A 72,089-nucleotide genomic window follows, 5' to 3' on the forward strand; every position below is an offset into this window, starting at 1 on the left:
CTCTGTCAACCAAAGGGAAGGGGTGACTCCAGTGTCTAGAGTACCATAGAGACAAGTGTAATCACCAGGGCCGGTGCAAGGATGTTTTGTGCCCTAGGTGAAACTTCCACCTTGTGCCCTCCCCTGTCCCCAAGCCCCCACCCTGAGACGCCCCCTCCACGGCAGCCCCTCCCCTCTGCCCTGATGCGCCCCCCTGTGGCAGCTCCTCACCCCCCACCCTCCGCCCTGAGGCACTCCGCCTGCCCCAGCTCACCCCTCCTCCTCGAGCACGCCATCACTGCTTCACTTCTCCCGCCTCCCAGGCTTGCGGTGCCAATCAGCTTAGGTGCCACAAGCCTGGGAGGTGGGAGAAGTGAAGCAGCCACAGCGTGCCTGGGGAGGAGGTGGGGCAGGGGTGAGCTGGGGTGGGGAGTTCCCCTGCATGCTGCCTCCCCCTTACTTGCTGCAGGCAGCCCTCCCCGTGCTCCCCTGCCCCAGTTCCTTCCACCTAAATGCTGGTGGCGACCGGGGCGGCCGAAGATCCAGCCACCATGGTCGCTGCTGAAGAAAATGCCACCCCCCAAATCCTAGCACCCTAAGCGACTGCCTAGGTCGCCTAAATGGTTGCACCAGCCCTGATAATCACATAGAACTGGGGTGGTGTGGGAGCCAATGCCTTGAAGTTTCCCACGGGTGCTTTTTTCAAGGGGATGAAAAATCTCTCTTTGCCTCAGGCCACTTTTTAGTTCTCACACAGGTAGATGAAAGTGTTGAACTCAGGGATGACCAGCCAAATTCTATGTTTGCTCACACTCATGTAAATCCTGAGTAACTCTGCGGGATCAACTGAGGTACTCCAGATTCGCAGAGGAGTGGGAATGACAATGGAATCTGGCCTTGAGACTCCACAGTTACGTGTCCCCCACTCTAGAAGACCAACAGGTGACGTGTTAAGGGGAACAATGACAAGAACCAAACTTCTCAGCCCCAAATCTGCACCACAGCAAGCGATATTCAGAGAGTCTGAAGTGTCTCCTACTATAACTTTAAATTAAAAAAGCAATGTACTGTTTATTGGTTCTTCCAAGTGTCTCTGGAGTAGCAGGCTCATAAAGATCATATTATAGTAGAAGCTATTATGCAAAGAGTTTACTATATATACATTTCTAAATGCTTCAGCAAACAGCAGCCTACTTACAAGCAGAGAAGGATAACTGGTTCATTTGGGGTAATAAATGATCCTTGATTTGATTTTAAATGCAATGACAGCAAAATTTATTTCTTATTTAATCACTTTCCTGAGCTGTTGAGGATGCAATGGTATTAAACTGCACAATGCAGTATATGACTACTGAATCCGTTGAAATAGGCATAAGAATATATTATGTTTATAGGGTAGAAAAAGATTGTACAGCAATGCATATAACATATAACTATTTTTGTCATTTATACAGTAGCTTATATCATTATTTCTTCCTGCTTCCAATTTTTCGGTAATAAAAATACAGGGAATGTGATTCTCTTTGCATTACAGACAAACCATCTTGATTCTTTATTAAATATTTTTATTAATCTGAAGTACCGCAAAGCTTTTGAACAGATAAATCAGGTTCTGAATAGTCATTTCCCCTCTGCTATGGCTCTATAAAGCGGATTCATTTATGAGTGCGCAATACCAGAAAAGAAGGCTTCCATATTCATGAATATGGTCCCCATGTTCTTTTTTTTTATATCCCTGTGTACTATGCAGAAGTGCTAATGCTAACGAGATAGTTGTTCCCCAAAATAATATAGATCTTGGTAATCTGTTCCATACTCTCTCCCTGTTTTGTGTCCAGTTTAATTAGGAATTACTGTAGAGATATAATTCAAACAGCCATTACTTTGAGAATGCAGTTGCTTTTTATGGGCTTCCATGGCTGGAAATATTGCTCTGTCTTTCAATGCAGCAATCCCGAGTCCTGATGGGAATGAAAAACCTTTGTCTTCTGACTGAACATCAGAGACAGTCTAATCTACATAGCCTTGTGCTGCAAAGGAGCCTTGGTAATGCGGGGCCATATCCTGCACCGATTTTCACCCCCTTGCTACTTCACTGGGGCAAAGAGGTAAGTAAGTCAACACTGAAATGGCCGTTCAGGGACATGTTAATGCTGGAGTCATTCCAGTAGGAACTACAGCCCCATTCAGTTTCACCGTGGGCTGTGTTGTACTCAGCTGTGTATATCATAAGCAGAGAAGCGGCCAGTAAAGGGTCCCTCATCATCCGGAAGGATGTTTTCTTCCGGCAGCCGGTCCCAGCTCTATAGCCCAGCCCCATGACGTGTGGCATGCAGGTATTTTATTAGAGATGATCCAAAGCATTTGTGCAGGATTCCGAGACGTTGACACAGAGTGGGTGAGTAGGTGCAGTGTGTTTCCACAGAATCATGTGCAGCGGAGATGGGAAACATTCATGGGCTCAGCTAATCCATCCACCTAGGCAGTGCAGGATTGTTCCCTCTGTTGTTGATCGCCATGTTTGGGGTCGGGAAGGAATTTTCCTCCAGGGAAGATTGACAGAGGCCCTGGAGGTTTTTCGCCTTCCTCTGTAGGTGGGGTATGGGTCACTTGCTGGAGGATTCTCTGCACCTTGAGGTCTTTAAACCACGATTTGAGGACTTCAATAACTCAGACATAGGTTAGGGGTTTGTTACAGGAGTGGGTGGGTGAGATTCTGTGGCCTGCATTGTGCAGGAGGTCAGACTAGATGATCATAATGGTCCCTTCTGACCTTACATCTATGAGTCTTCTTTCCTGCTGCGTGCAGGTTGGACAGTGACTGCAGTAATTTGCAGATGGATTTATTTGCAGAGAAATCACTTGTATCCTGATGTAGAGGGAACCTTCCCAAGGAATATTTTTTGAAAATATCTGCCTTGTGATGCCATTTGGTATAGTCCAAAGGCACAATGTTCAGAAACAGCCTCACAGAAGAGGTACAGGGGGTAAAAGATAATGGCTTAGCAGTATCCAGGAAGATGTGTGAATTCCATCTGAAGTAGGAAATTCACTCCCCCCCCCCCCCCCGCAGCACTCTCCTCAGTTTGAACACTAAGGGCTAAAACAAACTTCAGGTAAGGGTAACAGTGAATCTCAGAAAGGAATTGCCATTGAGCACAGTTTTAAATGACCCAAGCAATGGAACTTTCACCACTTTCATTGGTGTACAACTATTCAGCCTAACACCACTCAGCATTCAGACACTTCCTGTGATGCTCACTCTAAATTCTGCACGAGTCACTACTAATTTCCTGCTAAGGGCATTGGACGTAGTTTTTGCTATAGAGGTCCCTCTAAGTACCATGCAGAAGGCAGTTAATCTTATAAACATTACTTAGCAGAAAAGAGACTGTATCTTGGTGGAAGTTTTAGGCTCCATTGTCCTGATCTCATTTCCCTTTCACATTGCCCTCTGCCTTTGCTTGTTCTCATCATCCATACCTGTGTCATAGGTTCACCGTATTTCCATGAGCTGCCTCCTAAGTTACAAGATTGCCCAGGGAGGAGAGCTGGGCAAAAATTTTTGGATGAATATTTTATGCACTGAAAAATGCTGTTGCAGGTCAACCAAAATGATTCGTGAATCTGGGTTGAATTTCACTGAAGAGTTTCCACTGAAAAAAATTGGGAAAAAGTATTTAAAATGTTTAAAAAACGTTTTGACTTTTCATTTTGAAATGACTTTTCATTTCAAAACGTAGCTAGATTTTCTGTTTTAAAAAAACCTCAACAAAATAAAGGGTAAATAAACATCTGAAACAAACTGAAAAAAATAGTTTTTTGTCAAATGAAACGTTTTGTTTGACCCAAATGAATTTTTTTTGGATTGGCCGCAGAATTGAAAAATCAGTGAAAATTCACTCAGCTCTACTAGGGAGTTCTTTCAATGAAAGTTTAACTCAGCAGCACTCAGCCTTTAACAGCTGCTGAGTCATTAGTCATCAAAGAAAGCTGCAGAGAGGCACAAAGTAATGAAACCTATTTAAAATACAGCCAGGTAGGTAAACAAGTTTATTCTATTTTAACAGTTAATACCCAAATCAAATGGACTAAATGAAGGTTACAGTAGAAGCGGTGTTATTTAGGCTCCTTGGGAGACTTGGCATTTTGGAGTCTGGCTCAGTTAATGTTTACACAAACCACTAATCTGTCTGGTTTCTTTTCACTTGCTGTTTTTCCCGTGAGGCAGCTGCCATATTGACAGTCATGTCAGAAAGATGCAGAACTTATTGGTTTTGCTTCGTAACAGGTGCAGTGCTCCTTGCTGGCTTGTAAAGGTTTCCGTGATCTCTGCACCAAGGGGATTTGAGTTCAACTTACAATTTTAATTCAGCAGCTGACTAACACGTGTTTGCTTTTTAGAAACAAGAATTGCGGAGTTGGCTAAAGACAGCATTCCTCAGGGAACTCTCGACTGCAGCTGGCGTGATGGCCGTCCCCTCTCACCGAGTGCGATAAGCTCAGCCAGTCTAAGGCTTTGGCTACACTGGCACTTTGTCGCAAAACTTTTGTCATTCAGGGGTGTTAAAAAAACACACACACACGAACAACAAAAGTTTTACCAATGAAAAGTGCTGTTGTAAACAGTGCATGGTCGGCAGGAGAGCCGTTGCTGCTCGGGGGTGGGCGGGGGTGGCATTTTTTTGTCGGCAGGAGAATGCCTTTTCACAGCATGGCTGTAGCGGCACAGCCGTATCGCTAAAAGCCTCGTCGTGTACCATAGCTTAAGACCCCAAAGCTGCACCAAGTTACTTATACTGCATGGGGCCTTTTGCAATGAACCTGAAATTACACAACATAATGTAGTGTGTCATAAACAGACGGTTAAGGATTAATGTCTCTTTTACCTGTAAAGGGTTAAGAAGCTCAGTGAACCTGGCTGACACCTGACCAGAGGACCAATGGGGGGACAAGATACTTTTTCAATTCTTGGTGGAGGAATTCTTTGTTTGTGCTGTTTGTTTTGTTCGTTTGTTCACTTCTTTGAGGCTAAGAGGACCAGATGTACACCCAGGTTATTCTCATCTTTCTGATCAGTCTTCATGTTTCAAATAGTAAAGTAATATCCAGGAAGACAGATTAGTCTTATGTTTGTTTCTTTCAACTTGTTGAATTGTTTCCTTTTGCTGGAAGGATTTTTTACTCGTTTGCTGTAACTTTAAATCTCAGGCTAAGTGGTGGTGGGGTCCCTCTAGGCTATATGAATCTGAGACACCTGTAAGCATTTTCCATTCCTGATTTTACAGAGATATTTTTACCTTTTCTTTCTTTAATTAAAAGGTTTCTTTTTTTTGAACCTGATTGATTTTTTTCCCTTGTTTTAAGACCCAAGGGGTTTGGTTCTGAACTCACCAGGACTGGTGGAGGAAAATATAGTGAGGTAAGGAGAGCGGGGTAAGGTTTACCTTGTCTTTTGTTTTAGATCAAGTGAGTCTAAGATGCAGTGTAGCCATTCTCAGGAGCTAAACTATAACAGGAGTGGAAAGTCGTGGGCGCGAAAGAAGGGGGGAAGGCTAATTTCTCTTGTGTTCAGTCCGAAGGGGTTTGGGTCTTGGGTTCCCCAGGGAAGGTTTTGGGGGAACAGGAAGTGTGCCAAACACTATATTTTTGGCTGGTGGCAGAGTACCAAATTTAAGCTGGTAATTAAGCTTAAAAGTGATCATGCAGGTCCTCACGTTTTGGACACTAAAGTTCAAAGTGGGGAAAAGACCTTGACATAGTGTAACACAGATTAAACCTGGGACCTCTGGAGCTTAATGCATGAGCCACTACTGCATGAGCTAAAAGCCAGCTGAGTATTAGCTAAGGTTGTAGAGGTTTCTCTGTCTATCTGTCTCTCTCTGTCTGTCTGTCTCTCTTTCTCTCTCCCTCCCTCTCTCCCCTGCCCCACTAGATGGGACAGAACACCACACCCAGAAGGGGTGTGGGTTACATGAACACCTAGAACTTCATGCTTTTCCATATAGAAGAGTGCTGGAAAATATACTTGTGTGGGGGATTTAGCCATATGACTCTCTTTCTATTCACTGCTCCTTTACATTTCTATTGTCTGCAGAAAGTCATTCGGTTTTTGTACAGCACCTAGCGTAATGGGGTCCCAGTCTATGACTGGTGCTTCTAAGTGCTCCCACAATACAAATTCATTATAATAATATTGTGTTCAGATGCCACCTACTAGAGAGGAGTCACACATGGTGCAGTCTCTTACAGAGAACTCCTGTTCACTCTTAATTTGCTTTTCTCTTAACATAAAATAAAGGGGAATACAGAAAAGAAAGCATCTGGATGGTAAAACATAACAGGGTGGCTCCACAGCTGATTTAAACTGACATCTTTTCACTGATTTCGTTAGAGTTTTGCTGATCTCACACCAGCTGAGGCTCAAAACCAGCATCTGTCAGTTTCAACTAAAAGTGTGTAGAGGTGAAAAGAGCTTGAACTGACTCCAGCTGGTTCAAGTTTGGTGAGAAAGCCCAAAACTAGATGTGCAGCCATATTCTGATAACACAGTTGAGAACAGGGGCAGCTCCAGGCCCCAGCACGCCAAGCACGTGCTTGGGGTGGCATGCCGCGGGGGGTGCTCTGCTGGAGGGTCCGCTGGTCCCGCGGCTCCGGTGGACCTCCCGCAGGCGTGCCTGCAGAGGGTCTGCTGGTCCCACAGCTTCGGTGCATCCCACCATGCTTGGGGCGGCAAAATGTCTAGATCCGCCCCTGGTTGAGAAGCACCTTACTCCATGAAGGGGTCCATTGATTTCAGTCAGGAGGAAGGTACTAAGAGGCTACATATAGCACAAGATCAGGAACCACTGGTTGAAAATCACTGGGTTTGTTACAGAAAGGAAACAGTGCTATGCTATGGTGCAGCTTCATGTGTGTTGTGGGACTCAGCACTGGGGAGATAACGGATAGGCCAGCAAATAAATACACATTCTGCCACCATGAAATCACAGCTGTCCCCAGACATGAATTTTTCTCTAGTTTTAGTGCTGGCATAAAGCTAAATTATGACGTTTGTCAGCATTAACACAAATGTTCATCTCCATCCTCCCCATCAAAAGCACATCAGCCAATGATTCTGCTTTATTGGCTGGTGAGACCTAAGAGGATAGAACATGAGGAGGAGAGTTGGATCAACCCAGAGGTTTTTGAAATCATGGGATTGTTGAATGCTACTTGTCTCGTATAGCCTGGTGTCTACTGGCAGCACTGGTACCTGTATTTCTACCCGTAATGAATTCCCATCCATTGTATGGGAATAGGTGTGTCAGCTGGAGCAATGTGAGCATTGTTTTATGCTTGATATTTTCCCAAGGCAACATTGTAACCATCCTTGAATGGATGAACAGAGCAGCATGTTTCTGTACCTCAGAGGTAAGCATGGCCACCTCCAGCCTAGAGATTCGTTTACAATCCCTTTCATTCCAAGCTTTCAAAGTGCTTTGAAAACATCAATCAATGGGAGATTCATCTTCCCATAGAAAGGTGGGTGAGTATCATTATCCGCATTTTACAGATGGGAAAACAGAGGCACAATGAAATTAAGCTCAGATTTTCTAAATTTCCCTCTAACTCCGATGCTTCAACTCTTGGAGTCCCATTTAGATACTGAGGGTCTGATTTGCGCCGGTGCTGAGCATCCACAGCTCTCACTGACTCAGCAGGAACTACAGGGGCTCATTCCATGTTAGTATATAGACGTGTGTGTTAGCTTGAATTAGAATTTTGGGTTTGATTTTTGATATATTTATATCCATACTAATATGTGTGAACAAAGACACTGTGTGTTGCTTCTGCCTAACCAGATGGGCTCTATAGCACAGTGTGAAGAGATAAGGAAGAGAGTTAGTGTTGCTGGGTATGATGGGAGTGTAATATATATGAGTGTGCACCTGAAGACTGCCTCAACTCCTATCTCAAGGCAAGGTCAAGTAACAAGTCGGGAGGCGCAAAGGGGGATGGAGAGGAGGCATAAGAAACACTAGAAAGCCAGAGAAAAGGTGACCCTGGTCAATACATAACCTCACTCCTTACCTCTTCCATGGGGCACAAAAGAGGTGGTACTGAAGTCCCCAGGCTCACAACCCTCCAAAAGGGAACATGACCATACATTGTAAGGGGTGGTGCCAGGGGCGTGCACTACAGGTATGATTCTGCCTGCTAAGAAAGAGGAGAGGGACAGGGAAAGATCTGAAGCATACTGAGCTATGGACATGCTTGCTTGATTAACCCCAATAAACATCACATTGCCTGCACTTCAGACTCTGGTCTTCTGCTTTCTGCCTGTGTGACAAGAACCAAGGGAGGGCAAGGGGAAAGCCATAACTTCCCCTTCCATGAAAGCAGCCCCTGGTTTTCTAAAACAGGTTACACTCCTGGGTTGCTGAAATTGCGTGCACAAGGGAGGTGACAGCTGCTTTCAAATATAGCCCTTCCTTCAGCCCTCTCTCAAGGGCTGTAGGGACTCCTTGCTTCTGCTGGGATACACCCAAGAAAGAATCTAGCCCGCGGCATGAAAGGCAACAGGAGATCTTTGGATGAAAGATGCTGTTGTTAAGGCAAATTGTGATTAGTGTAAAGTGCCCTCCATTCCTTTTTCAGGACAAAAAGTGCTATTTAAACGCCTGCATGGAAAAGACCAAAAAGCATTTTCTACCTTTTCAAAATAACATTCAAGGAAATCAGCAGCTAGTGATTGTAATTGAGATGGATGAAAAGGCGTCTGACTTCCCCCAAAGCATTTCAAGCAATGTACTTGAGAAGAATATGAAGTGCTGCTGCTCTCTAAAGATCGCCACGCTGTGGCTAAATTATTGATGACTAGGAACAATTTCATATTTAATCTACAGACTATTAATTACACTGCAGAAGAGCAACACACCATCCTGAAAGCCCCTCTCACAAACTGAATAATTTAGTGATGGCTCATATTTTAACCTGATGTCAAGGAAGACAGTGACACACACCCCTTCCTTGAATAAACTGATGGCATTTTGGATGGAGATTAATGTCCCAAAGGTAAATGGTTTTGAGGACTTTAAAACATTCTCAAGAGCTGGTGGTCCCCAGTTCCCAGGTGAGCTCTGGCTTCAAAACAGCGATTGTCTAACTGGTCTCTTGAAGTGGATCTCGAAGAAGTTCATCAGGAGGCATAGATGGACTCTTGGGTTACCGAGTCATTTCCTCTTGGCCAGCACAGGAGAAGCTCTCCAATGGCAGAGATTGGAGCAGCTTTGCTCATATCCATGGTACCGGGTTAGTTTATGCCAGCTGGGAATTTAGCCAAGTCTGTTCCTGATGCTGTGTATGAGTCAAGTGATGGGCTAGGGAGACTGTTCTGCAGGTTGATTTAAGAAGGAAAAGACTCAGTGCGCCCAAACCGGGGAGGTACTCCATGTCTCCCTTGAAAAGCCATGAATATCCTCAGTTCCCATTGAAGTCAATAGGGAATTGAGCCTGCTCAATATCTTGCAGGACCTGTTCAGTGTCTAGCAGGGCTCAGGGCCATTGCTGGCTGGCAATCAAGGGAGTGGAGCCCTGGGTGTGCACTGCCAAGTGGGAGATCTGGATTCAAGTGGCAGCCTTGTGGCCTTGCACCTCAGACCAGCAGGTCTCTAAGTCAGCAGTTCCCATACCGCGGTCCCAGGACGCCTTGCTGGTGGTCTGCAGAGAGCTGGTCACATAGTGCTGGCTCTCTTCCTTGCTTCCAGCTCCTGAATTGTACTGATGGGCAGCTAAAAACATGCAAAATACTCCCCCAGCATCGCTTGTCCGCGAGAGCAATGGCTGCCGTCACCGGCATGCAGTCACCAGTGGGAGGGGCGGCGGTCTGAGCTATCAGTTCTACCAGCTTATCAAGCCACTGACTCCTGCTTCCACTCTGCCGGGCCGATGGCCCTCGTCTCTCTGGGGGTTTGGGTCGCCTGCTTGTCCGCTTCTCCCCTCAGCCTCTCTGTGCTCTCTCCCACGCTGCCCTTCCCCGCCCCTCCAAACCTGTTTTCGACGATGTGCCCAAGGTCACTCCTGTCAGGCACCAGTGAGTGGGGCCAGTGGCTCTTCTGTTCATTCTGGTGCTGTACCTACCCTTCCCACCCTGTTTGTCTGATTTGTCCCCCTGTCTGCCAGGTAGATGGGAGCACCCTGCAGCCAGGACTGTCTTCTTTGTTACATGACTGTGCAGCACCCTGATCCTACAGGGGTTCCTCCGGGCTCCCCCAAATAACAAGCTATAGACTAGGCTGCTGAATAAAGACCCACTTGGCCCACACATCATGTTTCCCTCATGGGTTTGAGACCTGCCTGTGACCGGCAGCCTGAGAAAAGACTGCAGCAGGGAGGAGGGGGAAGGGTGCTAAGTATCTCCAGTTGCTGTCAGCTAAAGAGAGAGAGAGAACAACCCCCTCAGTGATCTGCAGGAGGTCAACAGCTTGGCAAAGCACCAGCTGTACAGGGTGTTCCAGCTGAGCAGAGCTGTATTTATATGCAGAGGGGCTACTGGAGCAGTGGAGAGCCAGGGCTGCATGTGCACAAGCACTCCCTCAAAACACAGGCTTTGCTCACCTCATCTCAGTAGCTGGCACGGGCTGCTCTTTGGGTAGCCTGAGACAGGCAAAGCCAGTCCAGATTCGTTGTCCATTTGCAATAAACAGTGAAACGAGGAGTGGGCAGCAGGGGTTCTGTATTGCTTTGATCTGTGCTGCCCTCAGAGCTGGTTCAAGCACCAGTTGGGCATTGCAAAGACCGGGCCTCACTCTAGCTTACGTCGTCAGTCTCAGAACTACAGCCCAATTCCTGAGGTCACAGAGTCAGAGAGTTTAAGACCAGTTAGGCTGAGCTCCTGTATATCACAGGCCACCACCCCCACCCAGCACCCTCACGCTAAACCCAACAGCCAGAATGAGACCCACGTATCAGCCCGCAGGAGACTAGCCTATGACGTGCCACAGGCAGAGAAGAGGAGGAGTTGAGAGGCACCAGGGAGCCTGAGACCCCAGCAATGGCAAGGAAATGGACTGGACAAATGGGAGTGTTACCCGAACAGAGGCTTTGGTGTAATCTGATTGATCTCCTTGTCCAGGCTCTTTGTGTGCTGGGTAAATGGTACAGCTGGTTTTTTGTATTTTTTTTTTTTTTACAGATGTTTACTTGTTCGTCATTAGTGTTAAGCTTGCTGATCACTATTACGGTGATTCTAGGGATGATCATTAAAACATGCAATGGGCTGTTTAATAATAATGCTTAGAGCATGCAGTTAGCTTCACATTATGGGGAAGTTTACGCTTAAGCCCAATTAAGTCCCTGAATATGCCCAGTTGTGCAAACTATTAGGCAAACTACAGGCTCCCCTGGAGTCTGGCATTCTGCTAGCAAGCCACTTCTATCCTGAAGCCAAATTAAAATCCTATTGTGCTGCTGCTGTTCATATTTCATGCTCTTGTTTCCAACAATTGTGACATTTAGCCAAACTTTATGAGGAAACAAGACCACCTCCTTTACCAGCTGAGAGAAGAATTCCGATAATCAACCTCCCTTGTGGCTCCTAGATACTATGGTGATGGTCACACTACAAACTGCAGTTGACTGAATTAGATAAAATGATGGAGAAGAGGGGTGGGGAGTCTACAGAACAATTGTAAGCTTTTTCTTTTTCATTTCTTTTTTTCCCCCTAGATATGAATCATTGCACCAGATCCTTGGCTGGTGGAAATCAGCATAGTTCTACTGACGTCAATAGAGCTAAGCTCATTTACACCAGATCAGAATCTAGCCCAAAATGTATTTTCTCCTGATCTTTAAAAGCAAAAATGTTAATACTAATGTAATTCTGACTTACATTACTGTACAAACACTGAGGACCTGGTTCTGCCACCCTTCCTCACCTTGAGAAGGTGCTTACTCTCTGAGTAGCTCATTGATTGCTAATTTGTTCTACCAGTCCCCACACCCCAAGTTCATGTGAGCTAGGGTTATTAATCCATTTGAGGGGTTTTCTTTCTCTTTCAGGTGAATTTGATGCTGGTGAAAAATAACAAGAGTGGCACTTCTGGAGTGAGAATTCCTCTGTAGCCAAACCCAATGTACAGCCTAGGCAGCAGGGCAAGCTATCCCATGCCATCTTGCACGGCCTGAATCCTGGCCTGGATGGAGGAAACTCCTAAGCAGGTGAGAGGGGTGTCACGTCCCTCTGACCCATTGAATCCGTGGCCTCTCTGCTGAGACAGTTGGGCTGGTGGAGCGTGGTGATGTGGATACATGTCTACAGACAAGGTCTGAAAACCACAAAGCCCATGTCGCTAAGCAGCCACCAGACGGAAATAACTTTGGGTCCCAACCATCCTGTACTGGATGGCAGCTGGCGAGATAGGAGGGAAAGTGCCAGACACAGTCCCCTGTGCTGTTTAGACTCCTTTCTAACCCTTGTGTTTCCACATGCAACAGTGGGTCTGGGGTGGAAAGATTGGAATTCAAGCAACATCCTCCAGCACTTTGTATTCCCCCTTTCAAGCCTGAAATATCTGGGGCCTGAATCTGATCTCACTTGCAAGGCAAGAGTATCCATGCCAGTCAGCATGGTTCATACAGTCATAGAGTTTAAGGCCACAAGGGACTAACTGACCATTTAGTCTGACCTCCTGCGTTGCACACGCCCCTAACACCTGCACACTACACCCAATTGTAATCAGGCAGCCCCATGCGTCTTCTGATCACATTGAAGCAAGCCTTCTCCAAGCACCAAAAAAAAAAAGCATTTAGGTATGGCACATGGGGTGTCACAGAGGGCCCGGACTCCAAATCATAGGCTTGCAAAGGCTACCCAATTCCTCTTGCATGTTTTTAGCTAGATCCCAGCTATTCTTTAAACAATCTCTTCCTAAGGTAATAAGGCACACTGCTGAAAGGAGCTTCTCTCACATGAGAAGGGCAGAAATTGATATAAAATTATATGTGTTGCCTGGAATTCTGACTAGATAAACCCAGATGGGGGGAAGGGGGAAAACAAGCTTCTTTAAAAAAGAAATGACTATTTTGTCACTGCTTAAAAGTTGGTACTTAGAAATTCCATGAATTTTAAAATAAAGACATCATGAGATTTGAACATTCTCTGAATACACACAAACTGCGGTATCTAATATCTTCCTTGCCAATTAAAGAGCTGCGCTGGAAAGCAGAGTATGTGAAGTATTCTACTGATAGAGTAGTTAAACAGGATAATAGGAACTGTGTTTGTAAGGGTTGGAATCAAGGTATAGAGACAATACATAAACAAGGTCATTACCAACCATGGTAAGCAGAGAGAGAAAAGTTCATGAATAGCTCCACAAAAGGCTTTGTATATTTATAACAACCCTGCAAAATGGTTTGGAACACAGTCAGAGGGTTTTGAGAATGATTCTGGGAGTTAAATATCACTGCACAAATATGTTTTACATCACTACAGCCATAAAGTCAGCTTCTAGGTGCTCTGAGCCAAAGTGAGGCTGGAGCCTAGAATTCTGCACCCCTTCACTGATTAACCAGAACGGGAGATGGCAAACCTTTTGGGGCAGAGCACAACGAAGGCAAATAAAAAAGGGTTTTCAGACAATGGGGTGTAAAAAATTGTATAATCATCATGCTGATTCTTTATTTGCATTATGCTAGCACACACAGGTCATTCGTGACCCCACTGCACTGAGGACTACACAAAGTCATCAAAACCAAATTTTTCCATGGGATTTTCAATGAAATTTTGTTTCAGAATAAAAAGTGTTTTGGTAAGATTGAAGCAGAGCACTTTGACCTCAGTCAAATGGAATACTTATTTTCAAAGGACATTTGTCTGGAAATTAATTTTTTTTGTATTATTACTTATTATGTTGTTTTAAAAAGTCCGAACTGGAAAAAAAAAAGGTTTTGATTTTGTTTACATGGAATATCTTGATTGACCCAAAATGAGATTTTTTTTTTAAAGATCTTTCGTGAGACATTTTGATTTGGTTTGGGTTCTTGTTCCAGTTTGAAATGGAAACAAATTTTGAACCATTGGGATGTCCCAGGGGATAGAAATTCCACGTTTTGACGAGCTCTAGTTACAACATCTGTAATGATATCTCAGATACATAGGAGCTAGATCCTCAGTGGAGGATTTATATAAGCTGAGGATCTGGGTCACAAGAATTTCCCAGAAGGAACTATTCTGATTGTCTGGTCCAACCTACTAAATTACACAGGCCAGAGAATCTCACCCAGTGGTTCCCTCATCAAGCCCCTAAGACTCTTGGTGGATTCTTTTCTGCCTCCTCCATGTGCAAACAGAGTCACAGACTGAAATGAACATGGTTTTTGTGTGTGTGTAACTTTCAGTCTACTGTTCTCTGGCAGGTGGAGTAGAAAAACAGAGGAAGGAGGTGAACAAGAAAGGAATTATTCTTTAGCATGTATGAGAGCAGCAGACAGAGGGATGCAAATGTCAGGACCCTCCATGGCTGGAAATCACATAGAAGGAGTGAACTGGTGAGTCCACCCTCTTGATATTACCAAATAAAGACCAACCGCTAGTGGAAACATGCCCTGCTTCCCAAGCTGAGATGTAAAGTTAAGAGCAAATGAAATTCATGTCCCTTCCCCATGTTGTAGTTGATGAAGATGACAAAAAAGACAGACTTTTCCAGATGGTTTCAAATGTAAATAAAAAATGGAGAAATTAATCTGGGCACTTTCCACTCACCCATGTGTCTTTAACATACTAACCTCACAGCCAAATGAGAGGGTTCCTGCAAGACTCAGGACAGACAGAGGGTATAAATAAAGTTCACAGCCAACCAATGGAGGCTGCTGATACCTGAAGGCGAGTAGAATCTCCTTCATGATAGAGAGCAGACAGGACTCAGTGGTAATAAATATAGAGATTCCTTCTTGAGGCTGCTGTACCCAGGCAGATCCTGTGCTTCTCTCTGGTTCCTTTTGTTACAACACAGGGTCACTGAGAAGTCATATAAGAAACTGCTGACTACATGACAGCAGCGTATGAAGATGCTGCTCAGATCCAATGTGCCAATGGTAATGCGTATGATTCAAACAGCATAGTCAGAGCAACCCTGCATGCCCCAAGGAGCCACCTCTGCAAGGAATTCAGACTCTGTGTAAAGTAATTGCAAGATATCACCATCCAAAGCATATTTATTGCTTTAATTTCAATAAAGAGGTATTCTGTATTTACAAAAACTTTCCTCTGCAACTGCTGCAAAATCTGAAACGAAGCGATACCGAAGCAGCTGGAGCACTATCCATAATAAAATGCTAATTGCAATTCATAAATTATATTGGGCTGCACAGGACTATTGAGGAGCCCTGAATGAAATGTAGTGTTCGATTTATCCTGTGCATGCTGCCAACTTTGCTGCCAGCCTCCTCCATGTCCCCCTGTGTTATTTTGTCGTTTCTGCACTATCACCAATTCATCACAAAGGCAACTGAACCCTCTGATGTCCACCCCCGCGGGTGACTGTGTCCTCGCTATTCTATGACTTGTAAATTAAATTGTCAAAACACATTACGGAGAAAAATATTGTGTAGGGAAAGTTCTTTACCCCTTTATCCCATCCGAGGCGTGCATCTGTTTGATTGGAGGAAGAAAAATTTGCTTCATTATCCTTTCCACTAGCATATTTCTTCACTCAAAGCCATCAGGAAAGATACTCAGTGTCGAAGTCTTGAAATAAATGATGATCTTTCTGCAGTAGGTGTGTATGCCATAGAGACTCTTGGAAATGGGTCCTCTGTTCTTTGGAAACAACTTTCACTTCAGACCTGCCAAACTCAGTACACCAAACACATATTTTACCAGGTATTTATCCATAAGGGATATCATGTGAGGTGCCTACAGAAGCTCATAACTTGTCAAAACTCATAATCATTCCAAGATGTATGTACAGGTAATATTTAAGGAACTTTGTGTGCATATTCAAGGTATGTTTTCTGGGCTTGGAGTTGATGGTCATGGCCCAGTCATGCCACGGGGAGTTGTCACTCTGCCCTGTCTGGCCCATGATGCAATATAAGGTTCGATTGCTTAGCCTCTTGCAGTACCAACACATTGAATGGGAAACCATCAGAAGCCACGACAAAGAGTCAAAACCACTTAAAGGTAAAATAGAAACACTGCAGCAAGACAGGATTTGCCCTGTCTGTGAATAGAAACAATAGACTGTTCAGTATCACAGAGTGAGGGGAAGGATGTTCTGGATCGATTCACTGAGGAAACCCTCAGTAGGGAGCAAAGATGAGAGGGGACATTCATGGATGCTTGGATCCTGGGTTGTCTGAAATCAGCCAGCTCTTCAAAAGACTGTACTTTCAGGGGAAAAACAGTTGTATTGGATAGGAAAGGAACCACTGATAAGTGTAGACCCAGATTCACGTTCTGTGTTTTGTTTTGCATTGTGACCACTTGTTTCCACCATTCTGTCCTCTTGCTAGTTATTTCTTTATTCTTTCTTAAATAAATCTACTTTTCCTTTACTGTAGGTGATCACACAAGTGATGTGTGGTTCGCAGTAGTGGGGGTTTATGGTGAAACTGGTAAATTGGGGCACACTGTGCCTTTGGGGACAAAGGATCTGGAAGTTCTGTGAGTAGAGTGATTCAAAGAGATTCAGGGATTGGAGTCCACCTGGCAAGGCAAGGGAAAGCCTGGCCTAGCCCAGAGGAGTGTGCTTGAGTGGCTGAAGGACTGGCAGTGTCAAGGAGCTGCTGCTGAGCAAGCAACAAGCAACACTCCCTCTTGCTGGAGGTGGGCGGGGGTGAGAGGGCACGAGAAAGGAGCCAATTCTCACCCCTGCACAGACTCACTGTAAGCCCCTTGATGGCAGACCCCAGCTGGTTCCTACACTGCCCTTCTCGGGGCATCTGGAACAGAGGGTATGTCAGGAAAGGGAGCAGCCATAGCAAATACATGCTAGGTATTCTCAGCCAGTGTGTCATCTCTAGGGGACCAGAAACAGTTTGCAGATGTTAGAACAGCCCTAACGCTGCTCTGACTTGCGCTTGGCACCATGAAGAGAATAAGGGAGGCATAACCAACTCCCTGACAGCTCCCCTAGTCTCTGTTGGGACCATCGTAAGGTAACATCAGAGAATCTATCCCAAAATGTGTAGCAATTATGGCCTGGATATACATTGAGAAGCACATGGCATAGCTCAAGAGAGGTGGTCTTTGCACTCCCCTCTGTACATGTCTGATCCTTTGATGTAATTTAGAACAGCCCCCAAGCCAAATCTGAGTCACATTAGATCAACAGGAGCTCTGCAACTTTCTTTGGTGAGACTAGTATTTGGCCCAGTCTCTGAAAACAAGGAGATTCGTGCTGCTGGAAGCAATCACCTAAAATAATTGAGCCAGAGACATAAAATGGCAGATGTGAGTTCTCAAAGGAAAAAAGACTTTGGTTTCCACTTTGCATCATTCAGACATTTGGTCTTTTAAGTATGGCATATTGGTAATAAAAAGCAGGTAACGCACTGTGCACTGTTTGGCTTTGGATGATATTAACATAATAAACATATTATATAGTTATTCTGCTAAAGGGCGAATAAAGCAGGTAATGTCCCTCCTTTAAACAGACTATTTTTAAATGCTCACAGTTCTTTAGCCTTTATGATGCATTATCCACCAGTAGCCAAATTGCGCTGTATTTGCAACTTTATGGGCACATTTTTTCAAGCAAACAGGGGCTGCACTCAAAGCATGGAAATAAACCATTCAGCTTCAGTTTGGTATATAATGTTCATGTGCAAAACGTGGCCAGAAAAAATCCTTTTCTCTGCTGTGGTTCCACACTCCTCTCCAAACACGCCTTAGCCCTTGTGGAGAAAGGGATATGTTCACTTGAAGTTGTTTGATAAGAGATGTTGTTCTAGGATAAATGTTGTTAAGTGAAATTGTATGATGGGGTATGTTGTTGGCCGAAACCTAGAAGAACATATGCTGCAGGGTGCCCGGACACAGAGGCTCAGAGTCCGGGATGCAAGCTCCATCCCAGTTCTCTTTGGGAACTTTGGGGAGTTGAATTTGAAGGGTGGTTGGCTGGCTCCTGAGCAGAGAGGGAGCAGGATCACAGAGGGGGTTAGGGAGCTAAACTGTGACTGGGAACCAGAACCATTGCCAGACTTTTCTAAGCTTAGGCTTTCCCTTTAGGAGAAGGAAGTAGAAGGGTCACTGCTCACTACTGTTATGTTTAATCTGGTTACATACAAGTTTAGTAGCTTTTAAACCCAGAAGACAGAGACATAGTAAATCAGTGGGGTTTTGAAGAGAGCCATAAGAACAACCATATTGGGTCAGACCAACGATCCATCTAGCCCAGTATCCTGTCCTCTGACAGTGGCCAATGCCAGGTGCTTCAGAGTGAATGAACAGAACAGGGAATCATCAAGTGATCCATGCCCCATTCCCAGCTTCGAGCCCTTGAAATACAGTTAGGAAAAGCAGCCAGAATCACCCGTAGCCACAGGAAAGTATCCTGAGAGGAAGCTTAGAAGTGTAAACGACTGTACTGGTGACCCAGAGACACCGGTGTTGAAAAAGGTGTGTGCCAAGGAAGGAGTGGGTCATCACAGTCCAGAACCAAGGTTGTGTCAAAGTCTACACAGCTTAGACTGGCGTAAAGCTCACTGCTGTATTTAGCCCATTGTGGAAATCGCCTGAATGGTTCACTGTGTTTAAACATGTCCTAACAAAATATACTGGTTCTTCCTGGCTTAGGTGAGAAGAGCTGCAAGGACCTCGGCTAGCTGCATTGTTCATTCAGAATCCAAATTTTCATCTTCTCCCAGGACTGTGGAATCCATACAAGTCCCATTGAAGAAATAATAATAGTAATGATAATAAAAGTATGACTGCTGGTTCCTTTAGGGAGGGAGATTGATTCTGTTGCTGGCAACCACAACAGGTCTAGAAAAGGTTGAGCCACAGCAGCAGCTGTGCACAGACGTGTAAGTGCGGGAATGCTTTACGTTAGTAGAAAGTAGGTGTGAAGAGTCCCAGCCTAATGGAAGAACATCAAGGAACCCAGGAAGTCTTGGGAACCAAAGGGCTAATCTACCACCCATTGAAGTCAATGGGAAAACTGAGACTGACTTCAGTAGGAATTGGATCAAGGTGCAAATGTGCTGCGATGAGTAAACTGCTAAGGGTGGGGGAGTGGGGGATGCGTTTCAGCACCATGGAGAGGGGCAGTAAGACATACAGAAAACTTCAAACTCCTCCTCCCCTCCTCCCCAGAAAAGAAAACATAAATGAGCTCCTTCTGTTAAGAATTGCCCAGGTAAAAGCACCAGGCTGAACCACAAGCAAAACCACAAAGTGTTTTTGTACCTATTATTATTTGGTTATTTGACTTGTATCGATGAGCAGAGATAATCGCTAATGAGAAAGGATTTCTGGCACTGTCAGCCAAGGGTGAAGGGTGGTTAGCCTGGGTATGGGAAGGAGGGATATCATACTGCAATGTCACAGTACTTCCTCTCTTTCTTTTGTTATTCCATCAATAATGGAGGGGATCCCTGTCAATAGATGTGAAGGTAAAACCAGGCAGCATATTCAAATATCTGATGGAGTAAAGTAATGGTCTTTTGTATGGGAAGACAACCTATTCATCAGCTGGAAGGCTCTTGCAGTCTCCCCCCAGAAAAAAGAACAGGAGTACTTGTGGCACCTTAGAGACTAACAAATTTATTTCAGCCTGAATTTTCGTGAGCTACAGCTCACTTCTTTGGATGCATAGAATGGAACACACAGACAGGAGATATTTATACATACAGAGAATACATAAATATCTCCTGTCTGTGTGTTCCATTCTATGCATCCGAAGAAGTGAGCTGTAGCTCACGAAAGCTCATGCTGAAATAAATTTGTTAGTCTCTAAGGTGCCACAAGTACTCCTGTTCTTTTTACGGATACAGACTAACACGGCTGCTACTCTGAAATCTCTCCCCAGAGTTGATGGTAGGTGGCAGGGGATCATCTAAGGGGAAATTTGCTCCCTCTTGTGGTCTGTTAAAGCTGAGATCTCAGAGGCTTTAGGATGGTGTGCAAGATGCAGTTGTTTAATTTGACTTTGTAACTAGGGCTAATAGCTGGGTGGGTATTTATTGGCTTGAGGGACATGACAGAACTGGGGAACAACTAGTTAATTTTGTTTGCCAATCAAGTTTGTTTTAATGGCTATAAATTTACCCATATATTTTCATTATGCATGTGATACAGAACACAGTAGAACCCCTATTTTATGAACTAATTGGGGACTGAGGAGTTCATAAAATTTAAAGTTCATAAAATTGAACATCTCCAAATTAAAGCAGGTAGGGTATGTACATTGCACTATGATACACTACATTAGACACATCAATATTCTACCATGGAAAAAGGTACTATGTAAGTGCAGCATGTATTTTTTTTTATAATTGTATTTATTTATGATGATGATCTTGAGATGGGAGTCAGGTGGAGTGAAGATGGAATAAAACAGTGTAAAGACTGCTTTGGCCATAATCTTTTCAAGACAAGACCATGTCATCCTAAATATACACCAGTTGTTTAGCATTCTGATTTTTGCTACAATCTCCTTCACTCTACTCTGTATATATTATGACTCTCAGGGACATAGTGGGCATGATTGTAGCAAAATTGTCTTCAAAATAAATAAATAATAATAATTAATAATTAATGACAAATAATAAAATCCCTAGCTCTTAGTGCATTTCATCAGTCAAGCTGAAAGAACTGATACAGGTTTGGTGTGCAATCAGAAATAGGATGCCCCACAGTCAGTAGCCATGTGCCTGCGTACAATTGGGGAGATACAATGGGCCTTTCAGAATTATTGACCAGACCCTTTACCTTGAGAAATAAATGTTCAGTGCACAAACCCACCAAGCCACTGGGAGTGTTTGGATTTATTTTTTCCAGAAAGCTTCATCTGCCTGTCAGCCAGACTTCATATTTCCAGTAATCCTGCCTTCCTTTTTAACAAATCCTAAATACAGTTTATTGTCTCCCCCAAATGGCCAAATTGAAAACTTCCTGTAAAGTCCCACAACTTCCAGGGGGTTTGTAGAAGTAGATGCCCAAATGTTGATGAAAGATCTAGTTACCTATACATCAGGGTTTTTTAAAACAGGAAACTGATGTGCCTACTGAAATGGAAGAACACAAAAATAATATCCATTATTGCACAGCTACTGTTTTCAGTCTTTTACCCATCTCTGGGAATATCATAGTGCAAATGTAAGGTATCATTAACAATAATTTCAAAAGGAAATAATTGACTGGACTTTTCTTGTGTTTGTCTCATACTCCTCATCTTTTTATTTTTTCATTTAATAACCTACATGTGTTTCTAATTGTCTTTTCTTCTTAAATTGGTCTGAAGTCAATTGATTTAACGTAACATTTTTTTAGCTTTATGTATTTAGCCATGTATTTCCTTTGAACTGCTTAGATGTGTTTAGAGCATAATGTAGCACAATTTTTATCATCATCTGAAAAATGTTGTTTTTTGTTTATCTAATCCATCATCTATCTGCCTATCCAGGCATTTATATTGAGCTCATCGCCACAGTATCTGATTACCTCAGGACAGGTTGTTTTGTCCTGGGAGTCTGTAAGAACCAAAATTTCAGAAAATATCTGTTAACTGAGTAATAAAAAGGGAGGGTGATGTTTGAACATTTATAACATCTAGCTGCTACACAGAATCCACAGATCACAACATCCTGCATCCTTCAGAAAGGAAGACAAGTGTCTACATAAGGTAAGTCTCTAGCCCCCATTACTGTAATATCTTAGTGCCTCACATTTTTTTTAAAGTGTATCTATCCTTACAACAGCCCTGTGAGGCTTGGAAGTATTGTTTTATGTGCAGGTGCGGACCAGAGGCACAGAGAGATTAAGTGAGCTGCCCAGATCACACACAAAGTACATGGTGGAGGAAGGAATTCAACCGCACACTCCAAAGTCTCAGGCTAGAGCCCTAGCCACTGAACTACCCTGCCTCTCTCTGTGTCCAGTCTATAGGTAGAGAAACAGAGGCACAAACAGGTGAAATTACTTGTTCTGAAATTACAGAGACTCTTTTACCACCTTCATTACAAAACATGGTCGAGTGGAATTCTCCTAAAATGACATCATCTCTCTTATTCATACATCAACAAGAGGAATCAAAGAATATCAGGGTTGGAAGGGACCTCAGGCAGTCATCTGGTCAAAGCAGGACCAGTCCCCAGACAGATTTTTATCCCAGTTCCCTAACTAGCCCCCTCAGGGATTGAGCTCACAACCCTGTGCAAACCACTGGAAGGGCTGAGTGTTAGGATATCTCTGACACCTAGGTCCTAGCTTTGAACCCAGCCAATTAGTGGTAGGGTGGATGCCTGTGGGACTTTGTCTTGTAGGCGGTTTTTTTATGTTTTGTTTGTTTTATTGAAATATACATAATAGTACATCAATTCCTGTTTCCATTGCAAGATGAGATCCAATATACTAACACACATACCAGCAACCACTATTTTTCTGTTGCCGCTGGAGTTTGTTTTTTGGGCTTTAGTTTGAAATATAAGATGACCTTGGCAATGCTTGCATATGTAGCTATTACATAATTCCTTCTGCCTGTTATGGTGTAGGAACTGAAGTATTTCTGAATAGCAGTGAACATGTGCTGTGTTCCAGAGTCATGTCCTGCCATGGTTGCTGGTCCTGCCGCGCGCTCTTGTAGTTATGAGAGAGAAAAAACTGAGAGAAGTAGAACAGACAGATTACAGTGGATTATTTCGTAACCAGGACTACAACTCCCATAATGCACTTGTGGTTTATTTTTTTTCTAACAGAGACTACTACTCCAACAATGCACTTGGGCTTCATTTCCTGACTAAGACTACAATTCCCATAATGCATGTAGGATTGGTTTTTAAATAGGGCCTACTACTCCCATAATGCACTAGGCCCAGTTAATTTCCCGGCAGGGACTACAAATCCCACCATGCACTTGCAACTCACTTGGAAGTCCCTTGTATTCAGAGCGAGGATGTGCAATTCCCACAATGCACTTTGAGGAGAGTACAACCCCCACAATGCCCTGGGACTGCAACTGTTTACAATGCACCATGCCTTTTTCTGGGTGTGGGCTTCAACTGCCATCAGAAATCAGGTGGTGTCCCTCCTCCCTCCCCACCCCAGGTAAAAAACTACAGCTCCCAGAGTGCACTGGGCTCCCTTCTGGAATAAGGTTCCCAATTTTAGTTGGACATATCCCTGGAGGTTTCATCTCATGACATAATCTTTACTTAAAAGTAATTTTTAATTCCTGGAGGATTGACAGCTGGAGAGGGAGGTAGAGGGGGAACCTACAGCCCCCTACAAGCACCCGGGTCGGCACTTCCAGAGTGATGTCCAAGTCTGGCAAGCAGTGGGGGGGGCGGAGAAAACTACAAGTCCCAGCATGCAGTGTGTCTTCCACGTCCGGTGTTGTCTGACATCCGCAGGGCTGAAGGCAGAGAAAACTACAAGTCCCAGCATGCATTGCGTCTTCCACTTACGGTGTTGTGTGAAACGCCTGCAGAGCGCTGAAGGCAGAGAAAACTACACGTCCCAGCATGCAGTGCGTCTTCCAGCTCCGGTGCTGTGTGAAACGCCTGCAGGTAGCGGAGGGCAGAGAAAACTACACGTCCCAGCATGCAGTGCGTCTTCCACGTCCGGTGTTGTGTGACACCCGCAGAGCGCTGAAGGCAGAGAAAACTACAAGTCCCAGCATGCATTGCGTGGTCCACTTCCGGTGTTGTGTAACGCCTGAAGGCCGCGGAGGACAGAGAAAACTACAAGTCCCAGCATGCAGTGCGGAACCCCTTACTTCCGGCGCTGTGCGGCTGCGGGAGGCCCCGGCGGGGACTGCGAGCGCACGCAAGGCGGCGGTGACAGGAGCTGCCGCTGGAGCCTAGGGCGTGTGTGAGGCGGGGGCCCTGCTCCCCTCCCCAGCAGCCATGGCCGCGGGCTGGTGAGGGCGGCCGGGCGCGATGTTCGTGCAGGAGGAGAAGATCTTCGCCGGGCGGGTGCTGCGGCTCCATGTCTGCTCCGTGGAGGGCGCGGAGTGGCTGGAGGAGGTGCCCGAGGACACGACGGTGGAGAAGCTCAAGGAGCGGTGCTTGAAGCACGTAAGGGACCCCCCCCGGCCGGCCCGCCCCGCTCCCCCCCCCCCGGTGCAGGGGAGCCGGGCCCCCTGGGTATTTATAACCCCTCTGCAGGCTGCCGGGGGGCGCCCCGAGTGTGCCTGGGGGGCGGGGAGCTTCAGTTGTACCATCCACCCCCCCCCGTAGCCAGCTTGGGGGGAGGGGGGCTCGCAGTGCCCTCTGCCGCTTTCCCCACACCCAAAAAGAAAAGTTCCCTTGACTGTGGTGGGGGCGGGGTCCTCCATTAAATACACTCAGACTGTAGTTAGTTGTCGCATGTCCTTCGTGGTGGTGCGGGGCTTGTAATAAGTACGTGCCTAGTGGGTGCTATTAAAATCTTGAGGCTTCATACACTATTTGATCTCTGAGCCTGCTGGCCCAGGTAAATACTGCAGTTTGTAGTGAATATTTCAAATTTTGTATGTTTCTCCCCTTAACGTCCTTATATAGAGGGCTGTTTTCTATTCCAGCTCAGGGAGGGGAATGAGGTTAGTGTGGGAATTGCTGCACAACCTTTAACTACAGGAGTTAGGATTCATGGGACCCCTAGACTACATATTTCTAGCTCGTGTACTCACAATATTGTATGGGTTGACAGATACACCTTCTGAGAAGTTGCTGAAGTGGTTTCGGATGATTGCCAACAAGCAACTGCACTATTTGTTTGTTGCTCGGTTTTCTGTATTTTCAGAACAAACATAAAGAATAGGGATAATGACTACAAGTTATTTGAGATTGACAGTGGGGTACTACTTGGTCAGAAGATTACTACCTACTACATCACTACTGCTTAATTGGTTCAGTAATGTGCGTTTCATGATCTCCTTGCCTTCAATCCATTAAGACTTTCACATGCCTCGCAGTCCTTTGCCCCTTAGGAAACTGATTGCACTAAAGAGAGAATATGTAAAGATGCCATTGAATGACATTTGGCTGCACAGAGGGTTTCTTCATTCTGGTTTACTTATTTACCATGCATGTCTTGTCGGTGACAGGGTTTGGATCTGTTGTTCATCAGGTGAATGGGTCAGTTTGTTGGCGGGTCTATTGGACTGAAATTATAAGCTTGTAATGACTGTTCTATTTTTCAGTAAAATGTGACAAATACAGTAATGTATAGGTTTCAGTGATAGTCGTGTTAGTCTGTATCAGCAGAAACACCCGAGGAGTCCTTGTGGCACCTTAGAGACTGACTACATTTGTTAGTCACTAAGGGTATGTCCAGACTACCTGCTGGATCAGTGGGTAGCGATCGATTTGTTGGGGATTGATATATTACATCATGTCTAGATGCAATATATCAATCCCCGAACATGCGTGGACTCCGGAACTCCACCAGAGCGAGGGGCGGTAGCGGAGTCGATGGAGGAGCCGCGACTGTTGATTCCGCGCCGTGAGGATGGGAGATAAGTCGAAATAAGATACGTCGACTTCAGCTATGATATTCCCGTAGCTGAAGTTGCGTATCTTACATCGACACACACACCCCAGTGTAGTCCAGGCCGAAGGTGCCACAAGGACTCCTCATTTTTTGGGTTTTTTTACAGTAACCTATAGGATCTCAGTACATGAGACTGTTACCATGGTTTGCCCCAGAAGATGCAATTCCTGGGCCAAGACAGCATGTTCAAGTTGTCTGAGCCAGGAACTCCTGCGTTCTAATCTTGACTCTGACACTAAATGACTGTATAACTGAAAATGGGGTGGGAGAAGTAAGTCTTTGCCTATTTCTCAGAGGAGTAAAGGATATTTTCTTGCAAAGCACTTCTCCTCTTCAAAATGTTACAGAAATGTGAAGCTTTGTGTCTCTTAGTAATAAAAGTGTGTGTGTGTAATGTGAATGTGTGTGTGTGTATACATACATACATACACACACGATAGATAGATGTATAGATATATACACATGATGTGAGAGCAAGCAGTTATACCAGAGGCTTATAATTATGTTTACACTTTATATTGCTTACATAACTTTAAGTAAAGAGTTTTGTTTCTTAGATGTGTAGTGATTCCATTCCAGTAAGGGTGGTCAGTGAGCTATAATGTGTCCCCTCGCTGTTTTATTTTAAAATATGGAACCCCTGGAAATTACAGATCTCAGCATGCAATATTCCAACTTGTTGCAAAGGGTCATCTGCTCAGCTCATAGCATGCTAGGCCCTGTAGTCTCCACAGCCATAGCTGTATTTGGAGAACAGCTTCATTTTATCCAGGGTGGGTGTGGCCCTTGGTAAGGTACCAGTGCCACCTTTGGTTGGGAAAATTAGGGTGCCTCTGCATTACAGAATAGGTATGGGACTACCACATCCTGCAGAGCTCATGGAGAATTATCATGTTGCTATCCTTATTCAGCCCAACTGAGTGATTAAGCACAAGAGTGGCGTGAGGATTGCCAAGCAGAGTAGCACGGTGATTGCATGTGTAAGTGCAGATCCAAAAGACCTTTTAATTTTCAGGAAGCCTAATTGAAGAAGTGCTTGTAGGTAATGTGAGTTCGGGCAGAAGACAATTGATAACTCGGCAAGGGTGTTTCATCTCATTCTGTCTGCTTCTTAGTGGTAATGGTGTGGATTTGCATAACCATTATCGATAATATATAACCTTATGAAGAAGAAAAATGGAAATGGAAAAATCTTGTCTAGCGATCACAAGCATATTGTAATGAATCTTGGTAGCACCTTCAGATAACTGATGAAGCCACCTCTAACGTGATGCTAATTAATCTGTCCCCCAAAGCCCTTGCAGTCACTATTGCTGTGATTGGTAGAAAGTAACATTCATTACATAGTCCTACTTTGGATAAGGAAAGAAAGCATTCCATTTCTCCCCCCTTTTCGCCTCCGGTAGCTTCCAAAAGGTCACTGAGCTCCAGAGTTGTCATTAAATATCCTGATGTCTTTTCCTAACTAATTCTGTACTCAGCTCTTTATCCCTAATTATCTTTACTCTCGGAGGGGTTTCTGTCACAAGTGTTTGTGCCGAGAAAAGAGAAGCATTTTTCACCAGTTATCTGTGAACCAAGGCCCCGCTCCTACAAGTTGCTCTGTGTGGGAGGATGTCTGCCCCTATGAGGAGCTCCTCAACCTTTAGTGGGGGCTTGGTGCCATAGTCTACCTGCACATGACATCTTGCAAGTTCAGGACCCAAATTTGCCCAGTTCTGGTTTTGAAATTGGCAGTATTTAAAGAGATTTTTTTGACAAGTCTGTTCAACCACAAACAAGTGGGCATAATTACATTGCACTTGAGCAGTTGGTAAGTTGACAGTTCAGGAAATGACCCTATAATTGGTGCAGAGATTTTGGAATAATTCCTATGAGCAGATGTTAAGCAAAGAGTAGGGTGCACGAGTCTAACATAGGGGATATGTCTCTTTGAAGAGGTGAACAATATCTTCATCATTGTGATGGATCCCAAAGGGTCGTAGCCTACTTGCAGGTCAGGCACCTCCCAGGTCAGTCTCTAGCTAAATCCTTAAGGTGGTCAGTCTTTGTCCACCATATGTTCGGTAGCATGATAGGAAAAGACAATGGCACGCTGCAACCAGATGGCCCTGGAGTCCGATTGTAGGTGTAGAGTGCAAATTTTAACAACCCACACACTTTTGCTGTAACTAGAAAAGCAAAACAACGGAATTTCAAACAAAAATTTATTGAAAGCAAAAAACACACAAACTCTCAGCAATATCTTCTTGTCTACCACTACAGACAGTTGTTTTTCTCTCCTGCTGACAACAGGTCACCTTAACTGATCACTCTCCTTATAGTGTGTATGGTAACGCTCATTGTTTCATATTCCATGTGTGTATATATATCTTCCTTCTGTATTTTCCACTACATGCATCCGATGAAGTGAGCTGTAGCCCATGAAAGCTTATGCTACAATAAATTTGTTAGTCTCTAAGGTGCCACAAGTACTCCAATTCTTTTTGCGGATACAGGCTAACACAGCTACTACTTTTAAACCTGTCGTTAATACTAATCTTTACAAAGTACCAAAGAAGCCATTAAGTCAATGGTAAATACTTTCTTTTAGAAGTGAAAGACACTTGCAGAGAACAGAGTAAAAATACTTAGATAAAAATGTATATTGAAAAGAATCTCATTCAGAAAGCTCTGTTTTCATTTTTGTGAGCAACTGTGTAAGGTCTTGCTCAAAGTTGTGGTTATTAAGTGTTTTGCTTAGCCTCAGTGAGATGCCTGGGTGAGATGAGTGACTTTATCAATCTTGTGGCTTCAGTGATTTTATTTTCTCCCTTTCCAACGTTTCAGCTGTTACATTCGCTATTTCCCCTGGAACAAATGAGAAGCCTGTAGATGCACTGATGTAATGTTATTCTGGGAGTCTGTCACTTTGGGTCACTGAACCATTCTCGCGTGAAGATGAGCCAGTTCAAGCTGTGGATGGATTCGTATTTTGTGTTGCAGTGCTAAAATAGCCAAGCAGGGTAAAACGCCAAGCTCCTTTCTAAAGCTTCACTGGACTACGTACGTTCAGAGGCTAGATGCTTACATTTGCTGAGCTTACCAAAAGCTTAATCCAGTGCAGTCTTTCTATGATACCCGGACAAAAAGGGCCAGATCCTCAGCTGGTGTAGATCAGCAGAGCTCCATTGACTTCAGTGGAATTTTGCCAAGTTACATGTGCGGTGGGCCTGATGCACAGTCTTAGCTTATACTGGGTGCTAGGGTACAGTTTTCCTTATTCTAATCAGATTTTTTTTCCCGAGAAAGAGGAGAATCCCTGGTTTTGTGTCAGGTTTTGTAAGTACGCTGGCATTACTGGGCACTGTTATAATCTAACTTCTGACACCATTTCTACGGCAAGCCCAGGGGTTTTGAGTCTCTGGTTTCGTGATGAGAACGCAGTGACATATGTGGCAAAAATATCTTGAAATGATCCAGTACCCTACTTCTGTTTTTAATGGTTGGTGCATTTCTATATATAGAATACTAGGAGGAAAAACTAGACATATTGTGAATATTTCTCAGATCAAGAAGAAAAGCTACAGAAAACACTGTTTGGTCTAGGGGCTTACAGCCAAAAGGGAGTCTTGAGGCTAACTCTGGTATTGATTCCACTGAAGGACCTAGGGCAAGACACAGAAATTCCTTCTATATTTGTGTGTTCTTCTGTACAGCAAGGAGTTCTTGTGGTGCTCAGTGTTTGCAAGTGCTGTGAAATCCTCTGAGAGGTGCAACAGAAGTGCGAAGTATCCCTACATATGATAGTGTGTGAGCAAATAGTGATTGCTAGTTTAGGCAGAAGGCTTGTGCATTTAACACTCCTTGTGAAGGAGGTGCGTGCTAACGGCAATTGCAGCCTTCAGTATTGCAAGAATGTTTTGAAAGCTCAGTATTAGTTTTTTTCAGCCTTTTAACTTGAAGGCCTAATTGCTACTGTCTGAGCTGTCAGTCTTTCGTGAGGTTATTACATGGGGTGTCGCTAGCTGTCAGTCTCCACCCCAGACCTTGCTTTTCCTCCAGCATTTATAATAGTGTTAAATATATAAAAATATATTTTTAATTTATAAGGAGAGTCACACTCAGAAGCTTGCTATGTGAAAGGTGTCACCAGTACAAAAGTTTGAGAACCACTGTCCTATTAAGAGACTGGTAAATGCTGGCACAGTTCAAATGTGGAAACTCCCTTCAATACGAAGTACAGTGATTCATGCAGTAGGCTTATTATTCCTGTCCTCTGATGCTTAGTATTTATCATTTTCTCTAGTGTGTACCTGGGAGCTTAGAGGATCCAAAAAGCATAACGCATCATAAATTGATCCATGCTACTTCAGAGAAGGTGCTGACAGATACAAAAACGGTCTTAGAGGAAAACATTCAAGATAAAGGTAAGAGAGCTCTATGATTAAACCTCATTCGTGCAATCGTAGCCTGTAAGCCTAGTAACATGAGACTGTATTTAACTGTGAGGTGCATGCCAAGTTCTGACCTTAATGCCTATTCTGGGTTCTGAGACAAGGGCACTGAAAAAATGGCTAAAAGGTACAGGAAATAGAAAGTGTTTAGACTATCATATGTTTTTGTTGCTTGCTGCAACATTGGTTTTTTAAAAGAAATAAAAACATGAATTATACACACAGTAGATGAACCAGTAGGCTAAATGATTTTTTTATTTTGTAAATCTGTTTTAATAATCAACAAAAAAGGAACTAGAGTTGTAATCATATCAGTCTAATAGGTTCATACAGTGCATAGCTTTTACCCTTGTAATTGTGTTTGAGGATGGTAAACACAAATTAGACCATTATGAATACCACCCCATGCATACTGTGACAAAGTTCCTCCTCTACCTTGGTGGGTCCTGCGCTTATTGGCAGATTTGCTCACCTCAGTGATCTTCCCCACATTCTGGATCAACTCCTCCTGTGTCTGATCAGGAGATGGGAGGTTTGGGGGGAACCCGGGTCTGCCCTTTACTCCAGGTTCCAGACCAGGGCCCTGTGGATTGCAGCTGTCTATAGTGCCTCTTGTAACAGCTGCATGACAGCTACACCTCCCTGGGCTACTTCCCCAAGGCCTCCTCCAAACACCTTCTTTATCCTCACCACAGGACCTTCCTCCTGGTGTCTGTTAACACTTGTATTCCTTAGTCCTCCAGCAGCACAGCCTCTCACTCTCAGCTCCTTGTGCCTCTTGCTTCCAGCTCCTCACACACAATTCCTCTCCTCTCTCCCTGACTGGAGTGAGCTCCTTTTTAAACCCAGGTGCCCTGATTAGCCTGCCTTGATTGGCTGCAGGAGTTCTAATCAGCCTGTTTGCCTTAATTGGTTCTAGCAGGTTCCTGATTACTCCTGTGTAGCCCCTGCTCTAGTCACTCAGGGAACAGAAAACTACTCAGCCAGTGACTAGTATATTTGCTGTCTACCAGACTCCTGTACCCCACTGGCCTGGGTCTGTCACAATATTTTTATTTTGAATTGGCTTTTGGATAGTTGGTAGGGCTGTAAAGTGATTAAAAAATTAATTTTGTTTGGTCTCGCTGTTAAATAGTAATATTTTTGGATGTTTTCTACATTTTCAAATATATTGATATCAATTACAACACAGAATACAATGTGTACAGTGTACAGTGCTTGCTTTATATTTATTTTTGATTACAAGCATTTGCACTGTAAAAAAACAAAAGAAATAGTATTTTTCAGTTCACCTCATACAAGTACTATATGCAATCTCTTTATCATGAAAGTTGAACTTACAAATGTAGAATTATGTACAAAAGAACCTGCACTCAAAAATAAAACTGTCTAAAATTTTAGAACCTGCGAGTCCACTCAGTCCTACTTCAGCCAATCACTCAGGCAAACAAGTTTGTTTACATTTGCAAGAGATAATGCTGCCCGCTTCTTGTTTACAGTTTCACTTGAAAGTGAGAACAGGCATTCACATGGCACTGTTGTAGCCAGTATCGCAAGATATTTATGTGCCAGACGCACTAAAGATTCATGTGTCCCTTCATGCTTCAACCACCATTCCAGGAGGCAGGCGTCCATGGTGATGATGGGTTCTACTGGATAACAGTCCCAAGCAGTGTGGACCAACACACATTCATTTTCATTATCTGAGTCGGATGCGACGAACAGAAGGTTGATTTTCTTTTTTGGTAGTTTAGGTTCTGTAGTTTCCACATCAGAATGTTGCTCTTTTAAAACTTCTGAAAGCATGCTCTACACCTCATCCCTCTCAGATTTTGGAAGGCACTTCAGATTCTTAAACCTTGGGCTGAGTGCTGTAGCTATGTTTAAAAATCTCACATTGGTACCTTCTTTGCGTTTTGTCAGATCTACAGTGAAAGTGTTCTTAAAACGAGCAACATGTGCTGGGTCGTCATCTTAGACTGCTATAACATGAAATATATGGCAGAATGTGGGTAAAACACAGTGCAGGGGACATAAAATTTTCCCCCAAGGTGTTCAGTCTCAAATTTAACTAACGCATTTTTCTTTTAACGAGTGTCATCAGCTTGGAAGCCTGTCCTCCGGAATGGTGGCTGAAGCATGAAGGGGCATACGAATGTTTAGCATATCTGGCACGCAAATACCTTGAAATGCTAGGTACAAAAGTGCCATGCAAATGCCTGTTCTCACTTTCTGGTGACATTGTAAATCAGAAGAGGGCAGTATTATATCCTGTAAATGTAAATAAACTTGTTTGTCTTAGCGATTGGTTGAAAAAGAAGTAGGACTGAGTGGACTTGTAAAACTTCAGAGCTTACACTGTTTTGTTTTTGAGTACAGTTATGTAACAAAAAAACCTACCTTTGTAAGTTGCACTTTCACAACAAAGAGATTGTACTACATCATTTGTATGAGTTGAATTGAAAAATACTATTTCTTTTATCATTTTTACAGTGCAAATATTTGTAATAAAAAATAATATACGCTTTGATTTCAGTTACAACTCAGAATACAATATATATGAAAATGTAGAAAAATATTCAAAATATTTAATAAATTTCAGTTAGTATTCTATTGTTTAACAGTGCCATTAAAACTGCGATTAATCGCGATTAACTCAAAACAATCACGATTAAAAAAATTGTGAGTTAACTGTGATTAATTGACAGCCCTAATATTTGGCTATAAGTAAACAAAAATAATAGATTTTTAAAAAAGAAACCGTTACGAGATCAGGTCTCCAACTCAAATAGTGGGGTTATGTTGCTTTCTGAAGATTTGTATTTCAGCATCTCAGTTTTATAGCGCTGTAGGCTTATGATGTGATTTGCAGATGTAGATCAGAATGGATACCTAGTATAACTCCACTGGGTATAGTGGAATTGCTCCACGTGTGTATTTAGCCTGTAGAATTAAAATGTAAAAAGGCTTAATGTGAGACAAAAGCGGGTCTAAAGGTTAGAGTAGTCAGGTAGCTGGGTTCTATTCATATTGGGCACATACATTTTCAGAAACTCCCATTAATTTAGGCTTCAACATGCCTGTCTCCCCATCCCCCCCTCCCTGTAAATTGATATATTAATGACCTACATCATAGGGGTACTGGAGACTTACTGAAGCCAATGGATTTAAAGTGCTTTGAGACCTTTGGAAGAAAGGTTCTTTCTGTAAGTGCAAAATATTAGTATGAAAAGCCTAAAGGGAAGGCATGTGATGTGACCTGAGATCTTTCAGACTTACTTTTATCTGTCCAGAAGATTTGCTCCAGTTATAGCCATTGGTGGGCAATCACCAGTGCAGACACCTAGTCTAAGCAGAGCAAACTGCTCTAAGCTGTCATTTGCACCTCAGTTTCAAGTAGGGGTAATCTTCACCACTGCAGGTAGTGGCTTTCCATGCCTATACTAGGGGTTTGTACTGGTGCAGCTGTATAGGTGGCTGGCTACTCATGGTTATAATTAGGGCAAATCCCCAGTGTAGAGAACACCAAAGTGGTTTGGCTCAAGGTTTTCTTTCCAGCCTCTAGTTTGGCAGGGAACTCATTGCTACTGGATTTTTAAGGTGGAGCAATTGTTTCCTTTCGCGAACAGCACAATCCATTTTAGGGGACTTGGGGCCACAAGGGGCTCCTTTCCTGGGGTAGAGGGGGAGATGGGGAGGAACACTAGGGATAAGCAGGTTTAACATGTAGATGAAGTGTAACTAATGATGAACCATGTTCTGAATTCTATTAGAACCGTAAATCCAGGATAAAACCATTGTTTAAACAATGTCAGAATTTGGCTGCAAAGGTCTGAATTTTTTAAGTGCACATATTAAAATAAGCCATTTTCCAGCAATATCTCGGATGATTACAACTAAAAGGATTGTTCAAATCTAATTTTTCACCATTTTATGTACTCTTTGCATGTCATTCCACCTGACCCATAGACCAATCAGTTTAACTTTGTCCAGTGATTTATTGTCAGTTTAATTTTTTTACTTTTATGCCCTAATATAGAGATGCAGCAGTTGGATTGCTTGCACTAGCATAATGCTGGAATGCATGAGTTGCAAACAGAGAAGGGGAATGTTTCTATCCAAAAATGTTTAAATCTGGAAAATCCCTGAAACTGTGCAAAGAATGCAAACAAAACTCCATTTCTATTAAAACCTTCATTTTACAATTTCTAATGTGACTAATGTTGCAACCACATGCAATCTCTCTGGGGACTATATTGTATTTATCACTTTAGGGCAGGGGTTGTATGCAACTCCAGTGGAGAGGGTTGTCACAGCTCCTCCAGGAACCAAACACAGTAAGGGGTGACGTAGGTGAAACACCTTTGAAGAGGTGCCACCTTCTGGGATGACTGGTATATACTGGTGCAAAGTGGGTTTTTCAGAGACCAATAAAGAAAGCGTTTGGGGCATAACAAAGCTGTGTTTAAACTGACTTGGGCCTTCTTTCTGATCCAGCAAATGGACAGGACCTTCTGTCCAAGGGCCCCAACCCTCGTGGAAGGGTTGGGAAGATTTTGGCCCCATAAGACTGATGGGTGACCTCTGGTAAGCTTTTTCCTTGCACATAGGAAATTTCATTGGTTTTTTTGTTTACTCTGTAATGCTTTTACCTCAAGAATAAAGGTTCTAGCTCACAAAGATCTGAGTGGTACCTTGTAACTGCTGGCATTATGCTGTTCATGGCCCTCGAGGGGGGAGAGCAACGCACTGGGGCTGCTGGCAAAGTCTGTCAGGCAAACTGGCTTGCAGGGTCATCACAGCGGATGGTGGGGGGCTATGCAGCCTTAAAACCCCAGTTGACAGGGAGAGAAATACAGGTCTCTGCTTAAGAGAGGTGCATCTGGGAGCTGGAAACTCTCAGTGGGTGTCCTCGAGGGACCATGCAGGGGGAATACAGGAGCAATTAGCCCAAAACTGACATCCTTCATTTTACAGTATGTAGATTTTTTGTTCTAAATTGCCTGACTGTGGCCCATTGCATGTTACTTCTAACATATTCCAGTATCTTCTCTTTCTAGATGTCTTGTTGTTGGTAAAGAAGCGAGCTCCCCCTCCGCCTCCCAAAATGGCAGAAGTATCAGCAGAGGAAAAAGTAAGTTCAGAAGACTTATAGGTTTTTCTAGTCTGCATTTTCCCCCTTTTTATTAACAACTTGGAAAAACATATCTGTGGGTGTTCAGGATTTATTTATGGAGGCAAATGCATCCATTTAATTAAAAATTAAATAAAATAATTTCAGGAGGATTCGTATTCCTTTGAAACTTCTCAGAGAACACCTTAAGCATTAGAACTGTAAATTAACAGTAATGTTTGCCTCAAGCAGGATAGATACGCTCTGTGGAAATGTTGTAAGGTTGATCTTTGAATGTCCAATAACAGAATAAATCTATTTTAGGTTGTACAGTGTTGTACCGTCAGATAGATCTGCCCTTTAGAAAGTTGTGTCTAGCTGCTCTAATTTCTGTCTTTAGCTACACCTGGTCTCTGGCCCAGTAACCAGGTCTCTAGGAATTTGTGTACACTGGAGCTGGGAGCGAGCCAAAATAGCTGTGGAAATGTTGCAGCACCAGCAGGGAGCTTAGATCCAGGGGGTAGAATCCACACAGCTATTTTTAGAGCATTAGAGCAAGCACCATTAACACAAGTGTGTCGGCTGGAGCTGGAGGGCTGGCTTCTAGTTCTGGGGCACAAGCATTGACCCATGCTAGAACTTTATCTCCAACTGGGATAACAGTGGGTTGCTTTTATCTCCTCAGTGTGTAATTGTTGTTATAGTGGGTCAACATTCTCCAAAAGGACATTTCTGCTCAGATGGTGCTGTAGCTGCCATCATCTGCAGATATATTGAGCTGTGCCGTTGCTTGTCCTTGTGAATTGCTGGAGGTCTCTGCTTGTATGTGCAAACCTGTTTTTCTCTTCTGCCATTTGCTTCCTGTAGGTATCTGTATTTCCCTGTGCACTGCCCCTGTGGGGTCTTGCTGAGCTGCATGTCTCACACTCTTCCTCACACTATGTCCTCTGTGCATCTGTGTCTTTGGACTTCAAGCCTTCCATTTTTGGACTGTATGTTGAAAATTTGGAGCTAATCTAGGGCACTGTATTTCCCCATACCGTATTTACAAACAATGCAGCGCTTTCAGTGTTAAATGGCACAAAAGATGTTCACACAATGCATATCTCCCTACTAATTTTGAACACAAGACAGATACGTTTGAAGAGCGTGCTCTACGGGAAGGAACAGTGTGATGGGTTTGAGCCCTTTGGGGTGTCACCTGATATGCTGGGATGCCACTGAGTTAGCCTATCCTGCCAACTACACCACTGTAGCTATGCCTCAGTGGGCCACAACTGAGGATGCCAAATTCAGAACAAACTGCTGAGAAATAGGGCAAATATAACCCAAATCTGGTGGTGATTCTTTCATAAGCTATACCAAACCAGCCACAAAAGTAAACTCCTGTTTCACCACACTGGTTAACAAGAACTCATTAAAGCAGTTTCCTTGGGCATTCCAGTTCTTATATCACCACCAAAAACACTGGATTCAGAGACAAGTGGTTCTTTACAACCGGTCTCATCAAATGAAAGGTTCTTCTGATCCCAAAGGACCAGCCACATGCCCAGGTCAATATATAGATCTTACCCAAAAATCATGCTGATGCCAGTCCCTGAGAATTAAAAATCTAAAGGTTTATTTATAAATAGAAAGAAAGATGAGAGTTAAAATTGGTTAAAATAATCAAATACATACAGTAATTGCAAAGTTATTGGTTCAGGCTTGTAGCAGTGATGGAATAAACTGCTGGCTTAAGTCAAGTCTCTGGAATATATCTACAGCTTGGATGGGTCACTCAGTCCTTTGTTCAGAGCTTCAGTTTATAGCAAAGTTCCTCCAGAGGTAAGAAGCAGGATTGAAGACCAGATGGAGATGTTACCAGGGCCTTTTATAGCTTTTGCCATGTGGAGGGCATCCCCTTGTTCTTAGTGTAGAAAATTACAGTAACAGAATGGAGTTTGGAGTCACATGGGCAAGTTCCGTGTCCATGCATTTCACCTAGTCGCAGCAGGAAATTGTATTAAATGTAGATGGTCATCTCCCATGGTCCAGGGTCAGTTAAATGTTCTTTTGGTGGGCCACTCAATTTCAATAGTTCCTCCAATATGTGCTGGCTAGCTACCTTGTGGGCGTTACTGCAGGAGCAAATACTTCAAATCCAAGTATAGACACAATAATTGTAACTTCAAATACCAAAATGATACATGCAGCCAGATAGCATAACTGTAACCAGCAAATCATAACCTTTTCATAGATGCCTCACTTGACAACCTTTGTACAAGATTTTCTGCAAATACATGACAGTGGTTGCAACAATGATCTATACGGGTGTATTTTAATCGGATAATGTTACAAACATGTAGTGGTTAGAGCATGGGATTGGGAATGAAGATTCCTGGATTCTGTTTCCCGCCACTGTGTACCTTTTGATGAGCCAGTTCCCCCTGTGCCTCAATTTCCCCATCTGCAAAATGGTGATAGTTAAGTGAAAAGCACTATGTGGCCTTGTGAAGCATGTGGGAAAACTGATTTATTTTTATGAAAAATAAACGTGACACAGCAGGTCTGATTTCATAGTGACACAGCAGGTCTGATTTGGCCCTGTGATTACAAAGTATTAGTGCAATTAACCAATTGCACTGCTAGTCAGTTCCCTTAGTCACAAGTTACTTTACATCACTTGCTTGCCTACAAAAGAATATGAAATCAATTGGCTATAGCATAATTTTTATTATTGTGTTTCAGTGGATAATAAATTACAAAATCTGACCATCCTTCCTTTTCTTGGTTAGAGGAAGCAGGAACAGAAAGCTCCCGATAAGGATGCTATTCTCAAAGCTACAGCAAATCTGCCCTCTCGCAATGTAGATCGCACTGTGGCCCACCACAACATGAGGGATGTAAGTATGGGGCTTTTTATCTCATTTAATTCACATGCCAAATCTAGATTTCCTCCCTGATTTAACCCTTCTCTGCCACACCCAGAGGTTAGTTAATCTTGTCTTGAAGACTTCACTGAAACTTGGGCCTATTGCTTATTTCTTTTGAAATAGGTGAAAATGTATGGTCCGTGTCTCAGGTTAAAAATAATACCAGGGGGCGTGCTTAATATACCAGTAGCACAGGTAAATTAAAACTGAACTTTAAGAATCAAATTAAGGTTTTCCCTGTTTATGCTATGTTTTACTTTTTGCATTTCTCACTGAATGATAAAGTCTAGGCCCTTTCAGATTCTAATGCACTAGCACAGCAGTGCAAAGTTTGGTTGGAAATATTGCAGGGGAATGTGGTGGTTGATTTTTTTTGTTTTTAAAGAAAAGTATGATCTTCATTCCCTGATTTTAAGGTATTCTCTTATACATGGTCATAATAGTGAAACTGCCCTATGCCTGTATAAAATATTTACCCGTTTTGTTCCATGTTTTTCACCAAAGGAATTTAAAAAAAAATCGTACCTGATCTTTTGTCTTAGTAGCTACCTACATGGTTCTAATAAAAATCTTAATTAAAAGACCAGTGTGATTATAAACTGTTCCCCGCAGAAAATAAACTTTTTTAATTCTAAGTTTCTACTGCATTCTGGGTTACATTAAGGTTCTATTTGTAAAGGATTAATGAATACTTAATAGAAGTTTTAATAAATGGGTTAATCGAATGTTAGTCTAAAAGGTCAGTAGTTTGCTTATAACCATCTATAATGTCTCATGCTGATATGCTTATAATACCTAACATACTTAAAGGGTTAATAAATGATCACCTCTACCTTGATATAACGCGACCTGGTATAACATGAATTCAGATATAATGCGATAAAGCAGCGCTCCGGGGGGGGAGGGGGGGCTGCGCACTCCAGTGGATCAAAGCAAGTTCGATATAAGTTTCATCTATAATGTAGTAAGATTTTTTTGGCTCATGAGGAGAGCATTCTATCGAGGTAGAAGTGTATTATGTTAAGGTTCCATTTATAAATAGTTTATAAAGTGACTGCATTTTGTTTGCATAAAACTTTTGATTATACGTGGAGTTTGAGGCAGTTAGTTTTCCTCTCGTCTCTATTTTCAAAGTTTAAAAATGCCCCAGCACTGTGCAGCTTTCAAAATGCTAAAGGAACTTGTGAGTTTGTGTTCAATGTGTGTTCAGCTTCTTCAGTGTGATTTGCTTCTTGAGGTTTGATACTGCCATGTGCATGAAGTAGCAAAGCCCTATGTGCAGAGTACGTGCTATTCATTTTTCAAGATTTTATTTATTGACTATTTAAAAAAAAAAAGAGAGAGAAAAGTCAAATGTCCCTAGTACTTACTATTAATTAAAATGAAGTATGGAAAACTTAACATGTTTAGTGAGCAGCTTGCCCTGTTGTATATGGGATACACTAAAAATGTTTCCAGATGAAAGAAGTGAAGCCGTGACACATCGGTGTGACAAGTCTCAGAAGAAGCTGGTCGTAGGAAGAAAATGACACTAGCCAGGAAAGCTCATCCCTTTATAGAAACAGGGGTCCCCAGTCCTAAAAGGAACTCCACAGCATCTGACCAGAGGCCCACTGACTTCTGTCTGCCCACACAAAGCTCCTTACAGAGTTGGGCCACTGTTTCCGTTAAGAAATAAGTTTTCTCAGCTAGTGTCATTTTCTTATGGGACAAAAGCAATGGAAGAAATAAACAACCCTTCCTGCATGGCAATTTTTGCTCTATATAGCACTTCATGGGAAACATGCCAACCTATTTTTGATAGGCTAAACACAGTGACAGCAAAGCCATAATAAAGCAACTTTCTCTACAGGGGGCAAGGGCATAGCATACAGACTCTAACAATAGATGTATTAAGTGACAATGGCTATTGGTAGCTTCCTATCTAAATGTTTTGACAGTTTTCTTTCTTGCAGTTCCAGACAGAGCTTCGGAAGATCTTAGTTTCACTTATAGAAGTTGCACAGAAATTGCTAGCACTGAACCCAGATGCAGTTGAACTATTTAAGAAGGCAAATGGTAAGAACATGTCCTCAATGTGTTTTGTGGAGCTATGTTTTGACTAAGTCTTGTCAAGAAGTACCCAAAATGTTTATTCATCCTCTTACAAAATGCTTGTAGCCATACCCACCTTGTGCTGTGATTCCGTCATATCTCCCAAGCTGAGCAGAGGTGGGATGGGTCAATACATCAGTGGGACTCTTCTGAGGAATACTCAGGTGCAGAGGAAGGAAGTGCTGTTGAATATTCAGTAGGTAACAATCTTCCCTCTTACTAATCAGTCTCAATTTGATGTCTTATTTTTAAAAATATTCCTGTCCTATACTTAAGGCCCAGCAAATTCATGGCTGTGAAAAACGTGTCATGGACTGTGAAATCTGATCTCGCCCATGAAATCTGGCTAGTGTAGGGGAGGGGCAGGCCTGGACCCTCTTACCATGCGCTGGTCTCCAGATGCTGGGGAGGGACGGGATTTCCTCTTCCCTTGCAGGGACCGGGTCAGACCCATCTCTGGGAACCTCCCCCTGCTGCAAGTAGCTCCACAGAATTCTCACTGAATTGAACTGGGGAGGATTTCATCCCTTGTGTATTGCTTTTTGTTTGAAAAGCACTTTGGGATGAGAGGTACCATGTAAATGTGAAATTATGCCTAGTACAGTATAACTACTGGAAAACTTCACTCAAACTGAAGCTCTAGGGAAGGTGAGGAATGGTTTAGGGTGTAGGACACTAAATGGGTATGTCTACACTGCAAAAAAACAAAACAAAAGTGTGTTCTTAACTCCAGTTGGCTCACCTGTGTTAGTTTACGGGGGTTAAATAGCAGTGGAGACTCGGTAACTTATCTTTAACTTGGGTTAGCAGCTAGAGGTAAAGGCTATAGAGGACCATAGGGTTGAATTCAAACTGCTAACCTAAATTGCCATGTCTTCAGGGCTATTTTAACCTACATTAAGAACACACTTTTTTTTTTAGTGTAGACCTACCCTAAGAGTTAGGATTAAATGGAGAAAAGGGAAAATGTAGGGTGAATATAATGGAAAACTTCCTGACTCTGGGATTTATTAGGGCCTGATCCCACCACATCTCTCTCTCTCTCTCTCTTTCAAATGTGTCTCATAGAAGTCAGCAGCAATGCTTTTTTGCGTAAGGACTGCTCGTGTCTAAATGCTTGAAAGCTCAGTCCCGAGTGGAAGAGAACATTAAGGGTACTGAGGAAACCCACTCCCAACCATTTGAGACATTGAACACTGTTCTTGACAAAGCCCTGGGAACAATCCAACGTTAGCTGAGCTAACGGGTTGAACTAGAAAAATTAATAGGTTTTGCTCTCACTTTCTGACTTGTTAGTGTGGGAAACGGAAGACTAAGGATTCAGATTTAGCACACATTTTTTCAGATGGAGCAGGGACTTTTGCTTGAAATCCTTACCTGAATCTGTGTTTTGTCTGTAGCCATGTTGGATGAGGACGAGGAAGACAGAGTGGATGAAATAGCCCTGCGCCAGCTTACAGAAATGGGGTTTCCAGAGAGCCGAGCTGTCAAAGCCCTTCAGTTAAACCAGTGAGTATACGCAGCCCTCAGTGTACAGGATTGCTAATTACTGAGATAACTGGTGCACGTTTTTATTTGGCTAATAATGCATTTGGTCTAAACCGCCTCTTGGAACACCTAATCCAAGACGGGACAAAGCACTAGCATAGGGAACAACCCTGCTCAGGGTAGAAGTCCATATGGGTGGGAAGTGGGTGTCAAGTGAGAGAACCTTACTCTGCTGCTGACTGTGCTGGACTTGTTCTGAGGACAAACGGGGGTCTCTGTATTTGGCATCATTCATGAGTATTAAATTCTCACACTCAGTTTAAAAAAAAAAAAAAAAGAGAGGAAAAAAACACACCCAATCCTTAAACTGCAGAAGAAACATTTCATGCTGACTTCTAAAACCATTTTAAATTATTCATTTCTGTCCCCACATCCAAACAGTGATATCAAGGGCTGTTCCTTTCTTCTTTGGTTATAAAATTGCTTGTGTGATTATGCCAATCCCATCTCTGGATTTTTCCTTTCTCTGCTTTCCCCAGGGCACAAATGGGAGAGTGGTATTATCTCAAGCTTCACCTACTTCAGATACCAAAATGACATGAGACACAGCAGATTATGCCAAGGTTCAGAATATGATCACAGTGATCTCCTTGGGCTTGGCTCCTTTTCAGTGGAGTGCAAAAGCTCATAGGCTCTGCTTGGTGGGGATCAGATGCTCTTTTGGGCTCCAGGGATAAGTGGGTGTGGGGGGGGGGAGGGGTTGCTGGCTCTTATGGGCAGAGTTGAGTTGACCTTCTCTGTGATATCATCTGTTAACTGGCACCCCATCTGGTGTCACAGTGATCTCCTTGGGCTTGGCTCCTTTTCAGTGGAGTGCAAAAGCTCATAGGCTCTGCTTGGTGGGGATCAGATGCTCTTTTGGGCTCCAGGGATAAGTGGGTGTGGGGGGGGGGGGGGGGGGGTGCTCATCCAAGCACCATCCACTCCTGGTACCAAAATGAGCTGTCATTCACGGTAAATTGTGTAAGTTGTGATGTGCTTGCTCCTCTCCTTATTTGCATGCTTTGATTGACAGGGAAACAGTTCCCAGTGTTGAAATTTTAAATTATAGTCACTGGGTATCAATTAATGCTCAATAGAGATGAATGAGGCAGTTCACCTCTCTGGGCTCTGGTTTCAGGTTCTGTGGAAACTTGGGCAGACATCACGTTGTTAATTGCAAAGGGAGTGTTTCTTCTGACCTGTAAGGGGAAGAGTGACTTTCTATGTTGAAATGGAAGCAGAAGCATGTTTAAAAATGCTAGTTTGCTGCTTCAACTCATCTTGAACCCTGGCTTTCCTCTATCTCCACCTCACCTCACCTCTCCTTTCACTATTAGCTCAGGAAAAACCAGTTTGTGGTGTCGGTGGTATTTCAGGAACATCTTGATACAAACTAGCTGGTGATGCTGAAAGTCCTCGGAACAAAAGCCAAACCTGTGTGGGATGATGATTTACTCACTGAGTCTGTCCGCCCTGCAGCTTGGGAGTAAGCCTCTCAGACTCCATTGGCTTGAGTGTAGATGTTGCCGCTCCAGCTCTCAAGCCCAACTGATCCCTCTGGTCTGAGCTCAGGTGGCTAGCCAGTGTCTCTACTGGAGCCAAGGTGTCCACACTGTTAAGCTAGTTGTAGTCTGTCTAGCTGGGCTCGGAGGCTTGCTCTGAACTGCAGAGTAGAACATATCTGTTGAGCTTTGCTGACTCCCCATAATGGTTTCCATTAACTTTGTGTCTCAGTATGTCAGTGACGCAGGCCATGGAATGGTTGATAGAACACGCAGATGATCCCACGGTTGATGCACCGCTTCCAGGTCAAACCTCATTAGAAGCTGCCTCTGAAGTGGGTGCTTCCTCTGCTGGAGCAATTGCTGGTCCTACTTTGGAAGCTGGTGGGGAAGAGCCCAAGGATGAGCTGACGGAAATATTCAAGAAGATCCGCAGGAAAAGAGAATTTCGTCCTGACCCACGAGTATGTCTTGTCTGTCTTTTACTGTTTACCCAACAAATATAATATGAAGGAAACCATGGGGACACAGTGGACTCCATGTTTACTAACTATATGCAAAATGTCAGGTGTGGATACCTATATACACTGCTGCTCTAGGAGGGTTCTGGAGGCTTTTAAACACAGACGATATTAAGGACCATTAGAGGACTCTTAAAATATTTAAAAGGATACCATCCAGTACCTATACACTACAGTCTTTAACACAGGTGCATGTAAATTACCAGTGTTGTTAGGTTTGCCCCAGTGTTGGGGCTAATCTCTTGTTGTAGCCGTTTGTAATCATGATTTGTTCCCACCACTAAAGCCAAAGGAAATAATGTAGTTGTGTGTATTGGTGAAGAAGCACCATAGGATATTACTTATGGTGCCCTGAGGACTCTTACCGTAGAAGAGTACAAAAGAGCGTTTAAACTGAATCTTGAAGAGTTTGCAGAAGTGACGGTGAAACATCTCCAAGTTGTTTATCTGAATTTTTATAAATATCATGCATAGAAAATTTATCCCTGTTCAGAAAAACTTGTGATTGTTTCCCTTAAACTCACCAGGAGGTGCTGTTTAGAATTCAAGATAATCTGTTTTTACCACTAAAGGTTTCCTGAGGCTTTGACAGGATCCATCAACAGTTTAATAGCTAATGTTAAGACATGAGTAAAATTACTTACATCTGAAAAAGACCTTTTAAAAATTTCAGATACACAGTTCTAAATATTTACTGCGCACCAGGACTAAATCTAATTACTAGAACTCGCAATTGCACGTGACAGCATGTGTTTTATTGCCAGAAAACCACAAGCCTTGGATATGGAGCATGAAGTACAAGTTTTAAAATCCTGTCTCCCGTCCCCAGCATGCCAGTTATCTGGCTCCATACCACATCATGGCTGTGTTGTCATAACTTGCATGGCTGCATTTCTGTTGCACCAGTGAAAATTCAGAGTAACTTCAGTGAACTCTAGATTTATACCAGCATAGTTAAGAACAGAATTTGGCTTACAAACTCTACTTCCTGCTTCCCTTTAAATCTGCAGTTGTTCCTTTGGGTCTTGCCTCTTCTCTAATATTCCACAATATATTTCAGATTCTGCCTGCTCGTTTCTTACCTTTTTCATTCCGCTGTTTAGTAGTCTAATCTAAATCATGAATATTACAAGCAATTAACCTTCTTAAAAAGACCAAGCTAAATACACTTGTCATCTTCCAATATATATTTCAACTGTGCGCACCATTTAATGTCCTAGTCACTAAATAACCTGGATCCAATTTGTCTGTTTGTAAATTATTTTCTTTCTGTGCATGAGGAAGGTCACCTGTATATGAAATCTCAATTTGCCTACATTGCAATGAAATAATGTAGTGATGAAAAGTGGACTAGTTCCAGATCAGTGTTTAGGAATCATTTGTGTAGCACCATAACATCTGGAGTATTTAGCTTTGTAGGAACAGTTAGTAAAGGAAGTCCTTAACCACAAGAGTGAAATCCTGGCCTCACTGAAGTTAATGGGAGTTTTCCCCGGGTGGATCCAGGTTTTTACCCTTAGGATAGAATCCTGGGTTCCTTTTGCCTAGGGCAGACTAGCTGGTGGTTGGGTTTCCTAAGATAATGGTTCCCAATCTGTATAAGTACCTTTCTACTTTTCTGAGTTGCATACAAATAGGAAACAGGAATAAAACTATCCCATCTCTAGATACAGAAATGAAAACCAAATTATCTGAAGAGGAGTATGGTGGGGTATTAGAAATGACTGATGCAGACAGCACCCTTCCTTGTCCTTATTCCAAGACTTTTGTTGAACCTGAAGGAAACTGTGGGCTACAACCAAGTGCTGCTTAGTTACATAGCTGGAACTCACTGAGGTCAACCTGATTTGTCCCTGTGTAACTGAGAGCAGAATCTAACCTTGCAAATGCATAGTGGTAAAGGGGGAATGGAAGTAAGTTGATTCAAAGCAAGTAACTTCTGTCCTTCAGTACAAAACAAGTTACTTTCAAAACTGGATGTGAGAGTTAAAGCAAACCGTCCCATTTGACATGTGGTTTAGACTTTAACCAATTTCTTAAAAGAGTCTCTATCCTGGCTTCTGACCCATCACAAGCCTCTCCTAAATGCCACATTGCCCAATCTAAAATTAGTGCCACAGCCTGCTAATGGTACATGTACCATAACTGAACTAGCACTGTGAAAACCTCATTTAAAAAGAAGGCATTCTGACATTAACACGTCCTGGTACAAGCAACTAAGGGGTGTGACCAGAGAAGAGCAAGAAAGACAAAATAACTAGTTCTTCCAGCGCTTGTTTGATGTGTACAGGGCCAGCTTCAGGGTTTTTGCGGCACCAAGCGGCAAAAAAACAAACAAAAGCCATGATCGTGATTGGTGGCAGCTCCACCGCACTGCTTTCTTCTTCGGCGGCAATTTGGCAGCAGGTCCTTCCCTCTGAGGGACCAAGGGACCCATGACTGAATTGCCGCCAAAGAGCCCGACCTGGTACCCCTTCCCCTTGGCCGCCCCAAGCACCTGCTTGCTGAGCTGGTGCCTGGAGCCAGCCCTGGATGTGTAGGAGCTAGGTATGGGGAAATTCACCTCTTGCATGGTGGGGCTGCATTTCCTTATATATAATTTTACACTGGTGCTGCTGCGTTTGTCCAGATGTTCTGTGTAAGTAGGAAGTGCAAGGGTGGAGACTGCTGCCAAATTACCAGCAAAGAGAGAGGCTTCTAGTGAGAGGAATCAGTTCCCCCTCCAAGTCCCAAGGATATTGACGGGGAACAATATTAATAATGAGGGATCATTCAGTCATTTCTTTTTCACCTGTGCATTGGAACAGTGCAGTAATACTTAGTACTCTTAATCTTGGGGGAGGGATTGCTCAGTGGTTTGAGCATTGGCCTGCTAAACCCAGGGTTGTGAGTTCAATCCTTGAGGGGGCCGCTTAAGGATCTGGGGCAAAAATCAGTACTTGGTCCTGCTAGCGAAGTCGGGGCTGGACTCAACGACCCTTCAGTGTCCCTTCTAGTACTAGGAGATAGGTATATCTCAATTAATTTATTTTATTTTATTTATTTCAAACAGCTCTGCAAACAGTTTTCCCCACAATACGCTAGTGAGATAGGTAGGTCTGAGTGCTCTTACTGATGAGGGGGAGGGAAAACAGAGGCAATGGAGGTGAGTGAATTGCTCATGGTCACAGAAGGAATGTGTGTTAGACATGGGAGTTCCGGCTTCATGTCCCATCCTGCATTTTTAGAGCCAAATCCTGCTTCTGGTGACATAAGTGAGATTTTGACACTTATTTTAATAGAAGCAGGATTTGGCTGCTGCTATTTTATTATTATTCGCATTTATTACAATAGTGTCTAAGGACTCCAGTCATGGATCAGGGCCTGATTGTGCCATTGGATTGGAAACAGGTTACTTGTAGCCTGATGGTAGACCTTCCAAATCTCTTGAATCTCTGCCAACAGTTTGCACTCAATAAAAGCCTTTTAGGAAATAAAACAGTTAAAAGGGAATATGTTCTGCTATATTCTCTTCTCAGTCACACAGAAAATCCCATTGGCTCCTCGAGTGAGGAGAATCTGACTTAATAAAGCCAGTCAGGATTCTTAAAACCGGGACCATCGCCTTCTGCTCCTTTGCTATATGTGGAGAAGGAAGAGCTTTCCTACAGAAGAAGGGATGCGATTCATTCCTTGTGTGTGTTGTAGCTGCCATGGACAAGCTACATGCTGTGTGTCATAAGCTGTGTGTTTCTGATTTAGGCTGTCATTGCCTTGATGGAGATGGGCTTTGATGAAAAAGAAGTGATAGATGCACTCAGAGTAAACAACAACCAGCAAAACGCAGCTGTGAGTATCCTCTGTTATTTTCATTCCTAATTGCTGCTATGATTATTTGATCAAGAATTCTCAACTGATCACTGAACTGGGTGGCGCTTGGTCATATTTTTAATTCAAAGTCGCCCCATTTTACACGGCCTTGCTCTTCATATTCCAGCCCTAGCAGTTATTGGAGTTGAAGCAAACATGATTAAATATTGTGCATCTTTGAAACTAGCTACGTACACCACTGGAAAGCAGTCACTTCTGGACTGGAGAGTGGCAAATAGCCAGTATCCTGCACAATGTTGAGAGAACTGCTTGCAGAGTGGAAATGTTGAGATGGAGAACTTTGGCCAGGAACATGGGAATTGTTTTTTGAGGTTCTCAGCTGAAGGAACCTCCTGCCACCCCCCGCCCCCAACAAACAAACACACACACGCGCACACAGAGGAATGCTCATTTGATCCTCTCCTGAAGGAAAAAGGGCTGAGTTGAGCACACCGGGATTTTGAGATGTGCTCCTAACAGTCAGATTAGTGAGCCTGCCCTCCAACTTTGGATTTGGGAACCTGGAGGGTTCTGGTGCAGGAGGATGACGGTTCTGGAACAAGCTGTAGATTTCCAGTGTCATCTACAGAATGTCACCTCATGTGGGTTTGAAAGCCAGAAATCGCTTTTACTGCTGTGTCAGGCTCTAGTCCAGCTCCTGCTGGAGTAATGGGAGCCTTGCAGTTGACTTGGAGCAGGACCTAAGTGAATAGTAGTTAACGTGTTAATAGATACATGGTTTAGTCTTTCAAATTGCATGCATGCAAAACTTTGTCTGGGATGTTCTATCTTGTGCCTTATTTATATGCGGGATTGAAGTCTCACAAGCTTGCGTTTTAATGGAACTAACTATAAACTTGTCATGCCTGCTGACTTTTACAGTGTGAATGGCTGCTGGGAGACAGAAAACCATCTCCAGAGGATTTAGATAAGGGAATTGACACCACTAGCCCTCTCTTTCAAGCCATCCTAGAAAACCCAGTGGTACAGTTAGGGCTAACGAACCCTAAAACACTGTTAGGTAAGTACTGTCCTGGCTTCTGATGAAGAAGCATTGCTTCCACAGTTGCTGACAATCAGAAAATACTCCGTTTAAATAAAGCCACGTGAATAGATGAGGGAGGGTGCAGCCTGACAGCTTGCTTTGTAGTGCTGATGCCATGTGGGCAGCAGGGGCTTGGGAACAATCCTGGGGCTGTCAGATATGACACTGAATCTCTAGGGCAATGATATCAACCTGCAACCATCTAGAATGTCATGGCTGCTGGCTAGAGTATCCATGTGGATCTAGGAGACTCATTGCACCCAAATGTAGATCTCTGCTTGGTATCCTGGGGTCCTTAGCTGCAAAAAACGTGGAAGAGAATGCATGCTGTAGTACAGTTCATTATAGACTGAAGTCTGCGCATTACTCAGAGGGCAGTGGTTGGCTGAGTTTAACTGAACTGAAAGCTTCCAGCTAAGGACTTCTGTGTGTGCCTTCCAAGGCTGAAATAACAGTTATGGACATGTGCTTCATCCTTTTTGGAGGTTTGCCCTGTAGAGCACCTGTGTTTTCTTAGTCGAAAAGCATCTGTGGCTGGGAAAGCCACATCACTAATGAGCCCAAAAGAGACTGAAATGTAAATCTGTGGTTGGTGGGTTGCTCTGAGGAAACTCCGCACAGGGAGATATTTAGTAGGAAGATATTGGGCCTTTCTGCATCTGTGAACATGCTTAATCTCTGGCCTTCAGTTTTACCTTGAGTTTTTATTTAAAGGCATGTTTTAAAACATAGGTTGCATATGAATTCCTTTGCAGTGGATCTTTTGAACATTTACATTTACTGTGAAGTTTCATGGGTTTTAAAGAATGCAGGAGTAGAACCTGCCCACTCTGATTCCTAAACAAGCGGCATCTTCGTTTCAGAGGGAGGGTTACATGCTGCAGCTCAGGATATGAAAATAGAAAATGAAATGTCATTGTACACATGTATAAAGCTTGGATGAGCATCAGAGCACGTACTGTAGCTAATGATACCTTGGCTTATTGCCAGTGTCATGCATTTTCACATGAATATTTGCGTTGAATTAGAAAATACCTAGTTATGAAAAAAATGATAACAAGTCCTACTTTAGTTCAATATATTTTTAATCTCTTCCCTCTCCCCAAAAGAGGAGGAAGCATGGTCTAGTGGTTGAAGCATGAGCTATATTTTATTCTCAGTTCTGCCAGAGACCTGCTTTGTGACCTTAGGAAAGTATTTATAGTCTGGCATTCAGAGGTGTTGAGTACCTACAGCTCTCGTTGACTTTATTGGGAGCTGTGGGTGCTTATCACCTTTGGAAAATTGAACCATTAACCTCTATGCCAGAGTTTGCCAGACTCTGTTATGTAAATTGTTAGACAGACCTTTAGGTGACTTCTGAAAAGGCCAGACTTGTGTGTTTTGTGTGTGGTGTTTGTTTGTGGGGGGGTGGGGGGAGAGTTCCAAATTTCAGCATTCTAACTCAGTGGGAAGCTAGATGTCTATCAGATCCATGTCCCAAGCATCTGTAAACTACTGAATCAAATGTTCTTGTTTCCTGCCGTGTTTGCATCCCAAATTTTGCAGCAATGTGCTAGTGCATGAGAACTACAAAGTGGCTCTGACTTGTCTGTTCATCATCCAAGCTGAGTGAAATGCAAAATAAGTTAAAATAAACAATCAAAAGTAATAAGTGGAATAATCTTGGGATAGAGGGGTTATTTGACACAGGTAAAGAGAACTATTTTTAGCCATTTGGGCCTAGGTCATCCTTCCAAAATCTGCAAATGGAGGGGACCCTTCCCCTGCACACACCATGGAAGTTGAGGTCTACTGTCTCCATGGCAGCATGCATGCCCTTGAGTCTAGTCCAAGGTGAGAGGGCAGTGATTAGGCTGGTGGAGGAAGGAGCTTGCTTGCTGGTGGGATAACACATTATTCCCCCTCTAGCCCCAGAGAATTTTTCCAGGAAGGAAGGATCATCTTGTGGCCAAGGCGCTTGACTGGACTCAGGAGATTATAGTTCACTTCCTGGCTCTACCACGGGCTCCCTGTGCGACCTAGGGGCATGCCTCTGTGCCTTAGTTTCACCACCTGTAAAATGGGGATAATGTCTTATCTCACAGGGGGTTGGGAGAGTAAACTCATTGCTGGAGGCATTGAGGTACTGTGGTGAAGAGCGCCATAGGAATACCTAGGTAGAGCATGTACCACAGCTGGCTTTTGTACTACCTCCTTCTCGTCACCCCCAGTAGCCACAGCCAAGAGGAGTTGCTGGCAGCGCTGCTCCAGTGGAGTTATGTTGCCAGGGAGCTTGGGGGTGGGGAGAAGGCCTCTGTGTGGGTGGCTCACATCCCAAGATCTGTCCTGACCAAGTTGTGGTGATCAAAGCAAGTCGTGATTTCTGCTGCAATTTAAACTAACCTTTTATTTTGTAAAACATCCAAAATACTCAATATTTGCCAAATAAACCATCATGAACTGAGTTTTGCCACCTCCTTCTCTCGGCAGCCTTTGAAGATATGCTTGAAAACCCCTTAAACAGCACTCAGTGGATGAATGATCCAGAGACGGGACCTGTCATGCTACAGATCTCTCGAATCTTCCAGACGCTGAACCGCACGTAGAGGGGAATGCCGATCCACTGTGCCACTTCTTGCTGTCTCTAGCTTCATGTTTCCTGAAAAGAGGAAACAAATTTTTTGGGGGCTGGGAGGGAAATGAAGGAAGGTCTGAGGGAAGAAGGTAGCAGAGGAAGCAAAATATCTTTTTGTTGTTTGGATAGGCACCTCTCAAATAAGAGTGTGTGTAGTTATGGCCATCCTGAAGTTAATAGCCTTGTGGATTTAGTGTTAGAGGTAGAGGTTTGAAGACTTGCTCTGGGTTTTTTTTCGCTTTCAGGTGGTAGTTGAAAATGAAATATATATCCAAATACAGGAACAAGCTTTGTGAACACAACTGAGCATCTGATTGGCGGAGAAAGTAATATGATGATATTGCCTCATGTTTCAATCTTCTTGCTCAAAAGGTCTAGGACAGCAGTTTTACTAGCCGGTGGTTATAGCATCTGGCTAGTGTTTACAAAAGGTCACTGACCACTATCATAGGATAGTAATCATATTGTTCATCTCTCTGCAGTGTTAATTTATGTCTATATCAAAATACAAAATGCTTTTTAAATTGACACCTAGGAATTTGTTTTTTAAAATAAGTCCAAATGTTGAGAGAACATGTTTTTATCTAGACTTGTCTGTCTTGCATTCTAATTTAAACAGAATAATTCATAGATGGAATTTCTTTAATTAATAAATAGCATTACTCTTTCCTATTTATTTGCTGCGTTAATGTTGTTCCAGTCATGCAGGACGCATACCTTTGCAGCTCTCACTCAACAAGATTAAAGATGCAGTATCTCCTTTCACAAAAACCTAACTTGCCATTCCAGCACTTTGGTTCTCAAGTTCTACAGTTCAGAGGTTTGTCCTGTTTTAACAGATCTTAAGTTTGAAAGGTGACCTGTTTCCATGGAGTTTTCCATTTCTAAATGTATATTTTAGGAAAGGAGTTCTGTGTTGCAAGCATCTTTCTTTTCAAACTCTGCTTGCAATGCCAAAAGCCACAAACTTGCTTGGGTTTTAATTGAAAGATCACCTGCAAAATGAAACATACAAAAATATTCAGCTTTGTGTCCTGTTTTTGCTTGCTTGCTTGTCTAAAACACATTTGAAATGATTGCCCTCTTCCAGATAAGGAATTTTCCCCTATTTGTTCTGTACTTTAGAAATATCAGCAATGTCACGTCTTGTCTTCCCTTGTCTTCATTGGAAGACTCGCTGGAGGTCTCAGATGTGTATTGTGAGTTTTGTCAGCCTGCCAACTAAAGTACAAAGGGCTGAATCTCACACACAGATCTCTTCTTCCAACTGTTTATGCTGCAATTGAGTTACACAGGTCTTAACAAAATTTTTAAATAGTCGAACTGAAAATCATTTCCCTTTTCAATCATATTTCACTTGCTTAGCATCTGCAGTGTAATAATCAAGTCCTCCACTAGTCTATATAGTCTGCCAGGAAAGACAAGGTAAACAAGACCTGGATTTCTAATGTAAAAAGTATGCTGAGAAAATAACCAGTTTAAACTTTCATTACACACCATAAAGGTGTGTATGTGTTTTACGAGAGGATATTCTGCATATCTCTGCAGGTCACCTTTTAAAGTGATCTTTCTGCAGGCTTTTAGATTCAGACCTAAACCACACAACAAGTTTTGGCCTGATCTTGGCATCTGAACTGTAATATTATGCAGCTGAGACACAGAAGTTGTCAATTTCACATAATTAATGTGATGGGTGGGGAATTCAGTCACTCAGATCTTATCTTTACCTACTATCCCAGTTTCATTTTTGGCTTTTGTAATATCCCATTAACAGCCTATTGCACTTAAACAGATTTCCAAATTCAAAAGTAATCATTTTCAGCACCCCCGTTTTTTTCTTTCAACCTGTTCTTGGCATCATCTAAACTTAATTGCAGTTTTGGTTTTAAAAATGGAGTCAGAACCTTCAATTCAATCATTACTCAAATTAATCCTATTTGATTTCAGTGCAACTACTCACATGAGTAAGGGTTATCGATATGATATTAAGAATAATATTTAAACAAGTTTCCTGATGCTAAAGAATTTCAGTTGTTAGTTTGATCAGTTTTTCTGTTTTTGCAGTGGTTTCCTTGAAATACTACCTGAGGATGTTATTACTTCAAGCTCTAAGCATTTGAGGCACTGAAATGTATGGTATTCCCTCTTCCATCCAAGTTCTTGTAAATAATCAGTGCTTGTTTCTACAGGACGGTATTAGGTATAACCACCATCATGTGATTATGCTGATTTCCTTACTAAACAAGAATTGTTCCAGACTGTGGTTCTGAATGTATTGGACACAAGTTGTGATAACAGCATGTCCTGTAAGAACTTATGGTCTGATCATGTTTCCATTAAGTCGTGTCCAAGCTCCCATTAACTTCCCATGCTGTAAGATCAGACACTTTAAAGTAATTTATAAACAGAGATTCCACAAAGAACTCGCATACTGTTTTATCTACATATCCTTCATACTTCAGCCTTCTCTTTCAAGGAGCAGAATGGTTCACTTTTAGACTGTGTAAGTTCTGCTGCTTGTGTACCTCTGCATTATCCCCATGGCAATGGACTTGAGGTAGATTGCATGATTTCATCAGGGTCTGTTACTGAACAGGGTGTATTTGTTTCTATGTTAGGCTTATCTAAGTGACACAAGTAAATCAAAACTGCACCCCTTGACACGTCAGAACAGGTTCAATACATCTTTTAAAATAGTTTTCAGCATAATTGTAGTAGAGAAAGTGAAATCAATGCAGACAGGAATGCCCTGTATATCTGTTTTCCTAATAAAACTAATATGGCAACTATGGTTTAAGAAACCTTATGATTAAAGGAATACTGCATCTTTAAAAAACCTAAAAAGTTTGAGGATATGCAGTTTTAGACCCCATTATTTTAGAGCTGTACAGTATAAGTGTAGGAGAGAGGCTGGTTATCATTATAAAGTGTCCTCCAGCCTTGGTTTATTCCTATGGCTTTTTAATTTTTAAACACTGCTTGTCTTCTGAAAACACAAGTTTCCAGTGGCCAATATCTGGGATTAGTGGAAGATAATATGGATTTAATCTTTTTCAGCAAGATTTAGGAGTGAATAAAGATGTACTTAACAATGTCAATTCAAATGTAATGTAGAATGCCACTTATTGAATCAGTTGATTCAGCTCATTAATATGAATGTCTGACACTAATACATGCTGTGTGCTGCCAGTGACTCTAGAGCTTAGAAGTCCAGTGGCACGTCCTGTGAGCTGGATGGGTTGCTACTCCAACCAGGTTACTATTGCTTTTTAAGTCTGTTGTGGTTGCAGTTGTGGCAATTCTCCTGTGCTTTCTAGAATTCTGAAAGCCTAAAGAGCCCTACAGTGACTATTAGGCTGGGATTCATTTGCAGGGGCTGGTCTCTAGGCAGTGTAACAATGAAAGGATTGTGGGGTCAAACCTGAAAAACCACAAGAGTCGTGGGAGTAGACACTTTTTAAAAATCAATGGGATTACTTGTGTGAGTAAGGATTTGCAGGTTTGAGCCGTGTGCTCGCATGTCTGAAGTCCCGATTAAAGCTAGCAAAGAGATTAGCAGTGGTGATGGCTTCATTGCAAAGTGTCTCATTGCATCATCAGAACTAGGTCAAGGGAAAAAGTGGAAGATAGATAAAACCAAGGAAAAATGAGGAAATGGGCCAGGTAGGTAGATTACCTGCTGCAATATTGACTGCTTATAATTGTTCTTCTGCTAGGTCTACTATACACTCAGTTGACAGAGACAATCTCTTACCTTTTGATATGTGTGACTCTTGAAAGCTAGCTAACTATTTATTTAAATAGATATATATGTAACTTATAATTTTTGTCATCACAAAGCTTTGATATTTTTAATAGAAATGTTCTATATAGAAGTTTGTTCTCAGGGCTTCATATTTATACTATCTCTTTACGGGGTGATGCATTTAAAGGAATGTATTGGGGTGGAGGGGGGAGCCAGTTGCCACTTTGCAACTTAAATGTTGGTTATTCTTGACCTGTGAGACCAAGCTAGCATGAGACTCCTCTGAGCCACCATAATAGGCAAGTGCAAAGAATCCACCACAGTTTCTGCTTCAGTCTCTTGAGGGCGATGGAAATGGTCACACAAGAATGCACAGCTGCTTTGCACATCGTTGTCCTTTATACAGTTCCAAGGACACTTCTGCTTTGTGTGTATCGATGGAAGTGGAAAGCTGATTCACGCAGATTGTAGTGCAGTAGTCACTACACCTGCACTCTGCTAGGAATGCAAGAACACATGGCTGCAAGAGTTCTTCAGTTTCCAGACAATCTCCCCACATTTGGCCACTTGCAGCCTGCCACAGTTGTTCCCCAGAACCTTTGACCCCATTTTTCCTGGAGCCAAACTTGACTTCTCGAGGTGGCTCTTAGTATCTGAGAAATGGTTGTGTTCATTCACATGCTTCTAGTTGGAGCAAGCTGCAGTCTTCTGGCATCATGATCCATGGGCTGAGAATGATGATTGTATTCTATCACTGTCAGCATATCTTGCCTATTGAGCAGGCACATAAATTGTTGCGAGTAGTGTGAGGTTCAAAAGTAGTATGTACAGGATAGTAAGAGTGTTCTCCAAAGGAAATACCTCATTTTTCTGCTAATTAGAGTGGCATTTTTTATCAGTTGTTAATATTTACTCCCAGGACTTTATAAAAAGCTGATGGAATAACTGCATCCACAGCTGAACATTTACATCCACAGGTATATTGGATAAGATCATTTAAAAGGGATATAAATCCTCATGTTTCGGGGTATAACCCAACCACTAACTGCATCTTCATTGATGGGCAGATAATTCCTCTGAAGCATTTGTGCTGACCATTGTTAGACTTGCTAGCAAACTAGTTCAACCACTAGTCTGAGCCAGGATGGCAGATCCTATGGGGAAAAAACAAGCAGTGCATAGGTTTACATGTACATGGTTTAAAAAGTCATGTTCAATTGCATCCCAACCTTTTGTCATAACAGAAGGCGTGTGTTGAACATGTGGCGTACCTTTTGCTCTAGGCTTAAAGAACTTACATGCAGATCCCTGTTTTGAAGCATACAAACTTTAATAAATGTAAAAGCATTAAATTCTTATTGAATTTGGTTATAGTTTTATATATATATATATATATTATGTTCTGGACAGGGGAAAAATTGTGCTAACATTTTAAAATAAAACCTACCAAATGTGTGTTGTCTTGTTGCAGCAGGTAAGAAAGGCGTGTAGACCTTTATTAATTTGCAAGTTTATTTTTATTATAGTTTAATGAACTGTATAAGAGTGTGATTTGCCATACAGCACTGACCACAAAGTAGCACCAGTGAAGTTATACTGTAAGGTACTATGAATTAACACTTTTCATTTCATCTGTGTATAGAATGGGAATAGTACATAGATTTTATATGGAATTGACACTGATGTGTGGCATGCACAGTTGTTTTTAAGATGTAATGTTACTTTTATGAAGTTTAACTTGGGTCAATATCAACAAACCTATAGAATTCAGGGTTCATTCTAACTTATTGGCATGGGTCAGTAATCTGCTGCACAGCTGCAGAAAGATTCAGCACCAGCTAGTGCTAATACTAAACATTTGTCACCCATTTTTGCTGTAATACGACGGTCTGACCAAAAGAAAATCAATTCTGCATTGTTACTAATCTGATCCCTTTTAAACAGTCAGGCTGTTTTTTGCAGAAATGTATTTTGAGAGGCTATCACGAGTGTGTGTTTGGTGTGGCTTTGCTGGTTACTATTACCTACATTAGTATGGTTAAGTTGGACCCATGAACGTGATTAGAATGAACGCTGAGTCTTTAAACCTACACATGCGCAGTCTGAGAATGATCTGGTAATGTGTGTTGTACATTTAACATCTTCAAATAATAAAGTTTTTTGATTTTATTACAAACTGTTTCTAAACCTTTTGAAAAGTATCATGGGTTGACAACTCCAGGTTACTGACCGGTCTGTATCGGAAGGATTCTAGAACTGTGTGCTTACTGATAGTCATTTAATGAACCGCGTATCTTTTACTGACCAGTTCTGCTGGTAAGCAAACCTGGAACAAAGAATGAGCTGCAATAACCATTTCTGTATCTAGGGGGAGGGATAACTCAGTAGTTTGAGCATTGGCCTGCTAAACCCAGGGTTGTGAGTTCAATCCTTGAGGGGGCCATTTAGGGAAGTGGGGTGGGTCCTGCTTTGAGCAGGGGGTTGGACGAGATGATCTCCTGAGGTCCTTTCCAACCCTAATAATCTGTGATTCTGTGTGAAATATTCCTCCTTCTTCCTATCAACTTGTCTCCTCCAAGGTGAAATTCACCCTAAGGGCTTAAATGGAGCATAGACCTTGTGCAGAGCAGTGAATGTTTGCTTACCAGGGATTGTCCTGAATTTTAGTTGGTTTGTTGAGCTGAAAAAAAGTCTTATCCGGCATGCTCTGCACTCTCACAACAGACTGACTGACTGGAAAATTGTGGGCTAGAAAGAAATGGAGCTAAAGTAAATAAGTGTAGTGTGGAAACAAGGTGGGATGCATCAGTACTATGACTGACTTGCATAGGTGTTATCTAAAATGCTTCTCCTACTCATGGGGTACCAGTGCTACCACGGCTATTTGGGAACATACTGGAAGACTTTCTCCCTAAGTTTGCCTGTGCGCGGTTGCCTTGGAGGCTGCTGAGCAAGAAATGTAACTGTGTCAGATGGTTGCTCTGGAGAGCATCTGGGATTTATTAAAACTTTTACGAAATGTACAGAGGAGAGGAGTGAAGAGCATCTGCAAAGAAGAGTTGGACACTGTGCAGCATGTAATAAGGAGTCTGCCATAACCCTCAATACATCCTTTGCAGAAAGGAGATGACTTGGCTCCCATTTCCTATCAGGTATTCCTCCAAAATTCTTCCTCTCCCCTGCCTGGACCATGTGGAACGGTACAGGTTAGAGAATTTGAGGTGGCTCCAGTGAACAACTGATTAGGATTTTGGAAAGATTTCCATTGGGAAGTTTACAAAGATCTTAGATCAGCTGGACTCAAGAGAGTAACCTTGAGTAACTGTTTTGAGTTTGCAAACAACAAAAAAAATAATAGGGGAGGGGTAAATAAGGAAGAGGACAGGCCACTGGTTCAGAGCAATCTGGATCACTTGGTAAACTGGGCACAAGCGAATAATGTGTCTTAATAGGGCACAGAATAAATGTATAGTTCTAGGAACAAAGAATGTAGCCCGTACTTACAGAATGGGGAACTCTGTCCTGGGAAGCAGTTACTCTGAAAAAGATTTGGTGCGGGGCATGGTGGATAATCAGCTGAACATGAGCTCTGTGATTCTGTGGTCAAAAGAGGTTGGGATGCATAAACAGGAGACTCTGGAGTAGGCGTTAGGGAGGTTCTTACCTCAGTCTTTGGCACAGGTTTGACCATGGCTGGAGTATTGTCTGGTTCTAGTGCCAACAATTCAAGAAGTATGTTGATTTAAATTGGAGAGAGTTCAGGGAAGAACCACGAGAATAATTAGTGGATTAGAAAACATGCCGTCTAGTGATAAACTCACAGAGCTCAATCGATCCAACTAACAAAGAGAAGGTTAAGGGATGACTTGATTTGTCTGTAAGCACCTACATGGGGGAACAAATATTTTATAATGGGCTGTTTAATCTAACAGAGAGAGGTAGAGCATGATCCAATGGCTGGAAGTTGAACCTAGACAAACTCAGCCTGGAAATAAGGTGTACAGTACACTTTTAAAAGTGAGGGTAATTAACCACTGGAAAAATTTACCAAGGGTCACGGTAGATTCTGCATCACTGACCATTTTAAAAACAAGATATACTCTAGCAATTATTTTGGAGACGTTCTCTGGCCTGTGTTAGACAGGCGGTCAGACCAGGTGATCATAATGCTCCTTTCTGGCCTTGGAAACTATGAACCTCCAGTTCTTCAATAGTCAGTTATTTAAGTCTTCAGTAATGTTTTGACCGCTGTACATGATTAGGTAGTAGCACTTCAAACTGAATCTAAAGAGCCACAGCAGGTTTTCTCTCATGTGGCAGCTGGCATCTCAGTAACCAAAGTTTAGACGTATACTGAGTAAATGTCCAGAAAGCACTTAAGTGCTGAAACTGGTTAAGTGCAATTATTACTAATTTTGTTCTTCAGCAGTGCTGATCAGAAAAGTGATCCTCTATTCTGGCCCTGAAGTCACAGTGTACTTCCTTGACTGAGATCTTGTGATCAAAACCTGTGTTCTGCCCTGAAAAAGGATGGGAAAGATAAGTGCATGCCATGCTTTGTTGAGCAATCTGAGCCTAGTCCTCATCTCAGGCCTTTTCAACAGCAGCAAAATTCAGACACTAACAAGCCTTCACCCTAGGTTGGCTCATCCTAGGGTTACTCCTTCCAAGGTCTTTTTGTCCTTGCCTCTCTAACTTCTCTCTCTCTTTCTAAAGGGGGAAGAGAACTCTTCCCTCACCTTCTTTATCCTGAATTGGAGCTAATGAGTAGCGATGCTCTCAAAAATAAGGAATAGAATCCAGTGTAAAAGTGTTTGACCAGCTCAACTAATGTACGCCAACTGGACTGGGTTCAAGGATAGAGCAGAATGAGTCAGCAGATGCTGTCCCTGTGAGGTCCTAAAATCTGGAAGTCAGTCATAGACAGGTCATAGATACAGTCCCCTCAAGAGAACATGTATCCATCTAATATCTCATACTACGTTTGATCTTGCAGTTAAATACAGCTAACTTGTGATAAAGAATGTCCAGAGGACCGGAAAGAGTCAGCCTGTAGAAAACTGCTCTGAGATGAGGGTACTTCAGTGGTTGTTTAAGATGGGATTGCAATATCTGGGGTGGGGAAGGAGGATTGGTTGTCTTGAGGCAGAATAAATGGTATTATCTTTTCCACCCCACCCCACTCCTGGGCCAAAAATTCCTAACTCCAAGTAAAACTTTGATATGTGTGATTGAACCTGGCCATAGCTCAAATGTCTTTGGCCTGGAAGGTGACTTTCAGCTGGAAAATATCTCCAGAGTGAATGTGGGCACACTGGCGGAAGACCTGCCATGTAAGTACAGTGTGAGACCTGAGAATAGCCTCCAGTTGGCCAAATTCTTGTGTATCTAGTATCACTAACAATCCTGTGCCATTTTATATAAGCACACCAGAAGCAACGTGTCCTTTGAGATGTAAAGGACTAGACTGTACTCTACCAGAATACAAGTGGATGGTGTGGCTAATGTTTTCAAACCTGGGTCTAAACTTTGATGCAAACAGGGACATGGGTCCTAAATAAGTGGCCTAATTTTCAAAGATGCTGTGAACCCTTCTCTCCCCTGGAGATCACTGAGAGCTGTGGGTGCTCAGCTCTGGAAAATCTGACTGCTTATTTTGATGCCTCATTATGGAACAGGGTACTTAACTTCAGGCAGTTGTTTTGCAGTTGTTGGCCTGTGATTCTGTGCGGTCTTGATCAGGCCCTGGTCATGTACTGGTTAATTCTGCACCTTTTTAACAATGATCAGTTATTCAATTGTCTCTATAGCATTGCTGTGATTAGTCAGTTCTAACTTGTTTTGATAGACCTAGCTGAATATTCTGAAGATGACACCAGTGACTGCACAAAGGGCTCTCTCTCATTTAGTCTGGAAAAGTCATGTACATCAAGCTGGGAGCTTGCTTAACCGGTTGAGCTTCTGATCACTTGCAGCATGTGTACACTGATGAAACCAACTTATGCCCAGATCATATTTAAGATTTATTCTTAACAAATGCTATTTAAATGAGAAAGTTATGTAAATTGTAAATTATGCTCCCCATGGCCCCCTTGCTTGGATGAAATGGCCCAAGAGTGAGATCCTTTATAACACTCTGGCATTCATCAATGTTAAATTTCCTGAGCGAATAAATCTATCGGGTTTCCATCAGTTACTACTGCGTCTATATATAGATTCCCTTTCTAAAAATAAAGGCTTATGGTACTTGAGCAATGTTCTATTCCATGACCCCTGGCTTCATATGAAAAGGTACATAGGAAAAATGGCCAGAGGCGTGGGGAGCCATGCATGTAGGCACTAGGGGCAAGTCATGCTTGTGTGTAACTACTCATGCAAATGGCTAAGAAATAAAAGCAGTTGAAATTACAATATTTCTTAATTTTTAGATTAGGTGGGAAGTCAGTTTCACTGCAATTTCCTACCATCACTTTATGCTAAACGTGGAGTCTTGCACAGAATTTTTACTCACTAAAAATATTTCTTGCTGTCATTTCTGGCTAGGAGATCAAATAAACAAAGCCTGTGACAGAGAGATGATGAAGCTTCAATATTTCTGGTTTTGTTTATTTGATCTTTTAGAAGAAAGGTACGCACGGCATTGCTATGAGCAACAACTATATGAAACGCATCAAATAATTATGAAAATATTTGTTTCTGAATGTAAAGTTAGCACGACATTTGCTTTAGAGTAGCATCTATGTGCGTGTATTTTAATATTTCTCCAGCATCTTTAGCCAAGGATCTCAAAGTGTTTCCAGACTTGGGAACTGATCTTACCAGCTTGTCCACACAGGCATGAGCAAGATTCCCGCCTGCGCAGAGCAGACCTCAGGATTGGGGCTCAAGTGCCTTAGGCAGTCTCACAATGCCCCTGTGAGGCAGGTAAAGTAGCTCAATGGTTAGAGAGAGGCACAGATTCTGTCACTTGCCAAAGGTCAGACAAAGAGACAGTGGTGGAACTGAAGAGAGCGCTTGAGAGTCTTGCTCCCAAACGGCTCTGGAGATATAATCACCCTAAGGCCATGGGAGGCTCAAGGGCTGGAACGTTGGGCCAAGTCTGCATTTCTAAGAAACCCTTTTTTTCCTAAGCTTTGACCAAAAGGTGCAACTATCTGGTGACTAGTGCATAATCCTGTATGTAACACGTGAGTGCTCTGATTACAGGTCTGAACAGACAGGGCATCACAAATAGCCTCACCATCCTAATGGGCAGAGATGTCACGGAGACTGAACTTCCCCCTCATCTCTCCAGCAGACTGGGGCACGTGAGGAAGCTTGTTCTGCTGGTCTCTCTATTGAATGTATTTCAGGGCTAAACAGAAGGCTTCAGGTTCCACTCCCCTGCATGTAGCACCTTTCCAAAGCAATCCGTAGATCTTACTTTTTAAAGATGACATTCCCAGGAGTTTTAAAAATAGAGCTTGGGCCTTTTTATTCTGGGGTGTCTGAGAGAGGCTTGACAGGGTTTTATTTAGGGCTGGACTTTTTGTTTTGTTTTTACCTTCAGGTGATGTCTAATCTATGCGCTGGGGGTACGATTCCCCTGCTCATGTGCTAGCATGAGTAGAAATAATAGTGAAGCCGCAGCAGAGCGGGTAGCAGCAGGGGAACCATGGCTGAGCTGTATGGGTATGTGTCTCCCCCAGCTACACTGCTATTTTTACTTGTGCTGGCTCCATGAGAGCTGGCGTCAGTGAGAATACATGAGCAGGGGCATCACACCCCTATCTCCTAATGTAGCCATATCCTTAGAAATATTGGGACTCTCAAAGCTGCTCTTCCCTTGTTTTGCTGGAGGACCTCTCGGGGAGGGGTGTGGGTGTGAGAGTGAGTGAGCGCATCTGTACAGTGAGTTCTTGCACTCCAGAGGGGTGGGGCTGCTCAATCTGTGAGAGAGATTTCCTCCAGAATGTATGTTAGTCATTGAAGTAAAGCAGGCATGAACAGAAACTAGCACGCCAGAGTATTAAGCAATCTGACTAACAATCCCTTGGCCTCTCAGCTGTTGTGATGTGCTCATTTCACTGTCATTCATGACATTCAGGACTGATGAAACCTAAATTTCTAAGACAGAAAACCCCATTGGGCGTGGGGGGAGATGACTGCCTGTCAGGCCTTCTTTAGCCCCCACACGGAAGCATAAGTAATGGATGTAAGCCCAATTTCCCACCCTCCTTTGCAAGTCCCCTTTAGAGCAGGCTGCGTCTTGATAGTAAATGTAAATGCTGGGTGTGTCTTGCTAGCATTTGCCCAGCAGGGGGCGATGTACTAGAAGGGAGCACAGCACAGCAAGAGCAAAACAACACGAGCTGTTGCTGCCAATTGCTGCAGAGAGAAGCGGTCGCTGGGGCCAAAGAGGACGACAGGAGGCAATGAGTGGAACGAGGGTGAGCAGGGAGGTTAGGAAGTGATGCGGAGTTAGTCAGGGGAGTAATCCAAATGCACGAGGACAGGGCAGTTTCTCTTTCCAGTTGGACTAGAACAGAGGACAAATGGCCCTAGACTGTATAAATGATCTGAATTAAATGTTAAATTAAACTTCTCTAGTCTGGCTCATAACACATGCATCCCTTCATGTGTGTGTTTCTCTCTGTACGCAGGCTGAAAAACCAGCAGTGCTTAAAATTCAGTCCTTTAAACTGGCCCAGGTTTGCCAGTGAAACAAAGGATTGAATGAAGTGTCTGGGGAAGTGGTCTTTTAACAGTGCCACTTAATACAAGGTACTTAAACTAACAGGACAATATAAGGGATCAGATGCTGATTAAGTTGCATAAGGAAAATGGAAATATAGTAAATTATACTGGCATGGTTACAGAGCTAACTGCCCCCTCAGCCCTGCTCCCTGCCCATGCTCTTGTCACCCCAGTATTTCTCATCGGTTAGGGCAGCCATGAGGGCCTTGTCCCCCTGCAGGACAGGCCTTAGCCAAGCAATGCCTTTTGTAAATGAGGGGTCCCCAACTCTTGCTAAGTGTGAACCCTCAAACCTTCCCCTGAGCTGAGTTCCAGTCTCTGCCCATTCCCTGAGTGGGGTCAGGGTCCCCTCGGGAAACACCCCAGTTCCCCTAGTGAGGGTGGCAGTGGACCAGCCCTTTGATTGCCTGGGTTTTCCTCCCACGTGGAGGCTGTGAGGCCCCTTTGTTCCGTATCTTCTGAGTAGAGGTGAGCTGTGCTTCCTCCTTATCTGACTCAGGGACATTTCTATTGGGGATCTGGCTGTATTTTACTCTCGGGGTGCACAGATAGCTAGAGAGTGAATTCAGTCGCATGTACATTTTACATCCCCTTTGGGTCTATATTCTCCTGATTAGCCTGCTGCATTGGAGGGCCAGCATCCCAGCCCTCCTCTGGCCTGAATATCATGCTCACTTGCCATGGCTCCATGCCAGTGGCTGAAGCTTGGGAGTTGGCCTGTTGGTGTCATGACCCCTGGCAGCTAGAACACTCAGATCTCTGGTCTATTTCCTCCCGCCTCAGTCCAGTGCTGTGCTGGTCCTTGGTTCCTTTCCTGTCGGTCAGAATACACTGGGTTAACTGATGTGCTCAGCTCTTGAGAGTTTAGCTGCCTGTCTGCATAATTCCACCTCCTGACTTTTCTAGAGTTGCTTGTAACTCATCCTTCATGGCCATCTTTTCCCTATTCTCTTCCCAACAAAGAATATAGGGCTGGTTTTCTCTTTTTTTTTCCCCTCTGCTGTATTTGCTTTTGCTGCTCTTGGTACTTCACCACTGTCCCAATCTCACTGCTGTATATGTCCCATTTACTGCCACTAACTACACCTCTGACGGCTCCTGGTCCTTTGAAACAGCCCCCCACTCCCTAGGTCTTGGGCCTTTAGCCATCTGGAATCATGCAATTCTCTCACACTCAGAATGACCCCTGGCTTGCAGTACATCAACAGTGATTATCTGAGCAGATCTGACTTCAGTTCAGACCCTGCAGTTTTGTTCCCTCTAGAGCTATGATGATAGTATCCAGAAACCAAACAGCCCCCTTAGAGCAAAGTATTTATTTAGAACAAAAGCATTTCAGAGAAAAGACCTCAAAACAATGAACCAGGCTATATGCATGACTGCCTTTCCCTAAGGCTTCTCCTTCCCTGGAGCTAGGGTCCAATGCTTTCCAGCTCCTCCAGAGTCTCTCCTCCGTCAGCTGGTCTCTCCCTGGGCAGCTCGGACTATTGACATCATTTGTCCTGAGGAAGGTTTTTCAATGGTTTCCTGTTCTTTTGATCTCCAGTCTCCCAGCCTGGCAAAACAGCTGTGTCACTTTGGCCTGGAGTCTGGAAGTAGGCCATTGTCATTCATGTGTGTTTGGGGTGTTCTCATCTGGGGACCCATTTCCTTGCCTTCCTGTTTGTTCTTCCCAGAGCATCTACTAAGTGAGATCAGTGCATTTATACAAGCAAGTCTTACTATCCACTATACAATAACTTCACTGACCAGGTCGCGTGCAGTGTTCATCAAATTATTACATTTCAGTATGCTTAGATGATTACGTGGCAGCTCCTCATCCATCTCATATACCCACCTTTGTTTATGGGATCAGGGTCAGTTAAAACTTCCTTGCCTCTCTAATTATAAACTGTTCAATTACAAAACAAACAACACTGCAGTGGTATTCATCGTTGGACCTACTGGACAGCACATGCATACATAGTTACATACAATACACACAGTAAACAAGTTTAGTTCTGACTTTGGTAAAAGGCTTACCAAAGAAGAGAACGTAAGATGCTATCAATAGCCATTTTAGAAATTTCATTATAAAGGGTTGGTGTATTATATAAATTTGTATATTGGTGAACAAGCAGCTATTACTCAAAGTAGGTTTGCATTATTACTACCATAATAACTCTTAACTCTGGATGTGCATGATGCGCTAAATCTTCCAGTGCTTCACTGGGAGTTTTGACTGTAAATGAACTGCAGGATTTGGGGACATAAGTCATGCCTAGGGTATGGCCTAGAAAATAGCCAGGAACAAAGTGGTAAAATGTGTCACATGGTGTGACACTGGCATCTGAGATCAAAAGGATTTCACAGCTTCTCATGTGCAAAATGATCCTCCGGGTAGTTTCTCACGAAAAAGGATGTTGTTTTAATCCTCCTTCATTTTAATGTCTGCTTAAGGATTGATTTATCTATGGCAGGGTTTACCTAAAGCTTCCATTGTTAATACTAAAGCTTTCTCTTCATTATAGCTGCTAATAAATATTTGATGGTGAAATTCACAAATTAGGTGACTGGGGCAGAATAGATTACTTAGTTATTTCTCACCCCTGGGGGCAAAAATGTCGGATTGATGGAACCTGTCCTGAACAGATGGCTGCTTGTCTCAGCTCAGTTTGGGAGGGAGGCAGTATAACCCACCACCCATATTATCAGGCTTTCCAGCCATTCATCTGATGTTATTTGCATTTTATTTTTCTTTTCTTAAAGGAGCTGGAGGACCAGGATTTCATGATTTAACATGCAAGACCTGCTGCCCTGAGCCCTGCACATGCAGTGGTTGGGCTGTTGGTGTTGCTAGTCAGGTCCTGAATCACAAAGAAGGAAGAAGGTAGGTTTTACAGGCTATGACAAAGCTCTCTCCTCTTCTGGCCCTTTCTCTCCCCTTGGAGTTAGAGCCTAAGCAAAGGGAGAGGAGTAGCCTTCACCGATGAACCAGTGTGTCCGTTATTGAGTGGCTGTCTCTGCGGAACTGTTGGGAAGCCATCAATAGAGGTTGCTATGCTACCACCACTAGTAAGAGTCAGAGGAGGAAGGATGTGCAAATAAAAGGACAATAATAGTAAGTGCTGATATCAACAAGGAGCTGGGATAAGCACTTGCCTCAGCCTGGTGCATAAAGTCAAAAGCCCTTAAAGAGACAGTCAGAAAACCTGGGGCCAAATGTAAGTTTCACGTGGAAAAAAAAAGTTATAAAACACACTTTTAAATGTAAGAAGAGAATCTTATGATTGGACTTATGGTTCTGCTATTCCCCTGTAGCCATGTATTGCAGCATTGTGCTAGTGCATGAGAACCAGAAAGCAAAACTGATGAGTCTATGTGCACCATCCAGCGTGAAGGTTGATTAAAAAGTCAAGCAAGTATTTAAAACTGTTTTGGTTGTTAATAACTAAAACTAGTGCTGGGAACATAGATCAGGATTTTTTTAAAATCTTCTGACTACACCTAATGGGGGTATATCGCATTGGCAAGAGAGACAGTTTGACTTGCTAATTGACAAAGTCATGTTCTTTTAGAGCAAACTTTAGCTTTTCTCATGAGTTCAGTGTGTAACTTGTCTGTTTTATCAAGCAACTATCACTGCAGTAATAACTTTCAACTTTCTTCACATGTTTAAAGACATGATTGTTTGTCTTAACACATTAACAACAGCTAGGGTGACCAGGTGTCCCGATTTTTATAGGGACAGTCCCAATTTTGGGGTCTTTTTCTTATATAGGCTCCTACTACTCCTCTCCCCCATCCCGATTTTTCACACTTGCTATCTGGTCACCTTAACAACAGCAGGGTTTCCTCTTTCTAGTTATACAGCTTCCTAGTTACTGTTCCATCTAGTTTAATCCTGTACATTCATTTCTCTAGGCTTCAGAAGCCATCTCTTGTTTGAAAGGCTAAAGAAATGATGGCAGTAACATGTTAATAAAAAAAAAATTCAAATTCAGATTTGACATGCATTCCTTGAACACCTGGAGCCTGATTTTCTCATTGTCCTGCACCTTGGGTTGCGAAAGGTACCAAGTTAGCATGGTATTGCTTGTAAATGATATAGGGCAATTGAGAACCAGGCCCCCAAACTCTAGTTTTTTGTTTTGTTTTGTTTTTTCCTTTATTCAAAGAAATCTCAATATAAAAAACAAATTTAACAGCTAGTCCGGACGAGTGCCCGGACTCCACCCCTCGCACACAGGGACAAGCTCCACATCCCGCACTATAAAGACTGCCAGCGACACCCACGACTTGGGGCTCAGTTGAGCAAATGACAATTTGGGGGAAATTTACCAGCATTACTACTGGTATAATTATACCTGTATACCTCCCCATGTGGACAGCTCAGAATATCGGTGGCCTTTTCTTTTGTACAAGAAAAACTGATAAAAGGCCACTGCTGTTCTGGATAAGACCGTGCACGTGGGAAATAATTGTATTGATATAGTAATGCTGGTAAAGTTCTCCATATAGACCAGCCCTTTTGTACAAGGAAAGCAGAATTAGACCCTAAATCTACGGAGAAAATAATCTGAGGCTGTACTAGAAAGGTGCATTGGTTTAACTAGATTGACTTAAAAATCGGTCCTGTTAGCATCTTCATCTGGAATATTTGGAGACGCTGGCTATCTGGAACTACGGATCATCAAAATTCTAACTCATGTAAATGAAACCTGCTTAGCTGCTAGATTCCCCCTGCCCCTTTCTGCCCTAGGAGGATTCAGAGTTGCCTCCCTGTAAGCCTTCTAGCTCTATGGTTTACATAAGCTAAATCAAAGTAAGGTAAGAAGAGTTAAACTGATTTAAGTGCATCTACATTAGGGGTTAGCACCTGTTTAACAAGATTGATTTTTAAACTGATTTAGTTACTCCGGATGAGGCCTAAAACCACATATAAATGAGAGATTGTTTTGGCTAGTCTTTTATGGTGGTCTTTCCCCCAGTTATAGTTACATCAGACCAGTTTCAGTCAGGGGGGCTTGAATCAATGATCTGTTATGTTAGCAGGGCTTATATCCTGTCTGTTGTGGAACCCCAGAGGCTGTACCATTTGGATTCCCCATCCTAAATTCTGCCCTGGAGGCGACCTTTTTACAGCAGATTGAAAATATCATCCAGAGATCAGCTTTTGTCAAGGAACAAAGCAGAAATTTAAATGGATTCAGTTGTTCTTAGCTCATTCTAATTATGCAGATGCACACAGAAAATAGAAATACCCTCCATGCTTCAGGAACTGGCTGGCAACCAAAATGTTACCCTGGGGGAAGAAAACAAAACTGAAATGTCTTCTTCAGACATAATGTTCTTTCTTTAATGAGCAAGGGGAAAAAAATCCCACCTAGCCACTTGCTGTTTTCATCCTATCTCTACTGCAAGTGGAGGCAGAGGGCACTTCCCTGCTCTTATGCACACAATAGAGATTGTGAAGAGCTCAACACACCACACACAGACAGCTCTGCCTGGAAATACTTCACACACCCCGTTCCTCCCCCCCCACACACACTCCTCTTTTGCTTTTTTGTGATGTCACATTATAAAATGATCATGATTCATTTAGTGGTTGCCATAGCGATGCTTGCTATGCTCATATCCACCACATTTGCAGCAGTCATTCACTGGGAATGAGTCAGAGAATGTGGGTTGGAGGCCAAAGCCTGTGACCGTTAGCAGCTGTGTGAAGCGCCATGGACAGTGGCTGTGTTTGCTTCTGCAGAGAGGCACTTGACCAGCAGGTGCTTAAGGAGACTGCAAAGATTCAGGCAGAAAAGGCCAAAAGTGCAGTCACCTCCAGTAAGTTAGTAGTGCAGGTAATTTACCCTGCTACAGCACTTTCCACCCAAGGGTCTTAAAGCACTCAGATACTCAGCTGTACATCCCCATGTGAGATGGGGAGTATTACCAGCTTTTTGCAGATGGCAAAACAGGCCCGGGAAAGGTTGGGATGTGCCCCAGGTCTCTCAGATGGTCTGTGGCATAGTGACTCCAGTGCTGTCTTTCAGCCACAAGGCTACAGCTTGCAGTATCCCTGTTGCAAGAAAGAACAGGAAGGGGGAGAGTCAGGCAGTTGGAAGACCTGTGAAGTCAGTGAGCCTCTGCAGGGGTGCTGGTGTCTGTCTCCTGGTTCTTAATGCAGGATGAGGTTGTGAATATGCAGCTGATTTGCCTTCAAATCTTGCCTTCTCTTCTCTAATCGTTCCCTGCCCTGTAGTTAAAACAAATAAGTCGGTGGGGTGGGGAGGCTATTCTGACTTGCTCAAAAGGAAAAACTGTTCTTGTTTTTAAACTGTGGCTTAACCTGATACTCATGAAAGTGCAGGAGCTAATAACATGGGTTAGGGGAAGGCATATCAGGAGTAGATGCCATTCTGTCTTCCTTCATCTAGCTCTGCCAATGCCTCTCAGGTTGCTCAGATGCAACTTTCACCAGGGTAGACCAGAGGCACATGAATAAGTTTCCTGAGAGGTGATTACTTCAACAGACCCAGTGGTGTCCATGGTGCTTCCCAGACTAACGTAAGACACAGTCCCTGCCCAAAGAGCATCACCTAGAAAGGGCAGATTCCCCCCCATCCCTTTCAGAATATGCCGAAAAGACAATCAATGTGCCATGCTAAAATCTGGCTTAATGGAGAAGTTTTAGTCATCAATGAGTACATGAGCACCACTAATTTTGCTGCGTAAAAGAGAAAGACTTGTACACCTCTGTCCACGAAAAAGGTAATCCTAAATTGGCATGAAGATGCTGCTGTGTATATCAGAACATGCCACTCAGAGTGGAATGGACCTGAGCATGTGGGGGTGTGGCACTTCAAGTAGATATTTTGTCTTATTCATTTTTCTGCCCTTCCATTAATTGTTGCGTTCAAATCATATTTAAATAGTATAAATGTTGGGATTAGTCATTTACAATATGGTAGACTTTTACTTTCCGAGGTATTTTTCAGGAAACAAGTGCTCTACAAGAAAATTATTTTTGTTTTTAAATATATAGTAAATGTAAAGCAAATGAGTAATTCCCACCAGAAAGCAGCTGAAGTAGGTGGGTTTTGTTTAACCCATCTGGGAATTATCTGACTTTGATTTTAATGTTTTTTCATTACATTGTGGAAACACCCAAAAATTTTCCAAATGCACAGGAAAATATAGCCCCTGCCCTGTATCTCTGGGGTGGGACTGGAAAAACAAGGACAAAGGCAAAAATAGGATGCTAAAAAATACCTTCTGTGGAACTCTTTATGGAAAACGAAACTGGTTTGTAAGTACTGTTGCACCATTATACTCCTGAAAAACAACATGATATAACTCTGCAACTGTACGAAACACATGACCTGACTGTATGCGAGGTATTTTTATATAATACTGTCCAATTTTAATAAAATTAAACCCCACTGACTTCTTCACTAAAGCTCTACTTATTAAGTACTGTCACAAGTCTGAGTGAGAGAAAAATCACACATTCTTCACCTTTGGTAAATCAGACAGGAGAGCTGGAAGAACTGGGAGGCTTAAGAAAAGAATTAGAGAAAACCAGGAAAAAGGACAGCCTCCGTGCCAGCAGCTGATTCAGTCCTGCTGGTTAAGCTCTTCGAAGAGAAGTGCTTCATAGTAATAGTACTTTGAGTAAGATGATGATCATATTGGTGCAATGAACAATAAATGGGTAGGATGCCCCTTTCTGTAACATGTTGGTAGTCAGCACCTTCGGCACCACACTCCTTATTCACTTACAAGTGAAGTCAACTCCACTGATTTTCTGTTAGAGTTAGCGTACAAGAGGAATGCTGAAGTGTGGCCATAGCCTGAAACCTACAAACTCTTGGTGGGAAATTCCTCCAGGCTTAAAAACAGTGAAAATAGTTTTTGAAATAATAGTGCTACTATGATGACACTGAAATACAACACATTTCAAATGAGGGAAATTAGCCTCTGCCTAGATAACTATATGGATCCCGTCAGTGTAGTTTCTGGGCTTTATTTACATTTTATATCTTAATTATTAAATGGATTAGGATACACTTTATTTTGTCTGCATCATTAACAGAACATCGTCACAATTTTTTTCTGTAAAATAATCTCTTTGTTGCATGTGGTCTATTCTTACTTCCCCAAAGAAAACAGGCTATCGCATATTTCTGATGCATTATGGACCTGAAGCTACGTAATCACTGATAACTGAATTACACTGTAGAAACTGTTCCTGTGTTATTGATAATTGCACTATGACAGTTCCTGTATTACTAAGACTATTATTCTGATCTCTCTTCCTAAAGGATGGATACATAATGAACTGTCATGAGATATG

At 42.8% G+C, this 72,089-nt stretch overlaps 1 protein-coding gene across 1 annotated transcript; it reads left to right on the forward strand.

Annotated features, from left to right (window-relative positions):
* Positions 1-23,904: 23,904 nt before the first annotated feature.
* Positions 23,905-57,200, forward strand: UBAC1 (UBA domain containing 1). Its single transcript, XM_032767483.2, has 10 exons — positions 23,905-24,201; positions 29,946-30,066; positions 35,154-35,227; positions 37,984-38,091; positions 40,077-40,179; positions 41,616-41,724; positions 43,480-43,711; positions 47,510-47,596; positions 48,500-48,638; positions 51,135-57,200. Exons 1-10 carry the CDS (start codon positions 24,064-24,066, stop codon positions 51,248-51,250), a joined length of 1,227 nt encoding a protein of 408 aa, XP_032623374.1. The 5' UTR covers positions 23,905-24,063; the 3' UTR covers positions 51,251-57,200.
* Positions 57,201-72,089: the final 14,889 nt, after the last annotated feature.

This window comes from Chelonoidis abingdonii, chromosome 24, assembly GCF_003597395.2.
Source record: "Chelonoidis abingdonii isolate Lonesome George chromosome 24, CheloAbing_2.0, whole genome shotgun sequence".
Lineage (NCBI taxonomy): Eukaryota > Metazoa > Chordata > Testudines > Testudinidae > Chelonoidis > Chelonoidis abingdonii.

Bases quoted from the DNA above. Each gene is read 5' to 3' on its own strand.
- UBAC1 (XM_032767483.2), top strand. From the start codon at position 24,064: ATGTTCGTGCAGGAGGAGAAGATCTTCGCCGGGCGGGTGCTGCGGCTC. The intron at 38,092-40,076 runs GTAAGTATGGGG...TCTTTCTTGCAG, and splicing joins CCCACCACAACATGAGGGAT to TTCCAGACAGAGCTTCGGAA. The intron at 47,597-48,499 runs GTGAGTATCCTC...TGACTTTTACAG, and splicing joins ACAACCAGCAAAACGCAGCT to TGTGAATGGCTGCTGGGAGA.